A 66,815-nucleotide genomic window follows, 5' to 3' on the forward strand; every position below is an offset into this window, starting at 1 on the left:
CGTGGCTGATTGGATAAAAAAACAAGATCCATATATATGCTGCATACAAGAGACACACTTCAGACCTAAAGACACTCACAAACTGAAAGTGAAGGGATGGAAAAAGATACTCCATGCAAATGGCAATGAAAAGAAAGCTGGGGTAGCAGTACTCATATCAGACAAAATAGACTTTAAAACAAAAACTGTAAAAAGAGACAAAGAAGGGCATTACATAATGATCAAGGGAACAATCCAACAAGAGGATATAACACTTGTAAATATCTAGGCACCCAATGTAGGTGCACCTAAATATATAAAGCAATTATTAACAGACATAAAAACAGAAATAGACAGTAACACAATAATAGTAGGGGACTTTAACAGTTCACTTACACCAATAGATAGATCATCCAAACAGAAGATCAATAAGGAAACATTGACCTTAAATGATACACTAGAACAGATGGACCTAGTAGATATATACAGAGCATTCCATCCAAAAACCGAAGAATATACGTTATTTTCAAATGCACATGGAACATTCTCCAGGATTGATCGCATATTAGGCCACAAAACAAGTCTCCATAAATTTAAGAAGATTGAAATAATACCAAACATCTTTTCTGACCACAATGGTATGAAACTAGAAATCAACTATAGGAAGAAAATCAGAAAAGCCACAAATACGTGGAGATTAAACAAAATGCTACTGAACAACGACTGGGTCAACGAAGAAATCAAAGAAGAAATCAAAAAATACCTGGAGACAAATGAAAATGAAAATACGACATGCCAGAATTTATGGGATACAGCAAAAGTGATTCTAAGAGGGAAGTTTATAGCAATACAGGCCTATCTCAACAAACAAGAAAAATCTCAAATAAACAATCTAACAATGCACCTAAAGGAACTGGAAAAAGAAGAACAAACAAAGCCCAAAATCAGTAGAAGAAGGAAAATAATAAAAATCAGAGCAGAAATAAATGAAATAGAGACCAAAAAAACAATAGAAAAAATTAGTAAAACCAAGAGCTGGTTCTTTGAAAAGATCAACAAAATTGACAAACCTTTAGCTAGACTCACCAAGAAAAAAAGAGAGAAGGCTCAAATAAGTAAAATCAGAAATGAAAGAGGAGAAATTACAACAGACACCTCAGAAATACAAAAGATTAAAAGAGAATACTATGAAAAGCTATATGTCAACCAATTCGACAATCTGGAAGAAATGGATAAATTCTTAGAATCATACAACCTTCCAAAACTGGATCAAGAAGAAATAGAGAATTTGAATAGACCAATCACCAGTAAGGAGATCGAAACAGTAATCACAAACCTCCCCAAAAATAAAAGTCCAGGACCAGACGGCTTCCCTGGTGAATTCTACCAAACATTCAAAGAAGACTTAATACCTATCCTTCTCAAACTCTTCCAAAAAATTGAGGAGGGGGGGAAGCTCCCTAACTCATTCTACGAAGCTGACATTACCCTGATACCAAAACCAGACAAAGACAACACAAAAAAAGAAAATTACAGGCCAATATCACTGATGAGCATCGATGCAAAAATCCTCAACAAAATACTAGCAAATCGCATACAACAATACGTTAAAAAGATTATACACCATGATCAAGTGGGATTTAATCCAGGTAGGCAGGGATGGTTTAACATTCGCAAATCAATCAACATGATACACCACATTAATAAAATGAAGAATAAAAATCACATGATCATCTCAATAGATGCAGAGAAAGCATTTGACAAGATACAGCATCCATTTATGATAAAAACTCTGAATAAAATGGGTATCGAAGGATAGTACCTCAACATAATAAAGGCCATATATGAGAAACCCACAGCTAATATCATCCTCAATGGTGAAAAACTGAAAGCTATCCCTCTAAGAACAGGAACCAGACAAGGATGCCCACTGTCAGCACTCCTATTTAACATAGTACTGGAAGTCCTAGCCAGAGCAATCAGGCAAGAGAAAGAAATAAAAGGGATCCAAATTGGAAAGGAAGAAGTGAAACTGTCACTATTTGCAGATCACATGATTTTATATATAGAAAACCCTAAAGAATCCACCAGAAAACTTTTAGAAGTAATAAATGAATATCGTAAAGTTGCAGGATACAAAATCAACATACAAAAATCAGTTGCATTTCTATACACTAACAACGAAGTAGCAGAAAGAGAAATTAAGAATACAATCCCATTTACAATTGCAACAAAAGGAATAAAATACCTAGGAATAAACTTAACCAAAGAGGTGAAAGAGCTGTACACCGAAAACTATAAAACATTGCTGAAAGAAATTGAAGAAGACACAAAGAAATGGAAAGATATTCCGTGCTCTTGGATTGGAAGAATTAACATGGTTAAGATGTCCATACTTCCTAAAGCCATCTATAGATTCAATGCAATCCCTATCAAAGTTCCAACAACATTTTTCACAGAAATAGAACAAAGAATCCTAAAATTTATATGGAACAACAAAAGACCCTGAATAGGTAAAGGAATCCTGAGAAAAAAGAACAAAGCTGGAGGTATCACACTCCCTGATTTCAAAATATACTACAAAGCTATAGTAACCAAAACTGCATGGTACTGGCACAAAAACAGACACACAGATTAATGGAATAGAATTGAAAGCCCAGAAATAAACCCACACATCTATGGACAGCTAATCTTTGACAAAGGAGCCAAGAACATATAATGGAGAAAAGAAAGTCTCTTCAACAAATGATGTTGGGAGAACTGGATAGCCACATGCAAAAAAATGAAAGTACACCCTTACCTTACACCACACACAAAAATTAACTCCAAATGGATTAAAGACTTGAGTGTAAGACCTGAAACTATGAAACTTCTTGAAGAAAACATAGGCAGTACGCTCTTCGACATCGGTCTTAGCAACATATTTTCAAGCACCATGTCTGACTGGGCAAGAGAAACAATAGAAAAACTAAACAAATGGGACTACACCAAACTAAAAAGCTTCTGCACAGCAAAGGAAACCATCAACAAAACGAAAAGACAACCTAACAATTGGGAGAAGATATTTGCAAACCATACTTCTGATAAGGGCTTAATCTCCAAAATATATAAAGAACTCATGCATCTCAACAACAAAAAAAACTACCAACCCAATTAAAAAATGGGCAAAAGACATAAACAGACATTTCTCCCAAGAAGATATACAGATAGCCAACAGACACATGAAAAGATGTTCAAAATCATTAACTATCAGGGAAATGCAAATCAAAACTACAATGAGATATCACCTCACACCCGTCAGAATGGCTATAATTAACAAGACAGGAAACAACGTGTTGGAGAGGATGTGGAGAGAAGGGAACTCTCATACACTGCTGGTGGGAGTGCAAACTGGTGCAGCCACTATGGAAAACAGTATGGAGATTCCTCAAAAAATCAAGGATAGAACTACCATATGATCCAGCTATTCCACTGTTGGGTATTTATCCAAAGAACTTGAAAGCACCAATGCGTAAAGATACATGCACCCCTGTGTTCATTGCAGTGTTATTCACAATAGCCAAGACTTGGAAGCAACCTAAGTGCCCATCAAGGGACGAATGGATAAAGAAGCTGTGGTATATATACACAATGGAATACTACTCAGCCATAAGAAACTTGAAATCCAGCCATTTGTGACAACATGGATGGACATTGAGGGTATAATGCAAAGTGAAATAAGTCAGAGGGAGAAGGTCAAATACCGTATGATTTCCTTCATTAAGTAGTAGATAATAACAACAATAAACAAACACATAGAGACAGAGATTGGATTGGTGGTTACCAGAGGGGAAGGGGGGAGGGAGGAGGGTGAAAGGGATAATTCGGCACATGTGTGTGGTGATCGGTTGTAATTAGTATTTGGGTGGTGAACATGATGTAATCTATGGAGAAATAGAAGTATAATGATGTACACCTGAAATTTATACAATGTTATAAACCAACGTTACTGCAATAAACAGAAAATTAAAAAACAAAAACAAATAACACCTTTCCAGGGAAGGCGTCCCTCACCACTCTAGCTGAAATAGGAGTTCTCATCATACACTGATCCCTTACTGGCTTTATAGTTCATCATGGCACTTGTCACCATCTGACAGTGTTGCTTGCTTGCTTGCTTCTCTGCCTCTCTCAATTAGAATTTAAGCTCTGTGGGGGCAGGGTCTTTGTTTTATTCAGTGCTACAATCCCAGCATCTTAAATGTTGCCTGTCATATAGTAGGAACTCCATAAGCATTTGTTAAAATAGCGAAAGAATGGTGTTGTGATGATAGCTTGAAAGCACTGAGAGACATGGGACAGATAGCAATTCAGGCTGATACATCTGCTGAACTGCTAATCCTCTAGGAAGAGTGTGTGCTGTAATGACCTGTATATGTCATATGGTGTGAGAGATCTTGGGGATAAGGAGTAAGGCATCTCCCAGACTCTGCTTGTCTTCAGGGAGGACTTGTTTGCACAGATGCTTTTGGGCTGTGGCGTCTGGCTTACCTCCAGGCAGTTGGGTTTGTCAAGGGGGTGGAGTCCCCCTCCAGCTATCAGTGTGACTGCTCTGTTTTCTGACTCACCAGTTTCCTGTCCTAGGACATCCTTAAGCTCAGTTTTCTTCCAGTTACTGGGGAAAAGAGGAAAACTGGTTATTGAGAAAAAGCTCCACCAGGTCCTGAGGGCCAGAGATTAGGCTCTAAAAACTTAGTTTTTCCTCAGACATTATGCCTTGAGACTGTGTTGTTTCTCTTGTGGAGGCCCCAAAAGGGTGGGTTCTGTAGGGGAGGAGTACTATCCTCTACCCACTCTGGGTCCTTTCTGGCTGGGCTACAAATTAAGTTGACATGAGACTGAATAGCAGGAGAAAATCAAACAAAGCTTTATAACATGTATACATGGGAGAGACCAGGGAAACTGAGTTTCTCAACAAAATGGCAGAGGTTCTCTTCTTAAATAGCGTATTCAGGTAAAGACAAAGGAGGATGTTGGGGGTAGGGGAGTCAGCTATGGGAGATTACCAGAAAAGCACAGTAAACAAGAGTAGGCAGATTTAAGTCCAAGCCTTCTGCATTGATAAGAGTTTCTAAAGATAAGGTCATCCCCCCTTCTTCCTGGAACAGAGAGGGAGACACCTTTACAAATGGAGATTTCCCTTATAAATGTAAATGTCCCTTACAAAGGATAACTTCTACTTTTACTTGGTTTTCACAGCTTTGATAAGAATGGGCTTAGCAAGGACCCTCCCAGTCTATCCCGTACCCAGAGTTATCTGTGGTCATGGCCTGTCTTGGGGACAGGCCTTCTATCTTAAATTCTTTTAGGCAGTTAGTGGGGATGGGGGGAGGTCAAAATTTCTTTCAGAGAAAATAATCAAGGTAAAGAGACATATGTTGAGGTAGCCAATTCTGATTCCCATAGTTCCCTGTGCTAGCATCTGACCTGGGAGTAGCAGTGAATCTGAAAGTCTCTTCCCTCTTTGCAACAAAGAACCCCCCCCCCTCATCTATTTTCCCTCCAATGTCTTTTCATTTTCCCTCTTGATACTCTCTTGTTATGCAGCCACAGTATAGATGTGAGCTTGGGCCTGTGGCACTTGAGGGAAGCCTGTTCAGGGGATATCTGTGCAGAGACCCCATTCAATTATTCAGCTCAACAAATTTTGAGGAAACTTGTCCACTGTTTTTGCTGCACACTCAGACCACAGTGTTGTCTTGCTTTGGCCTAGAAAGCACCAGGGCCAAGGAAAAATCTTTGCAGGCCCTGAGGAGGGTCTCTCCATTTTCTCCTGAGGGAAGAGACCACAAAGGAACTGTAAACAGAGAGACTCTAAATCCTGAGACCATTTTCTGAGGTTCTCTACATTTTCTTCTACTATTTTTTATGGTTTGAGGCTTTAAATGAAACTCTTTAATCCGATTAGAATATATTTAGGTACACAGTATGAGTGACATTATAGCTCTTCCCCTCAAATGCTTATTTCTGCTCTAATACCATTTATTGAACAATCCACCTCTTCCCATTTGTTTGTGAGGCTTCCTTTATTCTGTGCTCAGTACATATATAGGTAGATCTATATAGATATAAATACAGTAAATGAATGAATCAATCAATCTCTCTTTCTATGTATATCTGTTTCTGGGTTCTCTGTTCTGTTCCATTGACCTATGTAGCTATTTTTGGACCAGTACTATTCTAATGTTTGAATATCTATGATGTGTTTTAACATCTAGTTGTGCTAGTTCTTCCTCGTTACTCTTAGTTTTAAAAAATTGCCTGGTTATTTTTTGTGTGTGTGTGAGGAAGATTAGCCCTGAGCTAACATCTATTGCCAATCCTCCTCTTTTTGCTGAGGAAGACTAGCCCTGGGCTAGCATCCGTGCCCATCTTCCTCCACTTTATATGGGATGCCACCACAGCATGGCTTGACAAGCAGTGCGTCAGTGCATCAGCCCGGGATCCGAACCCCAGGCCGCCGCAGCAGAGCATGCACACTTAACCACTACGCCACTGGGCCAGCCCCTGCCTGGTTATTTTTGACTGTCTATTCTTTCGGATGAATTTTAGAGTAACTTTCTCAAGAGCCAAACAAAACTCTGTCACGATTTTATTTGGAAGTACATTAAACATTCAATTTAATTTGGAAATAATATCTTCACAATATTGGGTCTTCTCATCTAGGAACATGGTATATCTCTCAATTTATTTACCCATTTCTTTATTTATCTCCATAAATTTTTGTAGATTTTTTCTTATTATATTTTTCTAATTGGTTATTATTAGTATACAGGAAAAATTGATTTTTGCCTATACTATCTTGTACGTAGCCACTTGACTGAACTCTTTTATCAATTCTAACAATTTCTCAGTTTATTCTCTTGAGTTTTTAAAGTAAACAATCATATTGTTTGCAAATAACTTGTAGCCTATTGGTTCCTGGACCAAGTTCAGGTATTAAGCTCTCATAAGGTAAACTCATATCCTATGGGTGCCATATAATACATTGTAATTTTGAAACTGGGGGTCAACTTGCTTTAACTATACTCAGTTAGTTGTCTGTTGGCAAAAGTAGTTAGACAATGTATTACTAAAGCCCACCCTATAGATAACATCTCTGACACTTGGGTCACCATGGTAACAGGTGCTTAAGTTTTTCAGGAACTGAGAGTCGACTCCTTGCCCAGTTCAGGCTGGTTAAGACCACTGACTCACCAACTGGGCCTATGTGTATGACCAATAGGTGACTTTTAGATGCGAGGGGCCTGAAAATTCCACCCTGAGATAATGCTAATGTCACCATTTTGTGAACATGCGTCCTATGAAGATCCATGAAGCTTGACTATGGTTACACAGATCATCAATTACTGCACTTTTCCTTACCTCCAATCATCTATTCCCACACTTCAGACCACCCTGCCCCCTTTATCCTATAAATACCCCTAATCGCTATTTTCAGGGAGGGGGATTTGCGATTTGTTCTTCTGTCTCCTTGCTTGGCTGCCTTGTGAATATATCTTTTCTCTGCTGCAAACTCGTCATCTTGGTGATTGGCATGTCATGCAATGGGCCTGGTTCAGTAACAATTTGTTCCTGAAAACTCATCCCACACTGTAAAAAATACCAAAATTGATAATGAAAATAAATGAAAAGAAAATATATACTTTTTGAAAACCCTTATTAACTGTGTACAACACAGCACTAAATAGAAATGCTGCATCATAAATGCTTCTTTTGGGGGATTATTTTCCCCCAGGGGCTGGCTTAAGATGTCCATTGTGAATATATGAAGAACCACTGAATTATACACTTTAAAAGGGTAAATTATATGGTACGTGAATTATATCTCAATTAAAAAAGAAAACAATACAAGTCCTTGAAGTTTGGAATGAAGATGTCATATTTTTCTGCTAAATATTCCTCGAGTAAACATAAACATTCTTTATTACTCTTAGGACCTTCCAAGCGCATTTTAAAATAGAGTCCTTTTTCTGGAAAGTTTTTGTTGTTGATGAGATGTGTATTGACACATGATAAATATTTGGAGCAGGATAATTTCTATGGCAACTCTAACAGTGACCTCTTGCTCTCCTATTTCAATAAAATCTTTTATGGCTGAGTTCTTTGGAAAATTTAACAATTCAACCACTTCTGCTTTGTAGCCAGGCATTGGTTTGTATTTCTTGGCATTGTAGATTTGTGACAACATTAGATTGCAAAAATTCCTGTTTCGTTGATATTAGACAGCTGTTTGGAAATAGTAGCCTTCCTCTTCAATGATTTCAGTTAACTTTGCCAGGAACTTCTTCAATGCTTCTGTGCTGGCGCCTGCAGATATCCTGTTCCCCAATTCTGGTATTACAGCAAATAGTTCTCTTCCTATAGCTGTTAAACCAGAAGTATACTTTGTTCAGGATGAAATGTTTTCCTTGATATCTTACTCACCTATTTTTATGTGTTCTTAAGAGAGACAATATTTTTGTCAAAATTGTTGCGTGGCTCACTGTGCTTTAATGGAGTCAAAAGTCAAAATATCATATTTCAATTTTAAGTTATAGCTTTTTAAAAAATTGATTTGGCATTCTTTTCTCATATATTGGAGAGAGTGAAAAAATTTTCGGATTTGAAGAAATCTGACCAGAAAAAAGATGAAGAGTGCTGTAAACGGAATCAGATATTGTCACTTCCTCATTCCAGACTTTTCAGTGGTTTCCCATCTAACTCAGAATAGCATCCAAAGTACTTACCATGACCTCCAAGACCTTATGTATTTTGACCCCTGCCTACCCCTCCTACCCTGTTCTTATTCTTCTCCTTGTTCACCCACACCTCAGCTTACTATCAATTGATGTTGTATCAGTGTCAATAGGAGTTTGGGTATTACTGTGGGGATTTTAGCTGTGATAAGAAAGGAGTCACCTCTAAACGTAATTCTGTTGCCTTCTTTCCCATATTTATTCCTCTCAATTTCATTTCACTTGTTATTTCTTTGGCCAGGAATTGAAAATAGCAGTAAATAACTGTGTTGATAAGGGATATTCTTGGTTTGTTTCTGATTTTAATGGAAATGTCTATAGGGTTTCATCATTGTGTGATATTGGCTATTGATTTGAGATAGATACCATTTACGATATTATGGAAGTATCTTCTATTCCTAGGTTTTAAAGAGTTTTTAATCAAGAATGGACATTTAATTTTATTTTGTGCTTTTTTTTAGCATGTATTAAGATGATGGTACAGTTTTTCTTTGTTGACCCATTGTGTCATAGGAATAGATTTCCTAATATTTAACCATATTTGCATTCCTGGGATAAACTTTCTTGGTGGTGGAGCATTCTGTTAAGGGAATTCTGAATCCAATTTATTCTTATTTTATTTAAGAGGTTTACATCTTTGTTTATAAGTGATATTATTCTATAGTTTCTTTTTTGGCGTGTGTACTGTCTCTGTTTTGGATCAGGTACTATCAATGAAAACACTTGAAGGAAATAAGCCATCTTGGCAGCCTTCTCTGAGGTAGGTACAATGGTTCCATTTGCTCTGAATGGCGCTTTGTACATAATCAAAAATTTATTAATCCTTCACACTTTATACAAAAATTAATTCAAAATGGATCATGGGCTTAAATATAAAATGTAAAACTAGAAAAATTTTAGAGAAGCACATGGGAGAAAATCTTGGGGACCCACGGCTTGGTGAATGGTTCTTAGACATGACACCAAAAACAAGATCCATGTAGTAGGCTGAATAATTATCCCCCTAAAATGTCCATGTCTCACTCCCTGAAACTTGTGATTTTGCATCTTACATGGCCAAAGGGACTTTGCAGGTATGATTAAGTTAAGAGATGGGGGAGATTATTGTAAATAATCTATGTGGGCCAAATGTAATCACAAGGGGCCCTATAGGAGGGAGGCAGGAAGGTAAGACTCAGATGTGAGACAGAAGCAGAGGTTGGAGTGATGACTTTGCTGGAAGAGGGTCATGAACCAAGGAATGTGGACAGCCTCTAAAAGCAGGAAAAGGCAAGGAATGGATTCTCCTCTAGAGCCTCCAGAAGGAACACAACCTTGCCAACACCTTGATTTGAGCCCAGTGAGACTCTTTTTCAGGCTTCTGACCTCCAGAATTGTAAGATAATAAATTAGTTGTTTTAAGCCACTATGTTTGTGGTAATTTGTTACAGCTGCAATAGAAAACTGATACAATTCATAAAAGAAAATTTTGATAAATTGGACTTCACCAACACTAAAAATATTTTCTCTGCAAAAGACCCTGTTAAGAGGATGAAAAGACAAGCTACACACTGAGAGAAAGCATCTGCAAACCATATATCTAACAAAGGAATAGTATCTAGAATATATAAGGAACTCTCAACAGTAAAAATCTAATCAATACAATTAGAAGATGGGCAAAAGACATGAAGAGACATTTCACGAAGAGGATATATAGATGGCAAATAAGCACATGAAGAGATGTTCAACATCATTAGCCATTAGGAAAACTGTAGTGTAAGTGCCTAAAAATTAGCTTTTTTGATTGTAATGCAAGTGCCTGACATTAAGCTTTTGATTGCTGAGGCATCCATTTTAAAGACATCCATCTTGAATAAACATGTTGCCAGCTACACACTAGATAAAGAGCCAGGCTGCCGCACCCATGAAGTTCTCCTTTTAGAAAGCCCTGGGTGGCCCAGATGATGACTGCTTGCGTGACCCTGCTTTTCCCTTCCTGCGCTTTAATTCCCACTCTCGTGTTTTAAATTCACCAATAAAGAGTGAACCCATGAAACCCTGGGCACCCCACCCTCAACCTCAATAAAGGCAGAACCCCAGTTCTGCACACTTTCTTTCTCTCTACCCATGACCTTGCTGTGTGGCCCCAGCATGCAATGTACCTTCCAAGACTTGTGAGTAATAAACCTTGTTTTTTCAAAGTTCCCTGATGGTTGTTGCTGAGGTGTATGTTGCAATCATAATAGGAACCACAAGAGCTGGTCAAGACACAACATTGCCTCCAGTGCGAGAAATGTCTGTGGGAGCTTGCACAAGTAGTATGGGCCCAGGTGAGTGCCCTCAGGCATTTCTAGCCATGGAATTGCTATGGATAGGCTGAGACTGACCCAAAACAAGCATGTAAATTAAAACTCTAATGAGATATCACTACACATGTATCAGAATGGCTAAGATAAAAACAGTGACAATACCAAATACTGGCTAAGATGCAGAGAAATTTAATCCCTCATATACTGCTGATGAGTATGTAAAGCGGTACATCCACTCTAGAAAATAGCATGACAGCTTCTTATAAAACTAAACATTTAGGGGCTGGCCTGGTAGCATAGTGGTTAAGTTCGTGTGCTCTGTTTCAGTGGCCCAGGGTTCACAGGTTCAGATCCCGGGCAAGGACCTACACGTCGCTCATCAAACCATGCTGTGGCAGCATCCCACATACGAAAAATAGAGGAAGATTGGCATGGATGTTACCTCAGGGACAATCTTCCTCAAGCAAAAAGAGGAAGATTAGCAACAGTTGTTAGCTCAAGGCCAATCTTCTACACCAAAAACAAAAAAAACTTAAACATTCAATTACCGTATAGCCCAGCAATTGCACTCCCAGACACTTATCCCAGAGAAATCAAAACTTATGTTCACACAAAAACTTGTACGTGGATGTTTATAGCAATTTTGCTTGCAATAGCAAAAAAACTGAAAACAATCCAGATGTCCTTCAATGTGTGAATAAACTCTGGTGCATCCGGACAATGCAATACTACTCAGCAATAAAAAGGATTGAACTGGGCCGGCCCCATGGCTTAGCGGTTAAATGCGCACGCTCCACTACTGGCGGCCCGGGTTCGGATCCCAGGCGCACACCGACGCACTGCTTCTCTGGCCGTGCTGAGGCCGCGTCCCACATACAGCAACTAGAAGGATGTGCAACTGTGATGTACAACTATCTACTGGGGCTTTGGGGAGAAAAAGGAGAAGGATTGGCAATAGATGTTAGCTCAGAGTCAGTCTTCCTCAGCAAAAAGAGGAGGATTAGCATGGATGTTAGCTCAGGGCTGATCTTCCTCACAAAAAGAAAAAAAAGGATTGAACTCTTGATACATGACAACTTGGATGGATCTTAAGGGCATTATGCTTAGTGAAAAAAGCCAATCTCAAAAGATTACATGATGTATGATTCCATTTATATAATATTCCTGAAATAACAAAGCTATAGAGATGAAGAATAGATCAGTGACTGCCAGGGGACAGGGCTGAAGGTGGAGGGGTATGATTACACAGGTGTAGTAGGAAGGAGTTTTTCTACGGTGATGAAGCAGTTCTATATCATGATGGTCATGGGAGTTACACAAATCTATATATGGGATCAAATTGCATAAACATACTTATATGTACACATACACACTCACACGCAAATGAGTACAAAATGTGTATAAATATGGTGAAAACTGAGTAAGGCCTGTAGTCTAATCAACAGTATTGTACCAGTGTCAATTTCCTTTTTTGATATTATACTACAGTTATATAAGATGTCACCATTGTAGGAAGCTGGGTAAAGGGTCCAACAGATTCTACTTTTGCGACTTTCTGTGAATCTACAATCATTTCAAAATAAAAAGTATTTTAAAAAGATTTCATTGTGATTTTTTTTACTTTAATATAGCTCACACTTTTTTCCTTACGCTAAAAAGCTAATTTCTCTTAAACATTACTTTTTCATTGATATACAATTCATATACCATAAAATTCACCATTTTAAAGTGTGTGATTTAGTGGGTTTTAGTATATTCACAAGGTTGTGCAACCATCACCACAATCTAATTCCACAACATTTTCTTCACCCCAAAAAGAAACCTTGTACACATTGGTAGTCACTCCTCTTTTCTCTCTTCCCTCCGTCCCTGACAACCACTAATCTACTTTCTGTCTCTCTCTGTCTCTGAATTTCTATTGTGGGGGATCAGAATTGGCCATCTCAAAATACGTCTCTTTACCTTGATTATTTTCAAGAACAAAAGACCCTGAAACTTTGACCTCTGCCCCACTAACCGTCTAACAGAAATTTAAGATAGAAGGCCTGTCCCCAGGACAGGCCATCATCATAGGTAACTCTGGGTATCAATAGACTAGGAGGGTCCTTGCTAAGCCCATTCTTATCAAAGTTCTGTTTACGGAACATTTGTTTTTCCATTTCCATGTGAATTTCCATCCTCCCCTTTGAGTCTCAAACCACTAACCACAATACCCTCTTTCATCTTTAGCTGAAGATGTTATTTAAGATGAGAGCCTCTGCCATTTTGGTGAGTTGCTCAGTTTTCCTGAGTCTCTCCCACGTATACATGTTATAAAGCTTTGTTTGATTTTTTCCTGTTATTCTGTCTCATCTCAATTTAATTCGTATCCCAGCCAGAAGAACCCATAGGGTAGAGGATTTGTCTTCCTCCCCTAAACTATATTTGCCTATTTTGGACATTTCATAGAAAAGGAATCATACAAGATATAGCCTTGTGTTTCTGGCTTCTTTCACTTACCATAATGTTTGCAAGGTTCATCCATGCTGTAGCATGAATCAGTACTTCATTCCTTTTTATAGCTGAATAATATTCCATTGCATAGATAGACCACATTTTGTTTATCTATCCATCAATTGGTGGACCTTTGGGTTTTTTCCACTTTTTTTGCTATTACAGTCATGCACTGCTTAATCATGGGGGTACATTCTGAGAAATGTGTTGTTAGATGATCTTGTTGTGCGAACATCATAGATGTACTTGTACCTAGATGGTATAGCCTACTACACACCTGAGCTATATGGTACTAACCTTACGGGACCACCATCATATATGTGGTCCATCGTTGACAGAAACATCATTATGCAGTTCATGGCTGTATACATAATTGTGCTATGATCATCCATGTACAAATTTTTGTGTGACCATGTGTTTTCAATTCTTTGGGTGTATACATAGGCATAGAATTGCTGGGTCATATGTTTAACTTTTTGAGGAACTGTCAAGCTGTTTTCTGAAGGGGCTATACCATTTTACATTCCCATCAGCAATACCTGAGGGTTCCAATTTCTCCATATCCTCGCCAATACCTATTATTGTCTGTCTTTTTTATTATAATCATCCTAGTGGGTGTGAAATGGTATCTCATTGTGGTTTTGATTTGCATTTCCCTAATGATTAATGATTTTGAGCACCTTTTCATTTGTATATCTTCTTTGGAGGAAAGTCTTTCAAATCCTTTGCCCATTTTTAGTTGGGTTGTCTTTTTGTTGTTGAGGTATAAGAGTTCTTTATATATTCTGGATACTAGACTCTTATCAGATACATGATTTTAAAATTTCTCTTATTCTCTGGGTTGATTTTTCACTTTCTTGATAGTGTCCTTTGAAGCTGAAAGTGTTTAATTAAGTCCAACTTATCTATTTTGTTTTTGTTGTTTGTGCTTTTGGTGTCATATCTAAGAAACCATTGCCAAATCCAAGGCCAGAAAACTTTACCCTATGTTTTCTTCTAAGAGTTTTATAGTTTCAGCTCTCACTTTAGGTCTTTGATCCATTTTGAGTTAATTTTTGTATATGGTATGAGGTAGGGTTCCAACTTTATCCTTTTGCATGTGAATATCCAGTGTCCCTGTATCATTCATTGAAAAGACTATTCTTTCCCCCCATTGACTTTTCTTGGCACCCTTGGCAAAAATCAACTGACCATATGCATATGGATTTGTTTCTAGACTGTCAATTCCATTCTATAGATATAAACAGTTTTTTAAATTAGTAAATTGTTTTCCCTGAGGCCTAATCTGGGATCACTCTGAGTAGAATCCGTCATTTTTATCTACACTTATGAACTAATTTAAGTGGGGTGCCATGGGACCACATTCAGGACAGTGAAGCTGATTAATAGGTCTCTGGGAAATGAGGAATGGGAAGTGTGGTGGTTGGTGTATTAGAAAGAGCTTTGAATTGGAATTAGTAAGACCTGGGTTTGAATGTTAGTTCTATCCAAAGCTATGTGGCTTTGGACAAGTTATTTAACCTCTATGAGGAGTTTTAGCTACTATAAAATAGAGATGATGACAATCTCACATGGCTGGTATTAGCATGAAGAGACAAAGGTTGTGAAAATGATGGCATAGTCCCTGGTACACAGTAGGTGTAGACTTTCAGCTGGTGCACTGTCTTGTGGCCCCCTTCCTTCTGACCCATGGTGGTTATGTGGGATCAGGAGAGATGGGCTACTCAGTGGGTACCTGTGCCAGCGCTCATGGTTCTGCTCCTGTCTCCTACACTATGCTGCAGTTCTGGTTCCCCTCCCTCACCTTTTCTGTCAGGGGAAATATAAAGGGTAAATGAAGAAGAGGAAAACGGCTCTCCACAGACCAGCTTTCTGGCCAGTTTGAGGGAAGCCCAGTAGTGAACCACAGAGTAATTAGGAAATAGTCGTATTCTGTTTTATATATCTGGAGCTTTATTTTTATATAAGAAACAGCATGACTGTGTGCAAAAGTTTTTGCCAGTGTAGGACTGTGTGACAACTGAGGGAATCCTGTCTACTTGGATCAGGAAACCACAGTTCAGGTCCCTGCTTTATCTTATGGTGGTCCCCAAATAGTAAGAAAAGTCTAGAAGGAAACAAACCATCCCTATTCTCAACAAGTCTTCTAAGCCTAAACCTAAATAGTGAGGGTGTCAATAAGTCTCAGGAGGAAGAGGCACGGTGTTCTTTGGCTTTTCATTCCTCTAATCAGAGAGTTGGCTGGAGTCAGGAGGCAAAAAAGATCTGTGGACTCACAAGACTCTGCTTGCTAAACTGAGTTGTTGCCCAGTCTTCTCTTGTCCCTCTCGTTCCTTCCCCCAAACCTGATTCATTAGGTACTTTTTGGTTTGGTTGGCCTCCTCTCTCATCCCTGAGATCTTCCCCTCTCCTCAGATTCTTCCTTCCATATGGTCCTACTTGGATCCCTCAATGCTTTGGGGGTTTGGCAATGGGGGAATCCAGCTCCTGTTATATGGTTGTCAGTTCCTGGGTCTCAGAGAGACCGTACTGAACTTTGTGCTGGTCAAACAGCTTGCACAAGGCACTGATGTAGAGTGCATGGTACTTGTCCACTGTCTTCTTGCTTGGCTTCTTAATCCTGGGGATTGGCAGGGGCTCCCCAACTATGGGGAAGGAGAAGAGACAAGCTTTAGAGCCCCCCAACTCAAATTTCCCATCCCTCAGAGGGAGCTACACACTGAAACTTAGTATCTGGGTCCCCTCCCCTTGCTTTGTTCTTTCTCTCTGCTCCAACCCCACCCTGTCCCATATTCTCCAAATACCTAATCTCATGCATGCTCTAGAGAATGAGAGCAAGCTCAGGAGAGTGTTGAAAGAATGTATGTGAATAATGATGCTCTCATAGCAGTTGCTGAACTCTGTCCCACTCGTGAATGGCCACAACTCTTATCTTAGTTGTCCTCCCTACCCTGCCCTCAATCACACCCACTGGAATTCCCATTGCCCATCCCAGCTGTGTGTCAGGTCCCCTGGGACTTGATGGGTGACCTGGGTGGGGGGAATCGAGGACCAGGGTGGTCCAGAGATACTGGAAATCTCACCAACAGTGGTAATGGGCCGATTGAAAGGCAGAAAACCCCAGGATCCTCGAGTGAGTCCCCGGCCATGGAAGGTACAGAAACTTAGTCGCAGGACTTTTTCAGATGTGTCCTGGATAGTTTTTTGGAAGAACCTTATCCACGTGCCCTCAGGGAAGGTCTCTTGATTGTAAACCTCGTTCTCTCCAAAGGAATAGGAAGGGACAAGGTATGCTCTGTAAAGAGAGAGGTGGAAGTGTGAGTTCTCCCAGGAAGCTCCCCTCAGTGAAACCCTCTCCAAGGTGGGAAACCTCTACAATATCCCCATTATAGGTCAAGAACCCAAGAACCCAAACATCTCCAGCCTTGTGTTTCATTTTTGCCATGCCCCACCCTCCCAACTGAATCCTTTGCAGGAAGCTGCTGCACCTTGTCCTGTGATGCGAAGAAGCTAATCTCAGGCAATCTAACTGCCTTCATTGCACCCAACATCCAGAGTGATCTTCGTAAACTGCATATCTGGACACATCACTCCTCTCTTTAAAATTCTTCCAGAGTTCCTCACTTTGTACCACACTGCTTAGCACGGCCTTTGTGCTCTAGTCCTGCCTACCTGGCTAGTTTCCCCTCTCCTCACCCCTTCCTTGCAATCCGCTTAGCTATACTAATTGTGTCAAGTTCTCTCTTGTCTATGGGTCTTTGTACACTCGGCTCCCTCTGCTGGAAATGCCTTCCCTCTGTCTTCACGTGGCTAATTCTATTTTGCCCTTCAATACTCAACTCCAGTTTCATCCCCTTGAAGAAACTTTCTTTGATCACCTCCAATTCCCTCTCCCACAATGTGGTTTAGATACCCTTCATCTAGTGCTTATCTTTCTCCTACACTAACACTATCCTAACTCTGTATTACAGTCATTCCCTTACCTGGATGATTCCCTGGTTGTCTGTCAAGCAGATCAAAGGTGGGAACAGTGTCATTCATCTTTGAATCTCTAGGACCTGGCATAGTGCCTGATATGTTGTAGGACCCCTGAGCTCTTTCTCCCTTTTGGTCTGACTGGCAGCTTCTACTAATATTTCAATTTACAATTCAGATGTTGCCCACCTATGAAACCTCTACTTTGGGTGAAAGTCTTTCCATCAACTGGTGCTCTCATAGCAGTTTGTACATATCTCTATTATAGCATGTCATTCACTCAACTAATATTTACTGAGTTCTTTCTATGTGCCAGCACTGTTTTAAGCCCTGGGAATATATCAGTGAACACAATGGATTAAGAAAAAAATCTCTATCTTCATGGAGCTTACCTTTTATTGAGGGAAGACAGACAATAAACAATAATAACAAAGGAAAAACCAGATACATAAACAAATAAAATTGATGATATATAAGAAGATGATATGTGCAATGGGAAAAAAATAGAGCAGGATGGTCAGGATAGACTTTGTTGAGAAGAGACATTTGAGCAAAGACCTGGAGGAGGTAAAGGAATGAGCCAAGCAGTTATTTGGAGGAATAGTGTTTCAGGCAGAGAGGACAGCTAGAGCAAAGGCCCTAAGGCAGGAGTGTGTGGCTTGCTTGAGGGACAGCAAGGGGGCCAGTGTAGCTCTAATGGAGTGAGCAAGGGGGAGGGCAGTGGGTGATGAGGTCAGAGAGGTGGCTAAGGACCAGATTCTTTAGGGTCTTTCAGGCCCTTGTAAAGACTTCGGCTTTCCCTCGGAGTGAAATGGGAGCCATTGGAGCATTTGGTGTAGTGACATGATCTGACTCAGGTTTAATAGGATCATCGTGGCTACAGATAAGAATAGACTCTTGGATGTGGGGGAGGCAGGATAGAGGCAGGAAGAGCAGTTAGGAGACTACTGTAATAACCCAGGGGAGAGGTGATGGTAGTTTAAACCAGACGGTGGTAGATGAGATGGTAAATGGTTGACATCTGGATAGATTTTGTAATTATATGTGCATATGTCTGTCTTCCTCATTGGACTGTGAGTTCCTTAAAGGCAAGGACCAGGTCTTATTTATTTTTGTATCCTCAATGCCTAGTACTATGCCTGACACACAGTAGGCCATAACTGTTCAATAACTGCTGAATTAATGCATTCTATTTCTCAGACCAGATTATATGCTCTTTGGGGGCAGTAACTATGTCTTATTCATCTTTGCAATCCTCACAACATCAAGCCCAGTACTTTCCTTGCCCTGGGTATGTTCTCTGGGCCTCTCAGTTAATGGATTGATATAAAGTGAAGCCCCCCACTTCCCCAGACCCCTAGTCTACTAGGTAATGGGCAGAAGGTGAAAGTCTTCTTCTGCTGTTCTTTCTTCAACTTCAAGTAAGAAAAAGTGCACATCGAAATGTGTCTAGAGGCCCAAACACCCTTAAGGCATAATGTGAGGGTGTAGAGAGAAGCAAACAGAGTGAAAAGAGAGCCCCCTCTAATAGGTTTCCAAGGGAGGACACCATTCTGGAGAGGTGCTACAGAGGACCTATGGTACCCTGACAATAGGGCACCAGGAACTAGGGACCCACCCTGTCTGCCGTGCCAAATTCACAAAACCTTTACACTGTTTAAGGATGATGGTAGATGGGCCGGCCCCGTGGCTTAGTGGTTAAGTGCGCGCGCTCTGCTGATGGCGGCCCGGGTTCAGATCCCGGGTGCGCACCGACGCACCGCTTCTCCGGCCATGCTGAGGCTGCGTCCCACATACAGCAACTAGAAGGATGTGCAACTATGACATACAACTATCTACTGGGGCTTTGGGGGAATAATAAATAAATAAAATTAAAAAAAAAAAAGGATGATGGTAGAGACGCCTGGCCTGCACAAGAGGGCTTCAGCAGCTCCACCCACCACAATACCCACGGCATTTCCAGAGCCTTTCTGAGTCAGCAAATACTTCAAGGCTGACTCACTCACTGGGCACACACCTGTGAAACAAAAGAGTCAAGTGCCATAACAAACTTGGTATCTGAGGATGGAGTAAGGGGTTCTTTTGGGCTCTTCCTTGCTGGACACAGTTCTGTTTCCTGACTATTGTTGTTTCCACTGTTCTGTCTTTGACCTCCACATCCTGGTTTAGCCCTATCCTGAGGTTGATCCTTAGGGTCAGCTGCTTGCCTTGGGGGTCTGTGCTATTACAGTTGGGGCTACATTGAGTTTCTCTGCCTACTTCTTCTTAGCCCCATAGCATTTAAGCCCATCCCTTCCCTCTCTACTCATGAACCACAGCTGTCTTCCAGTCTCCCCAGGCTGACAGCATTGGAGACTCTGCAGAGTTCTCCCCCACCTGGGGTGATCAGGACTAGACACCACCAACCTGCTTCCTCCCTAGAGCAACCTGCCAAAGGGGAGCCATTGGCTGGGGTTTCTGGAGAGTAGGCAGACCCAGGAAACTCCTAAGCCAAATTGAAATGTAGAAGAACCATGGAATGAGGATGACACCCTGTTGCTCAACAGCACTCAGAGTCTTTCCTCAATTCTGCTTCCCATCTTTGCCCTGTGCTTACCTTCTATTCTCTCCTAGGATGACAGAAATTGCTACCAGACCTCAGTCATTGAAAGAGACTGCTTCTCCAGGTTCATGCCAACCTCAGAGGAGAGCAGAACCATCCTCTGGGACTCTAGTGGTCCCACCTGGCCCCTCCAGATAGATGTATCTTACCTTTTAATGTTTGGCTTCAGTTGTTTTCTGGTGTTCAGAAGGATGGATATTTATCCAGTGAGAAGGACATTTGTCACAGCACCCTGGCATGGGGAAGTTGTCCTGGATTCTGATGGATACCTATCCTTTATTCTTTGATGTCTTGTGCAAGTTTGAAGGGGTTCCCAGGAGTTGAAGGTCATGGGCCAGGAGGGTACCAGCTAGTATGAGAGACTTTAAAATGTCTTTAAGATGCCCTGGGATGAGAGCTGCTATATAAATGTCTGGCCAAAATAAGCCAACTGACATCCCAGAAAGAGTCTGGCAAAGTTTATCCGAGCTGCCCTGTTCATGCCTGATTTTCTCCACATTTGGGTTTGATATTTGGCTTTTGCCTTCTGCTTTCCACTTTGGCTCTGATCCTGAACTCCAGCCTTCTGCTTCCTCCTCTGAAAGGATTCCTGGCAACTCCTATGAATGCCCGTAACTTATCCTGTTGCCTAACCAAACCCTGCCTTCCAGATCTTGGATGGAACCTGACACTTGGAGACATACTCCTGTTACTGTCCCAGTGTGTTCTGGACTCATTTTCTACTAAGTCCTCTTCCAGCAGGGAGTGAGAATTGGACTGACTGTCAGGGCTTATTGGGGTTGGAGCTCTGAGGTAAGTCAGAGGATGGAATGACTTCTTATACTCACCCATTGACATCACATATTGTCGCACAATTGGGATCCAGAAGACCCCTTCCAAGGTCCCTACAGAAGTGATGCCTGGGAAAATCCGAGCAAAGCCAGTGGCCTCAGTGGCAAAGTTGATGAAGACACTGCAAGAAATAATGCCATGGGGGTGGTTGGCAATGATATAGTTGTGTTTGGGAGAGAGGTCATGAGTCTTCACCAGCTGTTAGAGGGAGATTGTGTCAGAGCAGTAGATAGGAAGAAGGAAGAGAGGACATGTGGGCTCACATCCCAGCAAGTAGCCTGTGTTTCCCTTGGGGAGCCCTAAATCCCTGTTCATTGGGATGTCATCATTGTCACAGGATTGCCAGGGGTTATGATACTCAGAGAGGCTCACTTGGATGTGCCACTATAAGTCAAGGCTGCTATCTATCCATCTTCCCACCTGCCCATCCATCTTGGGCCCCTACTCTATATTATGCCTCTGGGCCTTGACCTTCACTGCTGGCCACCAAAGCCTTTGAAAACATGGAGCTGAGTGGAGAGCGAGAGTCTGAGCAACAGGGACTGAGGGTATCCAGAGGAAGAGTAGTCACTTTTATTGGGAAGTAATTTCAGAAATACTTCCAGAGGGTCCAGTTTCGTACCCAAGGTGAACGCCTACCACCTATGGGTACAGAAGGGAAGGGAAGAGCAGGTGAGATATTGCCAATCCCTCTACTTCTCCCAGGGGTGGAGGGTTCTTCCTACAGTCCTCAGGTCACAGGAGAGGCCTCCTTTTCACACTTCCATATTTCTAAGGCACAGAGCTGTAGATACTAGCCTTGAATCCAACTCTCAAGGAGACATAGGAAGCCCCTGCTCCTCTGGAGCCAGCCAGAAAGGTGATAGGGAAACAGTGTGAGGCTGGAGGCACCTGCCCAGAAATCTCAACCTCTTAATTCTTCCTGGCCAGGCTGGCAGAGAACTCTGTTCCCTACTGAGCTTTGCTCTCCTCTCTCCTTCCCCTTCCCTCTACCGCCGTTTGCTTCTCTCTCTCTCTCCACCTCCCCCCTTTCCTTTCCCTTTCCCCTTCTTTCCTCTCCCCACCCCTTCTCCCTCTGCCTCTCCTATTCTTTCCCTCCATCCCCCTCTCCCTGTGGTTCCATCCTTGGCACAGACAGTGACCACCACTCTTCACCTGTCTCTTACCTTGATTGTGGGTGTTCTAATCATAGGCAAGCCAGGCTAAGGCGAGCACAGACAAGGTCCAGAACTTAGTGAACACCAGAAAGTAGGGTATAAGGACAACAGGAATAGCTCCTGAGGGGACATAAAGGGTTCATGCCCTTCAGTTCCCTTCAAGTTTAATACACCTCTCATAACCCCGATCTCTGCTCTATACTGAAGGAGCAGGTCAAGGCTGGTGTGAGACCATTCTCTCCTTCTCCCTCGACCCCCCACCTAGTTCTGCTGTGGTCCAGGCTGACCTCTGAGTCCCTGGATCTGGGTCCCCTTGATGGCTGAGATCTTAACTGAGGGAACAGCAGAACCATAACGTTCTCAGAGCAGGCCCTCAGCCAGGGTCAAAGGAAAGCACTACTTGGCAAGTGGAAAGAACAGCACCTTGGGCCGGTGGCTGACATCCCTGTTCTGGGACCTCAGGAAATCCTTTCTAAAAGCTTGACCCTCCTTCCTCTGTGGAACTGCTAAGTCAGCACATTCCAGCAAAGAGGGGCTGTCTGCAGTGTACAGGATGTTTGATGCTGAGAGGAAAGCACATATTAGAAACTGCTTTATTGTGTTCTCTTTCATACTATTCGAAATGTCCCAAAAGTTCAGAAGGGAAAAAAATTACTTCTGTTAACAAAGGGCCACGGCAAGCTGTGAAATGCAAACATGATATCTTACAGCTGTGGGAATTGAATATCATTTTTAAATCTGTATTCGTGAGAAAGAGGGGCTAAGTACACATATTGTGAGTAAAAGAAAACCCAGCTAAGGGAATGACTTCTTTGACCAGGTAACCACATCATGGTAGACAAAAGTTTCAGAGGAGGGAAAGAAACTCAAAAGTTACCTACCAGCAGGTTTGTTGCTCGCATTTTGGACATAGATGAAAATTACAGGAGGAAGACAGAATGGGCATTTCTTTTAAAAGTCATGTTATAAAGTAGAAGAAACCTTAGTGATAGGCTGAATTCTCCTTACAAGAGCTGGCTGAGATGGTTGTTGTAAGCACGCTAATTAAATAGGAAATAGTTGTGGGAGGAATGTTATGGGAAGCCTGCCATGGATAAAAGTCCTGCTACTTCTGACCCTCATAAAAGATTAGAGGGAATTTGCCCAGTAAGCTTCAGAAGAAAACTCAGATAAAATTAAAGTCATTATTAATTAAAAATAGTCTAAGCATATCATTTCTCTTATATCTTGCTTCAAATACATTTCGTTTTTATCCCCAGTATTTGGAACAGTGCTGTGCACACAGTAGGTGTTTAAAAAATATCTGTAGACTGATTGAAAGTTAAATAAATGTTTTCTCTTTTCAACAATAGTAAACTTAGATGATTAGTGTTTAGTCAGCATTTATGTTATTTCAATGTGATGTTATTTTAAAAGCATAAATGGATTGATTGTGTGCCTTACATCTGATCTCTTTCAGTTATCTACCAGTCCTAAAGGTAGTCTAAGAGCCATACCTCCATAAACACCACCTCTCTAGTGGAATCTATTTGAATTGCAAGTGTGGCACCTCAGGAGACCCTAAGTGTCCTTTAAGAGCAAGCCCACCAGACCCAGCCTGTTTGAATGTCATCAGTGTCACTCATGGTGACAGAAGTGGGATTTCTTTCTTTCTTTCTTTATTTTGTGAGGAAGATCAGCCCTGAGCTAACATGTGATGCCAATCCTCCTCTTTTTGCTGAGGAAGATTGGCCCTGGGCTAACATCCATGCCCATCTTTCTCTGTTTTTTTTTTTTTTTTTTTTAATTTTTTGTTTATTGCAGTAACATTGGTTTATAACATTGTAAAAATTTCAGGTGTACATCATTGTACTTCTATTTCTGCATGGACTACATCACGTTCACCACCAAAATACTAATTACAACCCATCACCACACACATGTACCGAATTATCCCTTTCACCCTCCTCCCTCCCCTCTTCCCCTCTGGTAACCACCAATCCAATCTCTGTCCCTATGTGTTTGTTTATTGTTGTTATTATCTACTACTTAATGAAGGAAATCATACGGTATTTGACCTTCTCCCTCTGACTTATTTCACTTCGCATTATACCCTCAATGTCCATCCATGTTGTCACAAATGGCTGGATTTCGTCGTTTCTTATGGCTGAGTAGTATTCCATCTCTGTTTTTTCTGGAACGTTGCCACAGCATGGCTTGACAAGCAATGCGTAGGTCTGTGCCCGGGTCCGAACTGGCAAACCCTGGGCCGCCAAAGGGAGCATGCCCACTTAACGGCTACGCCACCAGGCCAGCCCCTTGAGTTAATTTTTTAACAAGATGTGAGGTTTTGGTCAAGGTTCACTTACTACATATGGATATCTAATTGTTCCAATATCATTTGTTGAAAAGACTATCTTTCCTCCATTGAATTGCTTTTGCATCTTTGTCAAAAATCGATTGGCCATATTTGTGTGGGTCTTTTTCTAGACTCTCTATTCTATTTCATTGATCAATGTGTCTATCCTTCCACCAATACATCACTGTCTTGATTGATGTAGTTTTATACTGTCTTAAAATTAGATAGTGATTCCTCCAACTTTATTCTTTTTCTAAATTGTTTTAACTATTGCAGTTCCTTTGTTTTTCTATATAAATTTTAGAATCAGCTTGTTTATGTCTACAAAAACTCCTGATGGGAGTTTTTTAAATTAAACTTTTTATTTTGAAATAACCTTAGATCAACAGAAAATTTGCAAGAATATTTTAATAAAATCCCATATAACCTTCACCTAGATCTACCCATTGTTAACATTATACATTTGATTTATCTCTAAATATAAGTATATACATATATGTTTGTATTTGAGACTAGTGCATTACAGAGATCACAACCCTTTGCCCCTAAATATCTAATTGTGTATTTTCTAAAAACAAAGACATTCTCTTCCTCAATACTACTCCCACCCACAATACTCTCCACCCACAATACTATTATCAAATTTGGGAAATTTAATATTTATGCAAAGCTGTTATCTAATATACCCTGCTGGAATTTTTATTTTAATTGCATTACATTTATACATCAATTTGGGGAGAATTGACACATTTACTGTGTTGGGTCTTCCAATCCATGAACACAATATGTCTCTAACCATTTAGGTCTTTAATTTTATTCATTAGCATTTTATAGTTTCCAGTGTACAGATGCTGTACAGGTTTTGTTAAATCTATATAAGTATTTCATTTTTTGGAGGTATTTAAATGGTATTTCTTTTTAGATTTCTATTTTCAATTGTTCTCTGCTAGTATATAGAAATGTAGTTGATATTTATGTGTAATCTTGTATCTTGTGACTTTGCTAACCTCATTTGTTAGTTCTTGGAGGGTTTTTTTTTTTAATAGATTCCTTGGGATTTTCTACACAATCACGTCCTCTGTGAATCAGGACAGTTTTTTTTCTTACTTTTCAATCTGTATGCTGTTCTTTCTTTTTTTCTTCTTGCCTTATTGCACTTCCTAGGACTTTTAGTATGATGTTGAATACAAATGGTGAGAATGGACATCTTCGCTTTGCTCCCAAGCTTAGGGAGAGAGCTTTCAGTCTTCACCATGAGGTATGATGTTAGCTGCAGATTTTTTGTAGATGCTCTTTATCAAGTTGAGGAAGATTCCCTCTAGTCCTAGTCTGTTGAGAGGTTTTATCATGATTGAAGTTGAAGTTTATCAAATGCTTTTTCTACAGTAATTGATATGATCATGTGTTTTTTCTTCCTTAGGTAGTTAGTATGGTAGTTTACGTTGATTGATTTTTCAAATATTTACACTTGCATTCCTGGGATAAAGTCCACTTGGTCGTGCTATATTATTCTTTGTAATATATTGCTGGATTTGGATTTTATTTGCTAGTATTTTGTTCAGGATTTTTGCGTTTATATTCATGAAGGATATTGGTCTATAGTTTTCTTTTTTGTGTTGTCTTTGTCTGGTTTTGGTATCAGGGTCTGACCTCATAAGTGAGTTGGCAAGTGTTCTTTCCTCTTCTATTTTCTGGAAAAGATTGTGTGGAATCTTTAAAATGCTTTGTAGAATTTGCTGTTGAAACCATCTGGGTCTGCATATTTTTGTTTTGGAAGATTTTTAACCTTCCAAAATTAAAATTTAATTTAATTTAATTAATAGTTATAGGTTATCAGTTTCATCTTGGGTGAGTTCTGATTGTTTGTGTTTTTTGAGGAAGTCTCCAAATATACTTGTTAATTAGTTTATTTTTTCTTTTCAGTTCTGTCAGTTTTTGCTTCATATATTTTGAAGCTCTATTGTTAGGTGCATACACGTTTAGGGTAGTTACATCTTCCTGGTGAATTGACCCTTTTCTCATTGTGTAGTGTCCCTCTTTATCCCTGGTCCTGACTTTTTTAAGAAATAAATTTAAACCTGTAGAGCCTCAAATTACTAACGATTGCTAACTTAAGTTAAAGATGGTGTCAATATGAATCTAAGTCGGTCCTTTCTTCAAATCATCTCTGATTCATCTCACTTGCTCACTTTCCCCATATAGTAATAGCCAATATTCATTGTACACTCATCATGTAAAACTGTTTTACATGCATATTTTATTTAATCTTTGTAAAGATCCCTTTAGAACAGTAATCATTCTCATTTTGTGGATGAGGAACCCAGTTTCAGAGAGGTTAAATAACCACCTGAGGTCACACAGCTAGCCGGTGGGCGAGCCAGTGTTGAGAACTCAGATCATCTTACTCCAGAGACTGTACCCTTAACCACTAATCTCTAGTTATTGCTTCCTTTTAGTTAGTTACCAATTCCTGTCAGTTCCGTCCTCCAAATACCTTTCAAATTATCCTCTTCCCCACCTCCATGCTACCATTGGGTCCAAGCCACCATTATCTCTCTTCTAGATGAATGCCAATGTCTTCTAAATAGGCTCCTTGCTTCCTTTTGAGCCATGATGCAGCCAGCACGCTAAATGCAAATCCGACTCTGTCCCTCTGCAGCACATAACCAAGAACATGGCTGGCTTGTCAAAGAGGAATTTTTGTGGCTTTGTGATTACTCATTGGATCCAAATTAACTATAAATATAAGAACTTGTGGGAGTAAAAGGTAATTTAATAATTCAACAACTAACATGGCTTCCTATGACTCTTAGGATCAAGTGCAGCCTCGTAACCTTGGTTTTGAAGGCCCTCCATGTTGGAGTCCCTGGCTACCCTCTTGTTCTCTGTATTCCACCATGCTGTTCTTCTGTCAGTTCCTTCAACTCATTCCATTCTCTAGCCTCCAGGCTTCTGTGCATGTTGTCTCTTTTGTCTGGAAGACTGTTTCCTCAGCTCCTTGCCTGGCTAGTTCCTATTTATATTTCAGGCCCCAGGATAAATGTCACAGTTTCAAAATTTTGGAGCTATCTTTAACCTCTCTCCCTTTCCAAAAAAATCTCTCCCATTCATCCTCCTGCCTCTGTCCCCATTGCTACTGCGATGGTCCAGAACTTGATCTCTGGTCAAGACTGCAGTCTTTTGTCACTCTTTGCCTGCTGGTCTCTTCCTCTCCAGTCCATTTTCCATGCTACTTCTAGATACTTTTTTAAAGTACAATCATAATGTTGTTTGCCTCCTCTGAATCCTTCAATATTTTCCCGCTGCTGACAGAATAAAGTCTGAACTTACTAGCCTGGCATTTAAGGCCCTCCATGGACTAGCCCCACACATCTTCCTAGCCTCAGCTCTCAGTACCTGCACTCATGCCCCTTATGCTCTAGCCTAGTATTTCTCAAAGTGTGGTCTCTATACCACTGTAGGGACACTAGATGATCTGAGGTGGTATATGGATGGAAAGTTATCTTAATGTGTAGTGAATGAAAGTGAATTCATGGTAGTGATATAAAACTTCCTGTTAAAATACATTAATTTAGTTTACAGAAATGAATCAATATGGAAAAAATATTAAGTAATAATAGCATAAATAGTACCCAGCCGTGGAAAGAACCAGAAGGTGGGATGCATATGGCTGAAGTTCAGGAAACAAGGGCCCAACCACCTTAGTCTACTCCTCATTCCCTCAATCCACCATGCAATTTCACATGTCTATACCTTTGGTGATGCTGTTCCCTTATTCTGACTACCCTCTCCTCAACTTTCTGTCTATCAAAATTCTCTTAGCCTTCAAGCCTTAGCTCAAATGATACCTCCTTGATGATATCTTTGCTGATTCTCTGGTCAGAATTAAGGTTCCTTCCTCCACACACCCACAGCACATTACTTATGCTTCTATTTGGCCCTGTTTGCTGCTTGTGTAGTTAATACCTCACATCTGGCCCTCTCCCAACTAGACAGTAAGCTTCTTGAAAGCAGCCTTTAGCACAGTGCCAAGCACAGGGAGATGATTCGTGATAAATATTTATTACATTAAATCGTAGCACAGGGCCGGGCCCATGGCTTAGCGGTTAAGTGCGCACGCTTCGCTGCTGGCGGCCAGGGTTCGGATCCCGGCGTGCACCGACGCACTGCTTGTCCGGCCATGCTGAGGCAGCGTCCCACATACAGCAACTAGAGGGATGTACAACTATCTACTGGGGCTTTGCGGAGAAAAGGAGGAAAAAAAGGAGGAGGATTGGTAATAGATGTTGGCACAGGGCTGGTCTTCCTCAGCAAAAAGAGGAGGATTGGCATGAATGATAGCTCAGCGCTGATCTTCCTCACAAAAAAAAAAATTAAAAAAATAAATTAAAATAAATAAATAAATAAATAGTAGCAGAGGAAGAAGTTTGATTTCAAAATTCTCCAAGTGGCAGGTAAAAGCTAACAGGGAGAAGCTAACACCAATACTCTTGTTTCAAACAAGGAAAGACTTTCTGAGGTTCCAGAGTGTGCGTGTGTGTGTAAGACTATAGGCAGCCAGTTATTTCCAGTGTAAAGCAAAAACCCAGCATCCTAATCAGTTGGCTCAAAGCCTTCAGAAATCGAAGAACATGGGGGCCGGCCCCGTGGCTTAGCCATTAAGTGCACGTGCTCCGCTACTGGCGGCCCGGGTTTGGGTCCCGGGCGCGCACTGAGCACCGCTTGTCCGGCCATGCTGAGGCGGCGTTCCACATACAGCAACTAGAAGGATGTGTAACTATGACATACAACTATCTACTGGGGCTTTGGGGAAAAAAAAAAAGGAGGAGGATTGGCAATAGATGTTAGCTCAGAGCCGGTCTTCCTCAGCAAAAAGAGGAGGATTAGCATGGATGTTAGCTCAGGGCTGATCTTCCTCACAAAAAATAAAATTAAAATAAAATAAAATAAAATAAAATAAAATAAAATAAAAAGTAAAAAAAATAAAAGAAATCGAAGAACATGGCTAGTTTGTCAAAGATGAATTTCTGTGGCTTTGTGATTACCTGTTGGATCTAAATGAACTATAAATATAAGAACCTGTGGGAGTAAAAGGTAATTTAATAATTCAACAAACATTGAACGCACCTCATGTGAAATCTCTGTGCTAGAAGCCACAGGGACTGGGTTGGGGACTGGAAGGAGAAGGGTGAAGAGAGTAAATATGGGAATGATGAAAATAATGTAAGTATGGTCACGGATACCAGGTATCAAGCATTTGTTATTAACAAGCACTCTGTTCAGCACTCAATGTGCATTATCTCATTTAATCCTCTCACAACCCTAAGAGATAACCCTATTATCCCCATTTTACACATGAAGAAACTGAGGCTCAGAGAGGTCATGTATCTTCACTCCAAGCTTTGGAATAAAAAGTAGTGGCATTTGTTGAATCTTTATTATGTGCCAAGAGCTATTTTAAGCACTTTATGTGTGTTAAATCATATTAATACATGTAGAAAATAAAGTTCTTGTCTTCCAGAAACTCAGTCTAGTGGGGAAGACTGATATCATAAATAATGGATACATCCCAGAGGGTTAGAACTATATAGTCAGGGTTCAAATGTCATTTTATGGGAACCCAAGGAGAAGACCATTCCTTACTACTGGGAAAGCTAGAAAAGCTTCTTGCAGAAGGTAAGATTTAAGTTGAATTTTGGAGGAAGAGTAGGACTTTGACAGATGGATTAGTGGAGGAAGGGCCTTCCATGCACAAGGAAGAGCTTGCACAAAGGCCTGAAGATGGAAGAGTCCAAGGCCCACGAGTAACACCATAAGCTGCAAAAGTACAGGGAGCATGGGAGGCCATGGAGTAGAAGTTGAAGCTGGGAAGGAAGCTGGGAGATTAGGCCTGATGCTGAAGGGAATGAGAAGCCTGTGAAGTTATTAAGCAGAGGAGTAGCATGATCATATCTGTGTATCAGGAAATAATTTGGGATAACTGTGGGAGCAGGAGAAACTGTAGGCAGGGAGATAAGCTAAGAGTTGCAGTGATTTAGATGAGAGGCAATGGGAACCTGAAACAGGCTGCTATTTCTCAAACAAATTTGAAAGATACTATGGAGGTAGAATTTTCAGGGTTTGGTAGTTGATTGGATGTCGGGGGTGAAGGAAATGGAGTAGTGAATGATGCCTTAAAGGGACCTGTGGGAATACTGAGACTGTATCAAAGTCTCTATTTGCCTAATTTTCTAGGCCCTCGTTACTCATTATTCTTCCTGAGGGTGCAATGAAATCAGAGTGTAGGGTGCCTGTCTCAGAAGTGGTTGTCACTCTTCTGTTGATCAAATGGCGAGATTGGCAGTGTCTTATGAGGTGGGTGGTTGGGCTCCAAGTAATGTCAATTTCTATAACAGAAAGAAAGAAAATGAACATCTCTTGAGGATTTTTTTGCCTCTTTGATCTTTGGAAAGGTCTTGAGAGGCAGGTACCAAGCTTTGTTTCTACAAATGTGGAGAGTGAATGACTTACTTGCTCAAGGTCACATAGAAAATAATAGTGACTTTTACTTGCACAAGGTCACATGGCAAGTATGTGGTGAACCTGGTCTGTCTGACTCTCAAGACTATGTTCTATTTTTTGTAGTATCAGAAACCAGAGAAAGAAGGTAGGCCCACAAAAAAAGGATGTCCAGGAGAGAGAAAAAAAGAACAAGAGATGAACTTAAAGACCTCTAGTGAGGAAGAAGAAATCGGGAAGAACCGTCAATTTAGGGTCAAGCCTGGTCTTGCGAGAAATATAATAAGGACAAGACGTGGCTCTTGCTTCTCATGGAGCTTTTTGGGTAGAGGTGACAAAGGATGTAAGGGCTGCTACCCAACTATTATTACAAAGTGCTTTGGACTTTCAGAGGTGATGTAGTCTCGAGTTGTCTGGAAAACATTGCAGAGAAGGGATAACTTGAGCGATATCTCAAAGGAGGAGTTGTCCATGGATAGTTCAGGAAGAGCAGTCAGGGCATCTTTCCATTGGGGGGAATAGTCAGAGCTGAGGTGAAGGAGTGGGAGAGTACCTTTTGTGTTTGTTCTGTGAATAGACTGCCTGGAATACAAGCTTCATATAGGGGAAGTGTATGGGGATGAGCTGGTAAAGGATTAGAGCTAGAGAGTGGAGGAGGGCCGTGAATGCCTAGGCTAACGCATTTGTACTTCATCAAGTAGGCAATGGGAAACTACCGACTATTTTTGAGCAGGGACGGGCTATAATCAAAGATGCTTTTAAAAGACTCTCCTGGGAGCAGACAGTGGAATAGATTGGAGAGGGTGGAGAGTAGAAGGTAGAGGGCCAGGAGAGGGGATACTGCAACAGTTTAGGCAGATGGTGATACAAGCCCAGAAAGGAAGAAAGAGATGGAGAGCCATCCTCTAAATGGAAGCTGGCTCTGAGAGGGGTTGTCAGGGCCATTGGCTAATTCTCAGGGTTGTGGATATTTGTATTCCACATCTCCTGCAAACTGTCTTTTCATTCCTCTCTTCTCATTTCTTCCCTCCTTATCCCTCTGCCTTTTTTCTCCTCCCTTTCCCTATTTTCTCCCCCATCACTTCCAGTAATGCTCAGTAATCAGCCATGATTCTTAACATCATTTGGGAAGGAGGAGAAGCACTGAGGGAGGCTCTGAGCAAGACAAAAGGAATGAAGGAAAAAGGGTGAGAAAGACAAGGAAGAAGGACATCAGGAAAAAAGTAAGGAAGGAAGGGAAAGAGGAAGGGAGGAAGGGAGGAAGGAAGAAAGGAAGGAAGGAAGGAAGGGAGGGAGGGAGGAAGGAAGGATACTTTTTTGTATGGAGCATTTACTGTGGACCAAGCTGAGAGGATGGGGATACTGAGGCTTAGAGGGGTTACAGTACTTGTCCAAAGTCACACAGCTTATTGTTATCCAAGTTTGACGAACTCCAGAACCCATGTCCTGTTCACCATGCCACACTGCTTCCCTTTCTTGTCTTCCCTGATGCCCTCAATTTGATGTAATATTTTCTTTCTCTGAAACCCTAATATCACTCCATTGTGGCTCTTTCTTCCACTTAACACAGTCGGTCTTACATTGCAGTGACTTGTGTATGTGTCCAGCAGTGACACATGAAATGTGCACGACGGTGGAATGAATGATTGGTTTATCTTTGTTACTAGATAGTAAGGAGCCTGCACTTCACTCAGTGTTGCAGTCTCAGCAAGGACAGTCAAGGTCTTATCATTAATATTTGCTCTATAACTGTTGAACAGATTTGAATGTCTTACACCTCAGTGGGCATCACACAATGTTAGATGCTATAATCTACCTTGGCAATTCCCAAGACCCAGGATTCCCGTTGTAATTTCTAGCATAATCACTAAAAAAATAGAAACGAGATGTATAATACCTAAGCTAGTAGAGGAAGACAGATGGAATGATTAAGATACTCAGTCTAAAAGAAGTCAAGACAAATGGCCAGTAAGCATATGAAAAGATGCTCAACGCATCAATCAATCATTAGGGAAATGCAAATCAAAACCACAATGAGATATCATCTCACATCCATTAGGATGGCTACTCTAAAAAAAACCCAGAAAATAAAGAAGTATTGGAGAGGATATGGAGAAATTGGAATTCTTGTGCACTGTTGGTGGGAATGTAAAATGGTGCAGCTGCTATGAAAAACGGTATGTTAGTTTCTCAAAAAATTTTAGAATGGAATTACCATATGATCCAGCAATCTCACGTCTGGGTATACATCCAAAAGAATTGAAAGCAGGGTCTCAAAGAGATAATTTAACACCCATGTTCATATCAGCATAATTCCCAGTAGCCAAGAGGTAGAAGCAACCCAAGTGTCTGTAGACAGATGAATGAATAAACAAATTGTGGTATTTACATACAATAGAATATTATTCGGCCTTAAAAAAGAAGGAAATCTTGTCACATGACATGACATAGATGAACCTTGAAGACATTATGCTAAGGGAAATAAGCCAGTCACGAAAGGACAAATAGTGTATGATTCCACTTATATGAAGTACCCAGAGGAGTCAAATTCACAGAGACAGAGAGTAGAAGGGTGGTTGCCAGGGGCTGGGGGAGGGAGAAATGGGGAGTTAGTGTTTAATGGGTGCAGAGTTTCAGTTTTACAAGATGAAAAGAGGCCTGGAAATGGATGGTGGCGATGGTTGCACAACACTGTGAATGTACTTAATACCACAGAACCATACACTTAAAAATGGTTAAAATGGTAGATTTTATGTTATGTCTATTTTATCCCAATTTTTAAAAACTTTTAAAAATGCAGGTGAAAGAAAACATTCGCATTTATTATTAGTGTTTTCACTTAAGACACATAGGTGCGATCATTTGTCCCTAACATCCCCCCTCCATCTTTCGGCTTTTCCAGGGTGGCTGAAAGCTGGTGAGATTGGCGGGGCTGTCGGGGGTGGGGGATCGGGTGGGGGGGCATTACAAGGAGGCTAACCCTCCCTTTCTCGGGCCCTTATATATTCAATGTTGGATACACCCTCTATCCTATCCTTGTCTAGAGATAGTGTCCTTTGAGAGGGGAAAAGGAAGAGAGAAAAAAATACTTAAGAAAAAATCATTTTCTGGGAGAAAAATAAGAACGTTTTTTTGAGGAGAGCTCCCAAGAGGAGCCAGAACTATCTGAGCGCTTGTGTTCAAATGCCATACAAAGACTTCCCGTGGTGGGACAGCCCCCACACCTAAAAGGATTAGCTCACACAACACTACCTCTCTTGCCCTCTTTTCCCTGCTCTCTCTGCCCCATCTTTGCCCACTCTTTCTGGGATCCAGACTTGAAATGGCGGCTGCCACCAGGATGCCAACTCTCTTAGGACATTCCTGTGCCCTTCACTTTCCTAGCTAAAGGCTGAAACTTGTCAGAGGAGTCTTTTTGAGGAAGTTAAGATAAATGCAAAGGAAAACAAAAAGAAAATATGAAAGACTAGAAACAAGTTTACAGAAAAATTGTTTCCTTCTCTTAATGCATCTAGAGTCAAGCCACTGATGGACTAAGAGCTCGGCATGATTTGATTTCAATAAGGTTCAATAAGTCTTCATCTTTTGGGAACTATGGACCCCATTGGAAGTCTGGTGGAGCCTATGGGCCCCTTCTCTGAATAATATTTTTATTTTTATTTTTATTTATTTATTTATTTTTTTTAAGATTTTATTTATTTTATTTTTTCCCCCCAAAGCCCCAGTAGATAGTTGTATGTCATAGCTGCACATCCTTCTAGTTGCTGTATGTGGGACTCGGCCTCAGGATGGACGGAGAAGTGGTGCCTCGATGCGCACCCGGGATCCGAACCCGGGCCACCAGCATTGCAGCGTACGCACTTAACCACCAAGCCACAGGGCCGACCCGAATAATATTTTTATTTTTTTTTAATTTATTTATTTATTTATTTATTTTTTTAATTTTTTGTTTGTTGCAGTAACATTGGTTTATAACATTGTAAAAATTTCAGGTGTACATCATTGTACTTCTATTTCTGCATAGATTACATCGTGTTCACCACCAAAATACTAATTACAACCCATCACCACACACATGTACCGAATTATCCCTTTCACCCTCCTCCTCCTCCCCTTCCCCTCTGGTAACCACCAATCCAATCTCTGTCCCTATGTGTTTGTTTATTGTTGTTATTATCTACTACTTAATGAAGGAAATCATACGGTATTTGACCTTCTCCCTCTGACTTATTTCACTTTGCATCATGCCCTCAATGTCCATCCATGTTGTCACAAATGGCTGGATTTCATCGTTTCTTATGGCTGAGTAGTATTCCATTGTGTATATATACCACAGATTTTTATCCATTCGTCCCTTGATGGGCACTTAGGTTGCTTCCAAGTCTTGGCTATTGTGAATAAGGCTGCAATGAACACAGGGGTGCATGTACCTTTGCAAATTGGTGTTTTCAAGTTCTTTGGATAAATACCCAACAGTGGAATAGCTGGATCATATGGTAGTTCTATCGTTGATTTTTTGAGGAATCTCCATACTGTTTTCCATAGTGGCTGCACCAGTTTGCACTCCCACCACCAGTGTATGAGAGTTCCCTTCTCTCCACAACCTCTCCAACACATGTTGTTTCCTGTCTTGTTAATTATAGCCATTCTGACGGGCGTGAGGTGATATCTCATTGTAGTTTTGATTTGCATTTCCCTGATAGTGATTTTGAACATCTTTTCATGTGTCTGTTGGCCATCTGTATATCTTCTTTGGAGAAATGTCTGTTCAGGTCTTTTGCCCATTTTTTAATTGGGTTGGTAGTTTTTTTGTTGTTGAGATGCATGAGTTCTTTATATATTTTGGAGATTAAGCCCTTATCAGATGTATGGTTTGCAAATATCTTCTCCCAATTGTTAGGTTGTCTTTTCGTTTTGTTGATGGTTTCCTTTGCTGTGCAGAAGCTTTTTAGTTTGATGTAGTCCCATTTGTTTATTTTTTCTATTGTTTCTCTTGCCCGGTCAGATGTGGTGTTTGAAAAGATGTTGCTAAGACTGATGTCGAAGAGCGTACTGCCTATGTTTTCTTCTAGAACTTTCACAGTTTCAGGTCCCGAATAATATTTTTAAATGCATGAAATAAAATAGACTTACAAAGGAAACTCATCATATTAAAACACAGTTATGAAAACATTACAAAAAATGTGATATAGTAACATGGGCTTCTTGATTTATGCCTTAAATAACCAGATCTAACAGCAGTTCCAATAACTATTGGAATTTTGAGTTGAAATTGAACTAGTCATGAGCATAAATGAAATTTTGAGATGCCTGCAACAACTGGCATATGAAAGGCAAATCTCTGTGATGTCTATTACTGACAAAGTCACAGGTACTGCTGACACTTCTGTGGTTTGTTGCCCACATTCATCATTTCAATTTGAGGTTAGTGAAAATAAGGAGGTAATTTTTTCCATGCAAATTCAAAGTTGTCCCTCCCTTTCTTGAATTCTACGTCCATAGGCCCCTGGTTAAGAATCTCTGCTCTAAGGCGTCATGTAGTCTCCCATGGATTAGAATCAGCTGCCTCCTACCTGTCCCATCCTTCAGGATGACATCTCGCCCCATCCACTTTCCAAGCTTGCCCCTGTAATTGCTGCCCACAAAGCCCTGGTTTCTGGCTGGGAAAAGCTTGGAGCTCTCAGCCCATTTGCTCAGCACTGATGACTACATGCCCTGAGTCCACTGAGCAACTGGCCTTTTCTCAAAATTCTGTCTAATGAGTCACTCAGGCAGCCCTCGTATTTTCCAGAATTCTCTCAATATAGTCTTATACTGGAAAATCACCCTATGCCTACCTAGTAACACCAACTCTGCAAGCCACCACCACCTCTGCCCCTGTCCCTGAATATGACTCTTTTCAGCTAGTTCAGAGTGGGCAGTCCTGAGAAGGCTGGGGTGATCTTTAAACCAGAACAACCACAGCCTCACTCCTGGCCTTGATGCCCCTCAGTTGGGAGAGGAGAAATCCAGTGAACTCAACAGCAGCCATCTCTCTGGGTGGGGAGGCACGGTCCTTCCCAGTGGGAGGGGAATAGGAATAAGCAAATGATCTCCTTGGAGCCCTCCACATCTGGAGATTCCTGGCCTCTTTTTTGGCCTGTTCTCATGTGCTCTTCAGACCCTGGGGTTCACTCACCTAAAAATATGTAGAGTGGGATCCACTGTAAAACAGAGAGGGTTTGGAGGGTCTCCTGAAGATCCAGTCAGAAGAGGAAGGCCATGGCTATGGCGCTGTTCTGTTGTGGCAAGAGGCCAAAACAGAAGGTCAGTACCTCCAAAGCTGACCTGATTACAGGTGCTTTGTTCTAACCGCTTATCATTGAGTCCCTTTAGCAGATGGAGGTTTTAGGCTTGACCTAACCTTTCCCCCAGTCTTCTCTGTTCTCTGCCCCGCCCCAACTTCCTACACACACATCAGGTTTCAGATCACACTATCTAATCTCCTTAATATGTATTCTTTTTCCACATGATCAATTGCAATGAGGCAGAAATGGCCTTGGGGTGGTTTTAGCTGCATGTGTATGTGGGAGGCGGGGGGGGGGGGGGCTGATGATAAATTAGTGCGGGAAAAGAGAATGGCTTGGGTCTCAAATAGGACTTCTGAAAAGCAACCTGCTACCTTTCCCTGCTTAAGAAATGGGACCTGGCAACCACACTTGTTTCTGCCCTAGTGGCTGCTCTTTGGCTCCTCCTGTCTTCTGCTGAGACCCACCTAGTTAACTAGGGCCTTTTTTTGCATGGATATCCAGACTTCTCAGATCCCTCCTCATACCTCTGTTCCCAGGGGCTCTGTATCAGTGGCCAGATACCATATGGTAGAGTAGGAGAAGCATTGCACAGAGCAGACCTGGGTTCCAGTCCTACCTCCACCATGTTCTTCCCGTGAGACCTTTGGAAATTGCCCCATCTCTTTAGATCTCCGTTTGAACATTCGTTGTTGGAAGGCTGGGTAGTGGTTAGGGGCATGTACAGTAGAGCCAGATAGCTGGAGTTCAGCTCTCATCTCTGCCACTTACAAGTTGGTGAACCTCTGTGCCTTGGTTTCCCCATCTGCAAAATGGGGATAATAGTAGTTCCTACTTCATAGGGTTGTTCTGAGGATTAAGTGAGTGAATGAATGTAAAGTGCTTAGCACAAGGCCTGGCACACAGTAGGCACTATGTGTTTCCTGTTATTATTGTTCATTTAGTTCAATTAATGTCTATTGAAGTTCTGCTATGTTTCAGGCTAATAGGCTTGCTTCTGCACACCAACCTCTGCAAAATTAAAAATTGTCTCCAGGTCCCAGACCTCTGGATTCATTTTTTCTGTAACTATCTATTGAGCGACTACTGTTTGCCAGGCACTGTTGTAGGTGCTGAAGATTCAGTGGAGAAGAAGATGGACGTGACTCCTGCCTTCATTTGGCTTATAGTCTAGTGGAGGAGACAGACATTAAACAGAAAAAAAAGGGGCCAGCCCTGCGGCGTAGCGGTTAAGTTCACACGCTCTGCTTCGGCGGCCTGGGCTTCACCAGTTCGGATCCTCGGTGCGGACATACGTACCACTCATCAAGCCACGCTGAGGCAGCGTCCTGCATAGAGCAACTAGAAGGATGTACAACTATGACATACAAGTATCTACTGGGGCTTTGGGAAGAAAAAAGGAAAAAAGGGGGAAGATTAGCAACAGATGTTAGCTCAGGACCAATCTGCCTCAAAAAAAAAAGAAAAAAAACAGAAAAAAAAATCACAAAAATGTCTACACTCTTGAATTTGTGATAAGTGTCCTAAAGGAAAAGGCCAGTATTCTCAGCATAAGGCCTTGAATATAGAAGGTGCTCAAAAAAATCTTCTGGATGTGATCAAAAGAGTTGCTAGGAAAATCAAATACAAAAATGGTATCAAGTGTCCTATAAGTGCAAGGAAATATTGATTCCTTAGCCCTTTCCAGGGAGATTAGCAGAACTCTGCCTTCCTCTCCACCCCTCCCCAGAGTGGGCCCACCCCCACTCTGGCCTGGGCATCCCTGATTAGACTGACTAATAAGAGTCTCCAGAGTGGAGCTTAGGGAACTTGTTGGGTATGTTACGGGGTGTGCTTTCATTCCCCAACACACCCTAGATGGCCACCTGACATGTCACCCCTTTCTCCGCTTCCTCTCTTTTCTTCCCCCTGGCTAGCTGGGGTTCTCTAGCTGCTTCTTGGGGTTGCCTGGCCACATAGAGGGTGAGATGCACTGGAGCACTCTGCTCAGAATTTGCAGGGAAAGAGGGGGAGAGGTAAGAGCAGGCCTGGATTTTCTAGGGGAAAGCACAGGTGTGAAGAGGGCTGGAGTGTTCAGGATAGACAAGATCCACAATGTCAAAAGCTCCAAGTCCCCTTACAGATCAGGTCTCTACCCTCCTTCACTTTCAGGTGAAAGGACTGAAGGTCACACAGGAAACCAGAGACAGGACAAGGACAGACCGATTTCCATTTCTGTCTCCCTAATGTCTGGCTCTGGGCCTGGTACAGAGCAGGCACTCAAGTAAATGCTGTGGAACAAGTGAAGGAGTTCTGCTCTCCTGGTTCCTCAAGCAGAATGGCCTGGCAGGGTGGGGCCAAGACCTTGATTGGCCATCCCTTTTTCCCCAAAACAGAGAGCATGCTGTCCAAGCTGGAGCTCTCTTGAGCCAAATGGACAAGGGTAACATAAATACCAGGGAATGTAGAAAAATCAGGAAGAAGAGAAGTAGGCCAACAGACACAGCCTGTATAGCCAGCACTCATGATTTCCCAATTACAATTCAACCAAGCAACAAGCAAAAGCTCAGAGTAAGCAGTACCAAAGGGAAGGTGGCCAAGAAGCACAAAAGATCTGCCAATTTCATTCACAAACATTTAAGGCTGACGTGATTCTAACCCTCAAGAAACTCACAGTCCAGCAAGTGAGGCAGACGTAATCACAGACATCTGTATGGGGTGCTGTGTGGTGCACAGAAGAGAGAAGCACCCACTAGCCTGAGGATATCAGGGAAGGCTTTCTGGAAGAGGGGATGCTGCAGTGAGGAGAAATTGACTAGGTACAAAAGGCACGAAAGGCAGTCCAGGAAAGACTGCAATTAGTTCACCAAGCCAGAAGGAATGGGGGTCTGAGGTAAGCTGGAAAGCTAAGAAACTTCTAAGGAGCAACAGAAAAACAAAGGAAGGAGAAGAATAGAAGGAAAAGAAGATCCAGGGGACCAGGGAGCTCAGAGGAGTGGTGGAAGTGAGGGCAGCTCTGAGAAAGAAGCAGCCCTAGGATTCTTCTTCCTGGATTCAAAGGTTCACCCTCAGCTTTCAGAGTGACTCATTTCCAGAAAGCTTTGGGTAGCTGAGGTTTTGCCATAATGTGCTTTTCTCTGATGTTCCTCCTTCTGTCATACCCTTATTTGGTTAGATATTACAATTTCAGCTCAATTAAAAGCATTTGTGGAGAACCTATTTAATGTCAGGCACTAGGATAGGTCCTATCGAAGGTACATACGTAGTCCCTTCATTCACCACATTTTTATTGAGGTCCTGCTATAAGCCTGGTATTGTTCTAGGTTGACAGTTGTGTGTGTGTGGTGGGTCCGGGGGCAGGCCGAAAGTGAAAAGTGTGCATACATCATCAGTACAAGGACTGGGGCCCTCAGAGAATTACAAAGACAGGGGGGAAGGCTTTAGCTCTGTGACCTTGGACAAGACACTTCCTCTCTCTGAGTCTTAGTGTCCTCATCTGGAAAAAGGGACTAATCATACTTATTTTCTATGAGGATCAGTGATAATGTTTGAAAATCTCCTTGGGCAGTGTCTGACACCCAGGGGCTGCTTGATAGCAGCTGTGGGGAGGTGGCATTTGCAATGAGCTCCAACAGGCAGAGAAGTAGGGAACATGATCTCTCCTGCAGTGGCCCAGCAGACACAAAACTCTGGAGGTTTACTTTGGCACAGGGACTAGTTTAGTTTGACTGGAGCCTCAGGTTTGTGGAGGGGAGTAGAAGGAGAGAAGTCTGGAAATTGGTAAGTGGGGATGTTTTTCTTACAAATCTCTTTATGTCTGGAGGTCAGCGGGTCTAGAATCTAGTGAAAGTAGACCCAAGAGTGGCAGTTCGAGGAGGGGCCTGTGGAGGTGGAGGGTAGGGCAGAACAGGGTATTTCAAATCCCCTGGAAGTCACTGGATCACTTCTCAGGGCAGGCAGGCAGGCCCTGGGGAACAGTGGCATCTAGTGCCTTGATTCAGGCTAGAGTGACCACCCATCTCTGTTTGCCAGGGACTGAGGAGTTGCCTGGGATGCGGGGCTTGAAATGCGAAAACCAGGATGGTCTTGGGCAAATCGGGTCCCCTAGTTCAGGCCCTTGTCACTGTCTCCTGGACCTCAGCAGGCTGCCCCTGCTGGTCTCCCTTCCTTTGGTCTCCGTGCTGCTGCTGGAGAGGATTGCTGTCAAACACAGCTCATAGCGTCTGCGCTGTTTCAAACCCTCCAAAATCTCCCATTGCCTCTGGGATCAAGTTCGAATCCCAGAGCCTGGCATCCAGAGCCTTCTCTACACTGCTTTCTTCCCTCCTTGAAAGTCTCATTTCCTGTCACTTTCACACCACACCAGATACAGCCTCCTTCCCCAACCAGGAAGTGCCCTTTCCTATTCTGGGCCTTTGCCCATGGTGGTCTCTTACCAGCCTGGCTAATTCCTACCTATGCTTCAAGGTTCAGTGAAAATGTCATTCCCTGACACTCTCGACTCTGCTTTCTCCTCTGGACTCCCAAGGTACATTATACACACTTTTGGGAGAGCACCTATCAGGGAGTTAGTTTGGGAGTGTGGACCCCACCTCTGTACCAAGCTTCTAGTGCAATGCTTGGTGCACAGTAAGCTTTTGGTGTATATATATATATGTATATATATATATATTGAACAGGCAACATATTCACATGATTCAAAGTTTAAAAGGGATTAGAGGAAATTCAGTGAAAAGTCTCCTTCCCTCTCCTGGCCTCCAACAAACCAACACCCCTCCCCCTCCAGGGATATTTTATGTGCACACAAGCAACTAAGGTAATTTACTCTGTTAAATGAATACAGGAACAAACAGTAAAAACCTCGAAACAATCCAAATGTTCAAAATCTTGGACTGGCTAAGTAAGCTATTATATAGCAACATTATAGACTAATCTGCAGTCGTTAAAAGTCATTACAATTATTGTAAGGCAGACTCTGTAGTATATAATATGTTAAGCTTTAAAAGCAGAGTATAAAGCAGACCTCTCCACTGAATGCACTTGGTAAAATTGTGGTCTCTTCAGTGATAGAGTGGAAGGAGGTCTGAGAGAGAAATGATTGTTACTTTAAGGTGAAGGGATTCTGGATTTTCTTTTATGTAAAGCTGTGTGAATATGAAAAGAAAGAGGCTGGGTGATTGTGAATCTGCCTGATAAAGAAGTATGATTCACGATGGGACTCATTCACTCAGTAACTCCTTCTGCAAACATTGAATGCTTGCTTTGTCAGGAGGAAAAAGCCAGAAACAATGCTGGGCTTCTCAGGATGAGCTCTAAGTAGACGATGGGGACCTAAAAGGCTCTGATGGAGCAGGAGGGGTGGGGACTGTGATGAGTTCATTTCAAGCCTGTTGAAGTGAAGTTTCGTTTGTTTGTCAAGAGGAGCTGTGCGGTAGAGGGGAGGCTATAGGTTGGGAGCTCAGCGGGAAGGTCAGGGCTAGCGCTGGCCATCAGGACGTGGTCAGGGAAGCCGGAGGTGGGCTGGAGCGCACCCAGGGAGAAGGTGGACAAGGAAAGGAGAAGAGAGATTACATAGAGCTGGTGAGAAGACTTGCTTCAAATCTCTCAATGCCTCTGAGCCAAGGCCAAGGGCAGCATGGTAGCAGAGGCGGTATCTGTCGCTGAATGTTGAAGGGCTTCAGAGTTCAGGCAGAAACCCTTCCTCCCAGCCTCTGGCCTCCAAGCCTCACGCACCCATGGCCTGGGTCTGGTCTTAGTTGTTCAGAAAGGCCTGATAGACCAAGGGGGTCTTTGACTGGCTTAGAAAATATGTAGGAACCTGAGTGAGAGGCTGGAGTAGAGGCTTTAAAAGATTTACTTGAATGAAGGCCAGCTAGAGCTGACAGGGGAGAACAGGTGGGCCTGACATTGGGAGCAGGAATGTTCCCTGGCAGTTTGAGGGATGTAGGCCCCAGGAAGTGGAAGTTTCCGAGGGGGGTTTATCCCCTAGTGAGCAGGTCTCAGACGTTCCCCTGAAGGGCCCAGCAGGCGAAGCTGATGGAATTATTGCTCACAATTTGGACAGAAAAATGGGAGTGGTTATCCCCAGAGCAGCATGCCACCAGGGTATATTGCCCACTTCATATGTTTTATGTGCTCTGCACTTCCTAGAGAGGCAGTGCAGTGGACTGGAAGCGTGTGGAGTCTGTGGAGTCTGGCCAACCTGGAATCCAGGCCCAGCTCGACCACTTAGGGCTGAGTGATCTTTGGGAAATCACTTCTCTGAGACTCAGTTTCCTTGTTTAAAAATTGAGGCTATAGTAATATCTACTTTGGGCTGTGTTGTGAGGATTAGAAATAATGTAAAGCTCTTAGTATATAGTAGGTGCTCAATACATAGCAGCTATTATTTTTATTTGTGCAACCACACAGGAATAGGCTGGCATAAGTCATTGCTGAGTTGTATTCTCTTTGAGGGATTTATTGCCAGTTGGGACAGGAAACTGAAATCTAAGACTTTGTTCACTATTGTTTCACAAACATTTGTCAAAAGTGGCCTGGCAGGTCACCCGGGTCACTTGTAAACATGTAAAACCAGTTCTCAGTTTCCGCTGCACATAACAATTCTCTCCTTTGCTGGTCATTTCAGTGCACAAACAAAAAGCATTTCCCAAACCTTTTCATTGATGGTGATATTTAGAAGATAGATTGAGAAAGCATTAGAGGGGCAGGGGTTAAAATTAAGTTGTGAAACACTGAATAAAAGCAAATGCGTGCCTTCCTCTGTCCCCTTAGCTTACCAACAGCCTACTACTCTTACTCCTCACTCTTGTGCCATGTTTTATATCTGTTCAAAGTGTTTCCACATATTTGATTTCATTTGCTCCTCACTCTGGCCTGTGAAGTTAGTAGGGCAGATGTTGTCTGCATCTGGGAGGTGCTAAGATAGTGACAGAGCTGGGATTAGAACCCACGTCTCTTTGTTACGGAACATGAGTAAACTGTGCCAGGTTAAGCTGTACGCTGGATGAATGGGTTAAAAGTAATCTGTGAGGAAATGATGTGCAGGTGTTGGAGAGCTGTTTTGCAAGGAGACAATGGCAAGAATACCATCTCGCTGTAGGGCGTCCAACAGAGATGAGTGGCAATGTGTCTGTTGTGCTGATGAGCAAACTGGAGGCCCAGGGTCAGCAGAGCAGGACTTTGGAGTTTGGATAACACAAGAGAGATGGATTTAGTTTCAAAAGTTTCCCCCTTTTCAAGTTGTTTTAAATGACAGAAGTGACCCTGGTGACCTGGCTTGGGGTCACCCAGCTAGGGAGTGGCAGAGCTCCTTGAATTGAGAATCTAACTCAGGACTCTTAACTCCAACTTCTTGGACTTGAAATCAGTTCATTCAGTCCCCTGCCCCAACTTTCTCACAGGGGCATTGAGAGGGACAAGAGTGGGAATGTCAAATTATTGCATAATGGCATTAAAAGAAATAGTGCTCAGCATTCACCTTTTCCAAATCTAATTGGCCTCCATGTAAGAGCTATTGAGGGCAAATATTGGCACTACAATGATATGTTTGCACGTTCTACTCATTAGCTGTGTGACTGAAGTTAAGTCATTCACTTCATTTCCCCAAGCCAGTTTCCTTCTCTGTAGAATGAAGACATCAGCTCCTGCCTGACAGGTTGTGAGAATGAAATAAGCAGCATTATGTGAAAGCATTTTGTAAAATATGAAGCTGTATATATGTGTATATATACATCTATGTATATGTATGTATATGTCTGTGTATATATATGTCTGTGTATATACATGTGTATGTATAGATATGTATATGTCTATGTGTATATATGTGTCTATGTACATGTGTGTATATGTCTATGTGTATATATGTCTATGTTTATGTGTATATACATGTCCATGTATCTATGTATATGTATATGTGTGATACATATATGTCTATGTATATATATGTATATGTGTGTATATATATGTATATATGTATATGTGTATATATGTATGTATATGTATCTGTTGAAAGCTTTGAGTCCTCACTTACTGGAGTCCATCAAACCCAGCTCACTCTAGGACCCTGAAAGGCCTGGCCCTGGTGGGAGTAGAGAAGGTGGTTCTTTTTTGGTTTCTCTGGCTGTCAGGCAGACGGAACTGGTGAGGAAAATGGAGCAAGATGGGTTTGCTCACCACCTGTCTTCTCATCCCCCAGCTGAGGAGGAAATGGCAGGGGACCTGGCATAACCTTTTCTTTGGTGAGTCAACTAAGAGGGAATTTCTAGAGCTCCAATGAGGTATAAGTGGTGGTTTGGGTTTGGATTCTTGAAGCTGCTCCCTTTTTTTCTGCAGCTTTAAGACACATAACTAAAAGCACAAGCAATTGGGAAATTTTCCATTTCCAAGCAAATGGAAAATGATAGAAGCACAGCTTCTTACTAGTGTGAACTTGAGGAAATCACTCAGCTTCTCTGGGCCTGTTTTCTCATCTGTAAAATGGGGACGATGCTGCCTCTATTGCAGGGTCATTGCGACTATTAATAGAATGCAAAAGTGCTGGGTCCAGTGCCTGGCACAGAACAGAGGCCCATTACCCATCCATTCCCTTTCCCTTCCTGGTGGACAGACTGCGGTCATCGAGCTCAGACGAATAGAAAGCACTTATTCTTCAGTTGCTTGAGTCTATTATAATGGCTGCCACTATTCATTTAATTCTCAGAACCACCCCACGAGACAGCTCAATCTACAGACATGGAGGAAACAGAGGAGCAATTCGAGTTTTATTGCCCAAGGTCACAGAGCTTGCAATTTTTAAAGCCAGAATTCAAACCCACCTTGTCTAGTTTACCTCTTAGATATCAGAATGTGTGAGGAGGCTTAATCAGGCTGGATCTTCTGGAAGGCCCATCTTGAAGTAGACTCGGGCTAAGAAGGTAACCCCAACCTGGCCCATTTTGATAATGAACTCAGGGTGGAGTTTTAAAGGCAGGAAATAGGCCATTGCTAGAGGCAGCCTGGCAATAATTGGAAGAGAGCTAAAAACGAATGTTGGCTTCCCAAATCCTTGGGGAATTTAATCTGTGCTCTACCAGCTTCAGGAGCTATGTTGTGAGGGTGGGATGAGTCCTTTATTAAGCAGTGTACAAATATATTATTGGTAGTCTTCTGTCATCTCCCACTAAACACAACCTCCTACTCATCGCCTGACAGCCCTCCACTTACCATCCTACAAACAAGAGGGAACTGAGTCTCCTTTTCAAACCCCTCTCCTAAACTAGACTTCAGAAGCTAGAATAGACAGGCTGAGTCATCTTCCTGTTAAAAGAAAACCTAAGTGCACCAAAGCCACATAGAACAAAAGTATGTTTTCTATACAGATCGTTTGTTTCAATACATGGCTGCTTTTTTAAGGTATCAACCCAAGAGCTGAGGGCATGTCTTCTCTCTACTGCAGAAAGTAGGTAACTTTCAGTGTCATCTGTGCTATCCCCCTCCTCCACACCCAGTTATCAGCATGACTGCAGGCAACTTACTAACCAGCAAAATGACCCCATGGCACATTTACCACTTCAGATTGTGCCAGGTATCACACAGCATAGGCAAGGAGGGCCAAAACGGTCTTACGGTGGCTCATTTAAGAGCTAGGATACAGCCTGAGCTGCTCTTCACCCTAAGAGCTATGGCAAATAATTCTACAAGAGTAGAGGCCCTGACCTCGGATGCATACACAGGATGGATCTCATAGCTCTGTGGGGGATCAGAATTTGCACCCCAAGATGTGTCTCTTTGGCTTGTTTTTAAGAACAAAAGACCTGGAAGAGACTCTGGAAGAAACTCTGACCTTCCCCCTAACTGACTAAAAGAATTTAAGACAGAAAGCCTGTTCCAGGAAGGAGCTAATACTATAAGATAACTGTAGTATAATTTAACTAGGTGTGGTAGACAGGAAGGCACTAGCAAGCCCATTTTTATCCAAGTTCTCTCTCTCAGGTCACATTGTCTATAGAGGGCCCAGCAAACATTTGTTCACCAAACATTTGCTTTTCCATCTCCATGTGAATTGCCTTCCTCCCCTTTGAAGTCCCAAACCACTACTCCCAACACCCTCCTTGGTCTTTAGCTTGAAGATGGTATTGAAGGTGGTGGCTTCAGCCATTTGGGGGAGTTACTCAGTTTTCCTGGGTTTCTCCCATGTATACATGTCATTAAACTGTTTTATTTTCTCCTGTTATTCTGTCTCATGTCAACTTAATTCTTAGGCCAGCCAGAAGGACCAAGAGGCTAGACATAGTTCTTCCTCCCCTACAATGTCTTATCTGTTTCTCTCATTTCTCCTGGCCAAGGCAAGGAAGACTAGGTAGATAGGATTGTTATGGTCCATTCATTTATAGCTATAATTCCTGAAAATAGTGCTGTGTAGCAGGAAAAGTCCTGGCTTTTGTGATCACCCCTTGTAAAGCAGAGTGTTGGGTTATTTCACAGTGCCGGGGTAGGAAGGAGAAAGCAAGCTCCAGCTGGTCTGGGGAGCTCTGATGCTGGGAAATTCACTGCCCAGATCAAAGGGAGATGACTAAGATCTCTCCATAAACCCAGGGACCCACAGCTGACCCCCTCCCCCCACCCTTAAGAAAAGCAGCTGATACCAATATTTCTGCACAGCCTCATGTAATAGAAGGGACTTTTATTATTTTTTAGAGAGAATTCATACAGTCATTGATTATACAGAGCCATTTCTCAGTACTTTTCTTTCCACTTAAGAAAATGGAATACACCATGATGAGGATAATAATGCCAAAACAAGACTGCTGGCTCATCATCTAGGATACAAATACACACTTAATTGTTTGACACTTTATTGAACGCAAAGCATGATTAAGCGTCTTTGCTTTTGTTGTACACAGCTGAAGCAGGAACCCAGGGAGGGGAAGACCACACAGCTTTCCTTGGTGGGGAAAATGGTGCGCCCCCACAGTCCCATCTTGTGGGACGACTAACCCATGTTCTGTCGGTTGCCATAGCCCCTAGGATGGGTGTCCTTCCAGTCATCCCATTCCCGAGCTCTGTGGAGTGTTTGCTCATCATCTTCTTCCTCCTTTTGTTCCTGATCTTTCCATTGCTGAGCTGCTCTCGTGAGCTCTGCCAAAGTGGAAAAATGAGAAAGCAGGGGTGAGAAAGTGAGGGAATGTCTGGGGCCTCAACTCCACTCTGAACACAACCACATATAGTGAGAACAAGGAATCTAGCAGCCCACCCTGGGGCCAGCAGAAGTGGGGAGTACTTATATTACTTAACAGATGACATGTTAAATAACAGTAAGAAAGGATGCTGAGTAGTTTTCACAAGAAGGAAAAACATAAAAGTTGCCCCTCAGAATGAATTCTATTTTGGGAAAGAATTCTTGCTAAAATGGCCAACACCGCCTCCCCAAACAAAAAACAAAAAACCAACCAACCAACCAGCCAAACCCTAGCAAACCAAAAACACTCAAGTAAAAAATATTTATGATTTTATGATTTGTGATATGCCAAGGAGGTGGGACTGCAGGTGACTTTTTCTCCTCCATCCGTTTCCTTTATTACAGTTATACAATTTTCTGTGTAAAATTGGAAATCACGGGGCAGTGGAACCTACCAGAAAAGAATATCTCTGTTATTTTGCATGTGTTTGGAACACAGTCTGAGGTCCAAATGGCACTTGTTATGCAGTGTACACCCAAAAGGAATTAAACCAATTGCTTTATCTCTCTTTTGCATTCATTTTTTTTCCTTTGCAAGGTAAAGGAGCATTTCCCGGCTACCCTGAGTTTGCCCATGAGAAATATTTTCATTACTATGATGAAAAATGAAATATATGGGGATCTGATCTCTTCTAACAACTTAGGAGTCTTGTGCTCTTTTGTTTTAACCCTTTAATTGTAAAATAAAAGATACTAAAAATCACACAAAAATATATATAACAAGTTTTTATAAGGCTATACCTTGATAGCCTCCACTTGGGTCAAGAAATAGATCTGTACCCATGTCAAAAGCCTCTCCAGGAGCATCTTCCAAATCACAACTGCCTTCTACCCCCAAAGGTAACCACTATACCACCTTTTATAGTAATAACTTCCTGGAGTTTATTATAGCTTTATTACCCAAATGTGCACCTCTAGACACTAGAGCTGTTCATTTGTACATTCAATTGTTGCTCAATGATTTTTAGTACAGAGTTGTGCAACCATCACCATAATCCAATTAAAAAAAGATTTTTATCACCCCAAAAAGATCCCTTGTGCACATTTACAGTTAATCCCCATTCCTTCCCTGCCCCCAGCCCCTGACAATCACTAATCTACCTTCTGTCTCTATGGATTTGCCAATTCTGGAAATTTCATATAAACCGAATCAAGCAATATGTGGTCTTTTGTGTCTGACTTCTTTCATTTGGCACAATGTTTCTGAGGTTAGTCTTGCCCATTTAAAAATATTTTGATATCTTTTTAATCTACATGTTCCTCTTCCACCCCGTTCTGTCCTTACAAGTGATCTATTGAAGAAGCTGGGGTATTTGACCTGAGAGTTTCCCCAAATCTGGATTTTGCTGATTGCATAGTCATGATGTAGTCCAACATGTTCTGTATTTCTGAAGATTGGCAAGTGGATACAGAGGCTTAATCTGACTCAGGGGTGATCCCTTTGGCATGATTATAGGTGGTGCTGTGTTCTCTCATCAGGTGGCACATAATATCTGCGTCTCATGTGTGGTGATGCTAGCAGCTGTTTGTGTTCTATGCCTAGATTCACTCATTTTCCAGGGGTTTCAGAAAGGTAATATTCTTATCCTTACCATTCTTTTTTATTAACTGGAATGCTTTTATAAAGAGAAGCTTCCCCTCATCTACTACTATTTAGTCACCTGGGAAAAAAGACAAGATCAATACTTGATTCTTTCACTTTATTTACTACTTCTTAAGATAATAAATTGGTTCTTTATCATCCTCTGAAATTGAACAATTTTTGTTTTTAAATATAATTATGAACTCATGGATTTAAACATATTTGATGGGTTTCAACCAACCGCACTGATTTCTAAAAAATATTTAAATAAACTTTTTAATTTTACAACAGTTTTAGATTTACAGAAAAATTGAGAAGACAGTATAGAGTTCCTATACAGTGACGAGATTTTCACATATTGAGGTATATGGGGTAACTATTTGGGTTCAAAACTGGTTTGGCTTGAACTAAAAAGCCTGACTTATGGCCTATCAAACATACATTGTACATCTGCTTAACCATTCGAGTAAAGAATACACTCTCTTAAGACAAGAATGCATACTTCCCCTCCTACGCCCTATTGGTAACGCCCTACTGGTAACACCCAATGCCCCATTGGTAACCCCCCATTAGTCCCTTTCCTGACATCACAGTCACGTTGACCTGTTAATTTGCAATTGAATACCTCTTTGAAACTTTGATGAAAATGTATCCTGGGTGTGTTTAATGTATATTCTTTGTTCTAAAAGGATATAAGACTGGACTGTAAACCACGCCTCTCCAGAACGCTTTCTAAGGCCTTCCCGGGTTATAATCCTCACTCTGGCTCAAGTAAACTCACCTTATTTCTCTTATCTATAGAACGGTTATTGGTTATTTTGCATCGACAACATCTGTACCCAATCTCCCTGATTGTTAACATCTTACATTACTAGGGTTCTGTGTCACAACTAACGAACCAATACTGATATGTTATTAACAACGAAAGTCCATAGTTTATTCAGATTTCCTTAGGTTTTACCTAATGTCCTTTTTCGGTTCCAGGATCCCATCCAGAACACCACATTACATTTAGTCCTCTGTCTCCTTGGTCCCCTCTTGGCTGTTAAGAATTTCTCAGACTTCCCTTGTTTTTACTACCTCAATAGTTTTGAGGAGTACTTCTCAGGTATTTTGCAGAATGTCCCTCAATTTGGGGTTGCCTGATGCTTTCCTCATAATTAGACTGGAGTTATGGGTTTTGGAGGAGAATACTGCAGAGGTGAAGTGTCCTTCTCACCACACCAAATCACGGCTACACAGCATCCCCATGACTTATCGCCGCTGACGTTAACCGGAAACACCCGATTAAGGAAGGGTTTGTAGAGTTCCCAACTGTAAAGTCCCTCTTCTCCCTCCTTCCATGCTGCAGTCTTTGGCAGCAAGTCACTAAACACAGCCCACACCTAAGGGGTGAGGAGTTATGTTCCACCTCCTTGAGACAGGAGTATATACACAAATTATTTGGAATTTTTCTGTAGGGGAGATTTGTCTCTCCTCCCCCATTTATTTATTTAATCATTTATTTCTATCACTATAGCCTCATGGATATTTATTTTATTCCGTGTGTTATAATTCAATACTGTTATTCTCCTGCTCAAATTCTTCCAGTTTTGGCCAGGGAGAGTTCTTTCAGCTGGCCCTGTGTCCCACTAACATACCTCATTTTTTTTTTTTTGAGTACTTCTTTATTTTCTACTACTACAAGATGTTTCAGGTACATTTTGTATATTCCCTGCCCCAGCTCTAGAATCAGCCATTTCTCTAAGGAACTCTGGTTCCTTTAATTGGAGAATGGTATTAGAAACCAAGATTTGGGCACTCAATGTGCTCATTGCTACTGGTCATTATCCTTTTTGAAGCCAAACTGTCTGGCCAGTGGAAACATCTTCAAATGGGCTTCTGAGTCTTTTTGATATGACCTTAGTAGTGTTTGAAAGCTTCTTCCCTATCTTTTGACAAGATGTTCCAAGCTCATCTTTTATATTTCCTGTCCTAGACTTGGAATTAGCTATTTCTCTAAGACATCTTGGTTTCTTTTAATGGGAATGGTATTTTAAGACCACAATCAGGATTACTAGGTATGCTCACTACTACTGGGCTGGTCATTGTTTCTGAGCCCTTTCAGTGGATAAAGCAAAGGGGTGTGTGTGTGTGTATTTACTTTTAAATAAAATTTCTCATGAGTTCATATTCAGGACTATAGGGTTGTTTTATTTCTAACAAACTCTTTTGAATTACATCTGTATTCTCCCACACTAAACGTCTTAGTTATCAAAGACAGAGGATGATAGGATTCAAATATTTCATAATTACTCATTTGTATTATCTCACATTACACACAGCCTTGGAGTAACACTAATATTGTCACCAATATAATTACTGAAGACAGTTCCTTTTTAGCATATGCTTTCCCCATTTCTCCATTTTAGAAAATAGTGGTACTCTATCTACGTTATCTGAGCACTGAGCACATAAGCATTACATACTCTACTCTTTCCCTTTTAACTCTCACTTAGTCTTAGTCCTACAAGTAACTATATATTTAACACTTGCCACCAGTCCTTATGTCAATGTCTCTCATCATTTTGGTTGTCTGAAGCTCATTCTCTAGCAAATTCCTACGGAAGGGATCATGGGAACAATATTTCTTGAGCTCCTGCACGTTGATAAATGTCTATACCCTTCATACTTAAAAGTCAGTTTTACCAGATATAATGTCCTTGGCTCACATTTCTTCCCCTTGAGTATCTTAAATACGTTACTCCATTTTCTTCTGGCATATAGTGTTGGTGTCAAAAAGTTTGAGGGTGATCTAATTTTCTTTCCTTTATAAATCACCTGTGTTTGCTGAAATGTCCAAAGCACTTTTTCCTTTTCTTTAAAGTCTAGTAATTTTATTATATTATCCATATGCCAGGTCTTTGCTATCTTTAATATTTGTCACTTTTTCTCGAATCCTGTTTAACTTTCTTTTTGATTTAAAACATTTTCCTTCTTTTACCTTAGTAAGGCATTTTCTGTTGTGTTCACTTATTCTTATTTTCTTCTGGTTTAGCCTTCATTTCTGAAATGATTCTTTCTTATTTTCCCCAAGTTGTCACACATTTCTGAGTTTTTCTAATCCTGCTTTATATTGTTCTTCCATGTTTTACATAATTTTCTTAATGTCTTCTGATTAATTTTTAAACAGTACATTTTAGATTTGCTGTTTTTTGAGTGTCTCTTTCTGGAATGCTTTTGATTCTATCTTTTCTTTCCCTTATGATAATTTTGTGTGGGATTTGACTTTGATAATTTTCTGTTCATTTTTTTACAGCTTTATTGAGATGTATTTCACATACCATAAAATGTACCCATTTAAAGTGTACAGTTCAGTGGGTTTTAGTATATTCAGAGTTGTGCAACCATCACCACAATCTGTTGTTCATTCTTATGTGTGATAAGTTTTCCTTAACTTTTAGAAAGAAGTATGGTTCAGGGTAGCTTTTCTAACTTCACAGAGGCTCCCTCTCTGCTCTTTTTATGTATGTGAAAGAAATAGAATGACTTGCTTGATTAGAGTTCTTGGTTCTGGTTTTCTCTCCCACTTTTATCTGGACCTTCTCTTTCCTTCTTCTTTATTGTCCCTGTTTTGCTCAACTGCAATTCTATTCTCAGCCAATTTCTCCTCAGTGTGGGACCCTGTCCCAGAAAGGGGATCTGGTGGGTCATTTTCAAGAGTTCATTAAGCATTTGACTACTCCATCCCTTTCAGACCTTCTGTCCACAGGTCCCATGTACTGACTCAGTGTTTATTGGAGGGTAAAAACCCTCCCGTTTCGTTTCAACTACTGTTCTTCAATTGAACTGCCATGCTTTTTATTGAACACCTGTTTGCTGTTTTGGAGTTCTCCCGTTTATCAGGTCTTTCAGATGGTCTGTCAACTCTTTTAGCTTTCTCCTAAACAGATGCCAATCACTTGTCGATCTTGTGGCTATGACTGATTCGCCCTTCTAATTTGAAGGTTTATTCCATTTACATTTAAGATAATTACTGATATGGCTGGACTGGGATCTACCATCCTGCTATTGGTCTTCTGTTCATCTCATCTGTCTTTTGCTCCTCTGCTCGTTCTTTCTTGCCTCTTCCCTTTTTTTTTTTGTGAGAAAGATCAGCCCTGGGCTAACATCCATGCCAATCCTCCTCTTTTTGCTGAGGAAGATTGGCCCTGGGCTAACAACCGTGCCCATCTTCCTCTACTTTATATGAGACGCCACCACAGTATGGCTTGACAAGCGGTGCGTCAGTGTGCGCCTGGGATCTGAACCCATGAACCACGGGCCGTCGAAGCGGAGCACGTGTACTTAACTACTGCACCACCAGGCCGGCCCCTTGCCTTTTCCCTTTTAATTTCTCTATTGACTTTACAGCTTTGTCTCTATGTGTTATTTTTTTTAAATAGACTTTATTTTTTAGAGCAGTTTTAGGTTTACAGTCAAATTAAATGGAAAGTACTGTGTTCCCATATATCCCCTGCCCCCACACAGGCATAGCCTCCCCTGCTATCAACATCCTGCACCATGGTGGTACATTTGTTACAATCAATGAACCTACATTGACACATCATTATCACCCAAAGTCCACAGTTTACACTAAGCTTCACTCTTGGTGTTGTACATTCTATGGGTTTGGAAAAATGTATAATGACATGAATCCACCATTATAGTATTATACGGAATAGTTTCACTACCCTAAAAATCTTCTGTGTTCCATCTATTCATCCCTCCTTCTCCTCCAACCCCTGGCAACCACTGATCCTTTTACTATCTCCATAGTTTCACCTTTTCCAGAATGTCACATAGCTGGAATTTTACAGTATGCAACCTTTTCAGATTGGCTTCTTTCACTTAGTAATATGCATTTAAGTTTCCTCTATGTCTTTTTATGGCTTGATAGCTCATTTCTTTTTAGTAATGAATACTATCCATTGTCCAGATATGCCACAGTTACTTATCCATTCACCTACTGAGGGCATCTTGGTTGCTTCCAAGTTTTGGCAATTATAAACAAAGCTGCTATAACCATTTGTCTGCAGGTTTTTGGGTGGACCTAAGTTTTCAACTCATTTGGGTAAATACCAAGGAGCATGACTGCTGAATTATATGGTAAGAGTATGTCTAGTTTTGTAAGAAACTGACAAACTGTCTTCCAAAGTGGCTGTACCATTCTGCATTCCCACCAGCAGTGAATGAGAGTCCCTGTTGCTCCACATCCATGGCAGCATTTGGTGGTGTCAGTGTTTTGGATTTTGGCCGTTCTAATAGGGGTGTAGCAGTATCATTGTTGTTTTAACTTGCAATTCCCTAATGACATATGATGTTGAGCATCTTTTCATATGCTTATTTGCCCTCTGTATATCTTCTTTGGTGAGGTGTCTGTTCAGGTCTTTTGCCCATTTTTTAACTGGGGTGTTTGTTTCCTTATTGTTGAGTGAGTTTTAAGAATTGTTTGTATATTTTGGATAACAGTCTTTTATCAGATGTGTCTTTTACAAATATTTTCCGCCAGTCTCTGGCTTGTCTTCTCATTCTCTTGATGCATTATTTTTTAAGTGGTTGCTCTAGGTAATACAATATTCATCCTTAACTTCTCAGTCTACCTAGAGTTAATATTGTACGATGTGGTAGGTAATCTCAAAGATGGAGCCCAATGATCCCAGCCTCCTGGTATTTATGCTCTTATATAGTCCCCTCCCACACTGTATCAGGGTTGATCTCTGTGACCAATAGAACATGGAAGAAGTCATGGTATGTCACTTCCAACAGTAGGTTATAAAAGATACTGAGGCTTCTATATTGCATGTTCTCTCTCAGATCATTCATTCTGGGGAAAGGAAGTTCTCAAGCTGTAAGCATCTCTATGGAGAGACCCACATGGGGAGGCCTCCTGCCAAGAGTCACGTGAATGAGCTGCAAGAGAATCCTCCAGCATCAGTCAAGCTTTCAGAAGACTGCAGCCCCACCTGACAGCTTGACTGCAACCTCAAGAGATACTAAGCCAGAACCACCCAGTTAAGTTGCTCCTAGATTCCTCACCCTCAGAATCTGTGTGAGACAACAAATGTTTATTATTTTAAGTTGGTAAGTTTTGGAGTAATTTATTACACAGCAATAGATAATAGGCATCACTTCACATAAAACAGAAGAATCTCACAAAAACATAGTTCCATTTACCCCGTCCTTATTGCTATAGCTGTTCTATGTATTACATCTACATACATTATAAGCCTCACAGGACAATATTATAATTTTTGCTTTAAGAAGCTATATGTAGTTTTAAAAAGCTGAGAGGGGGAGACAGTCCTTTGTATTTACCCACATAATTACCATTTCTGCTGCTCTTCATTCCTTCTTGAATATCCAACTTTCCATCTGGCATCATTCCCTTCAGCCTGAAGAACTTCCCTCAGCATTTCTCATAATGCCAGTTTCCTGGTGAAGAATTCTTTTAGCTTGCATTTATCTGAAAATGTCTTAACTCTGCCTTCATTTCTATGGATATTTTCACTGGATATAAGATTCCAGGATGACAGGATTTTCCCCCAACACTTTAAAGATGTTGCTCCACTGTCTCTGGCTCCCACTGTTTGTAACGGGAAATCAGCAACAATTCATATCATTGTTCTTCTATATGTAATGTATACTTTATCTCTGGCTGCTTTCAGGATTTTCTCTTTTTCTTTGGTTTTCAGCAGTTTGATTACCATGTGCCTATGTGTGCTTTTCTTTGTATTTCAACTGTTTGAGGCTTGCTGAAATTTCTTAATCTGTAAATTTGTGTTTAACAGATTTGGGGAAAATTTCAGCCATTATTTCTTCAAATATTTTTTTCTGGCCCCTTCTCTCTCTTTCTCCTCCCCTACCGGTATTCCAATTGTACATATGCTAGACCTTGTTACATTGCTCCACAGATCACTGAAGCTCTGTTTACTTTTTTCCAATCTGTTTTATTTTTCTAATTGGCTAATTTGTATTGATCTATCTTCAAGTTACCCAGCACTTTCTTCTGTCATTGCCAATCTGCTATTAAGCTCATCCAATGATTTTTAAACTTCAGATATTGTATTTTTCAGTTCCAGAATTTGTGTGTAATTTGTATTTCTCTGCTGAGATTTCCTATCTTTTCATTCATTACAAGCTAATTGTCCCCTCTGCCCTTGAGCACAGAAATAAGCTGCTTTAAAGTCCTTGTCTGCTAATTCCAACATCTGAGTCATCTTGGGGTTGGTCTCCCTTTTTGGCTTTTCCTCTTGCGTATAAGTCACATTTTCCTTTTTTTTTTTTCATATGTATAGTAGTTTAGGATTGAATCTCAGACTTTGTGAATGGTATGTTGTAGAGATTCTGAATTTTGTTTCATTCCTCTAAAGAGTATTGATTTTTCATTTTAGCAGGCAGTTAATTTGTCTAGAACCAAAATTCCAAATTCTATCTCCTCTGCATTGGGCAGCAGCTAAATTCTTCATTCAGTTATTTGAGCTCTAGCTAGGGTACTTGGAGTCTATCCTGTGCATGCATAGCTTAGCAGTCAGCTAGAGACTGGGGCAGGGTTTATATAAAGAATTAGGGCTCCTCCTCTGTGGTTCTCTCCTTTCTGGGATATCTTCTCTCACTTTTCACTTGCTATAGTCACCCTGAACTCTGTTCTCTCATTCCTCAACCAATAAGACTGCAAGTTTTTTTTTTTTTTTTTTATTAGTTTTATTTTTTTATTTTTATTTTATTTTATTTTATTTTTTTTTTGAGGAAGATCAGTCCTGAGCTAACATCCATGCTAATCCTCCTCTTTTTTTTTGCTGAGGAAGACCGGCTCTGAGCTAACATCTATTGCCAACCCTCCTCCTTTTTTTTCCCCAAAGCCCCAGTAGATAGGTGTATGTGACAGTTGCACATCCTTCTAGTTGCTGTATGTGGGACGTGGCCTCAGCATGGCCAGAGAAGCGGTGTGTCGGTGCACGCCCAGGATCTGAACCTGGGCCGCCAGTGGCGGAATGCGCGCAGTTAAACGCTAAGCCACGGGGCCGGCCCAGACTGCAAGTTTCTATCCAAGTTTTACCTACCCTCACATCACAGCAGCTGCAGCCTGCCTACGGGTGAAAAGCTATAAAAAACAAGAAACTCTTTCAAGTGACCACTCTTCTTTTTTCTGTGCTATAGTGGAAACGGCACTGGAACTGGGAATTTGAAGGCCTAAACTAAAATCCTAGCCTGGCCACTTTGTAGCTATGTTAACTTTAGGTTAGTCAGTTCTCAGACTTCATTTCCTCATCTTAAAATGGGGATAAGAATGTCTGCTTCATGGGGTTGTTAAAGAGGATCAAATGAGATAATACATGAGATAAAGAAAGTGAGGCTCAGAGGGGCTAGATGATGTCCTATCTATTAAGTGGTAGGAGTAATGGGTTACCCCAGGTCTGTCCATACTTTTTCTGCTATACCATATTGCTTCCATCTTTCTAACATCAACCCTTTCCACCTTTCCCTTCCAAAGACACCTCCAAGTACTTACTACTATGATCTAATTACCAAGTTGGGCACCAAGAATAGAGGAAGTTAAAGTCCCCACCCTCAAGAAATTCCAAGTACTATTCCTTTCTAAGTGTTGACTTCCCTCTGGTCTACATCTGCTTTTGGTTGCTCTCCAGTGCCTTCAGGTAGTTGTTTTGTTATATTTTGTAAATTGTTATCTGTAGGAAGGGTTGCCCTGATACAACCTACTCTGCCATTACCAGAAGCAGAACTGCTATCCATGGATTTTTGGTTTTTCTATCTAGCTGCTCAGTCTGTTTTTATGCCATGATATTTGGAGAGATTCAAAAACTATGTTGCCACTGCCCCATCCTCCCAGAATCATCTGCTATTTATTTTAACAATAAATAAAATAAAATACTGCCTAGAATCTATTACTCAGAATCTTTGTCCAGATTACTTCTGCTCCTAAAGGGCAACAATACTTGGTCTGAATTTAATTGCTGGGATTAAGGAACCAGTAGTATAACTACTTTCCTCCTACCCCTTCATACCTGGTGTTGTCTTGGCTATTCCCTGATCTGGTAATGCTCCATATTTCTGATGCTGCTCATACCAGTCATTCACCGTCATAGTTGCCAGACTTGGATAACCAGCTCCAAATACTCTGCAAGAATCATATTGCATTTAGAAAACTAAACATAAATAGCACAATAAAAAAGCCTTTTTCTTTAGTGACAAAGCCTGTGTCTGTTTCATCCTTGCTCCCCTACCCAGCTATCTTCTGTGGAGTTGTGCAAACCCCTGTGAGGATATGTAAAAAGAAGCATCCAGGAAGGGGCATTAAAGTCAAGAGCTTTCATGAGAAGATAAATAGCCCAGGATCATCTCCCAAGAAGCAACTCCAGAGGCAAATGCCCCACAGAGCAGTGAAGATACTGTGGAAGGGGTATTTAGAGTTGGTAGGTCTAAAAGGTACACAGAGGAAGGAGACTCTCCTGCGACCCTATGGAAAAGCATCTCAAGACCTCAGAATTAAAACCTAGATAGGCAAACATGTCCTTTTGAGAATTGTAGTCAAAGGCAATAATAATGGGAAACAATTTTAAAGTATACAATTCTCCATTAGATTCCTTTTTTCTTTCTCTTTATTTTTGTTGGTTTTCTTTCGAGCCTATTTTTAAGCTCAAGTTTGTGAGAGAAATCTCTGATGAAGACAGACACAGAGAAAGTATTACAAGAGATTAACATCCCTTTGATGAAAGAACAGCCCCCACAGGTAAAGCCTTGACCTTTTAACAATGCCCATTCTGTCTGTTACTCATCCACTGCAACTGAACCATAAAGCCAGAGGGCCTGCAAAGGCAATCCACTTTTTAGTTACTACCTACTTGGCTTGGGCTACGTTCCGAGTGAGAATGAAGGGTTTCATTGGAGGCCTGTCCTGATGAGATGAGTGAGAAGTTGATGCCTAAAAAGGAAATTACTTATCAGAAGCACATGTGCCATTTTTCCCACCCCACTATGCAGGCAGGCTTTTAAGTCTTCAGGTGCTTGAAAAGCCCTAGATTCAAAATTTACCCACTTCCTATTCATCAATCTCTAAGATATAGCAGCAGAATACTAACGGTGGAGGCTGCTTAGCTCTTCCTGAGGAGGCCTGAGTACCTTAGTGAAAAAGGAGGAAGAGAAAGCTCTCCCAGGAATCATCTCACAACAAGTAAAAAATTACCTCGCTTTAAAATACCCCCCTCCAAAGGAGATTCCAAAGCCTTCTTCCGTGTTCCATCTAAATCCCATGAGCTGAATTTGAAGCTCCTTTCCTCAGCCTGGTCTTCAGTGCTAAAGTTGAATTATTAAGACCCTTCTTCTAAAACCCCTTCCGGTGTAATTATGCTATTAATTGTCAAGAACCCTTGGGGTATTTTAGAAGCAGCTGTTCCTAAATGCAAGGCAGGGGAGAGTGGATTAGCAGTTTTCATATAGAAATATTTCAAGGAACCTTGGCTGTCCAGGGGCATACTAAAAGAAAGCATGGTCAAAGAAAAGGTTTTCACTTGGTTCTAGCTCCATCACTTCCAGAGCCAATCTCAATACCAAATAAGAGAGCATTAAAAAAAAAAAACCAACAAAGGAAGGGACAGGGGAGGACCCAGAAGAGTTTCAAAATGCTTGAAAACCACTCATCTAGATATGCTCAAGGGGCCTTATGGCCTTAGACTACTAATTGTTCATTCTTTGATCCTTTAACGTAAGGAACTAAGTTGATGCTACCCTGAGGCAAAAGCTCCTGGGCTAATTAGTATGAATCAAATTAGGAAGAGAATTCTCTGAGGTCTTAAATAAATGTTTGTGACTAGCTGATAAATTCAACTCAATTCATGTTGTATGCTGAAGCAAAGATAAGTGGCAGCAGAGCCTAATATTTTGAAGCAGTAGCTCCAAAAGAGGGTGATGATCTTCAAAGACAGCCAAAGCTGTGTTAGACCAGGTTTTCTTTATCAGTATACCCGACATCTTGTGCATGGAGATGTCCTTGCTGTGTCTCATACTTGGGTGATCTAAAGATATGAGAGTGCAACATTGTGTAAGGTTAAATTCGGATTCTTCCCCCAACCTAAACACATTCCGTCTTTCGTTTTATCTTCTTTCTACCTTCTCTCTCTCTCTCCTCCAGTTCCACTTTTCTTCTCTGTTCCCATCCTATTCCTTTTCCCCTTTGTTTATTACAGTCAAGCACAGATTTTAAAGGCGTACCTCCCTATGCATTCCTTCAGCAGTCATGACTTCCCACAACCAAAACCAATATTTACTTCAGAGAAGTCTCCCTCCCCCATGGCATGTCACAAAATTACAAATGACTAGAAGTGTGTTACAGGTTAGAAAGCACTGGGGAGCACTACAAGCTAGAGAGAAAGCTACCCTAGCGAACCTTCAGCCTTCCTCCATTAATCATAATAAGAACAATGATTTTAAGGAGACTTAAAAGGATTTTAACACTCCTGTAGAACATTCAAATATCTGATAGTGGCTTTTTGAGCTGTACAGGCAGTAACCGGGCTTACCTCTTTTGAAGAGTCTTTTTCTTTCAGGATCTTTATCTCCTGATCAATGCTCTCAATCTCTTCTAAGCTGATACCAATCCACCTTCGAAGGTGAAGAAGGTAATATTCACGAACACGCTCATCATCTGCATGACCACTTTCCACAGCAGATTTCAGCGCAGACAACCTATGCTCCACCTCCTTCTTCTGCTTGTATCTGTTCCACAGAAAAGCATTACCCATGAACTTAAAAATAAAGAGGTATTCCTTCAAAAGAAGGCCACAATAAGATCTTACCTTGCAAATGACCAGGCAGTAAGTATGCCAATTTCCACTTGGGCAAAAATACAGATTCTACACCCTAGAACTTGCCACCAAGGCAGTTCTTTCAAGACTATAAAGCAAGGAAGGGATCAGCAGGGGCTGAGAAATATATTCTGAAGCCAGAAAAATATAGAAGTAACCTGATCTGAGCAACTCCTCCCATCATCTTTAGAGATGGGAGTGCCTTAGTCATTTCATTACATCAACCCTTATAGGTTGGGTGCTCAGTATCACACATTGTCCATTTAGGAATTACAGCTTCAAAGAATCAGAGAATCTTTTTTTTTTTTTTGTGAGGAAGATCAGCCCTGAGCTAAATTCCATGCTAATCCTCCTCTTTTTGCTGAGGAAGACCAGCTCTGAGCTAACATCTATTGCCAATCCTCCTCCTTTTTTTCCCCCAAAGCCCCAGTAGATAGTTGCATGTCATAGTTGCACATCCTTCTAGTTGCTGTATGTGGGACGCGGCCTCAGCATGGCCGGAGAAGCGGTGCGTCAGTGCGCGCCCGGGATTTGAACCCGGGCCGCCAACAGTGGAGCGCGCGCACTTAACCGCTAAGCCATGGGGCCGGCCCAGAATCAGAGAATCTTAAGGCTCATTTACTTGCCATTGATACAGGAATTCCTTGTGAAACAGCCTAAAAAATGGTCATCTCTTCTTTTCTTCTGGACAAAACCTTCCCAGCTCTTCTGAGTCATCCTAATATAAAGACTTATAACCACCCTGCTTGCCTTTTTCAGGATGCGTTCTAACGTCATCTATCATTCCTTTGAAAAATATTTACTGAGTACCTATTGTGTGACAGGAACTGTTCTCAGTGCTGGAGACACAGCAGTGTATACAAGAAAGCCCTTGCTCTCCTGAAGCTCTCATTCTAGTGCGAGAAGACACAAAAGAAATAGATGATGAGTCAGGTGGTGATAAGTGCCAGGAAGAAGCAAAAAGAAAGGTAAAGTGGATAGAGTGATGGTGCAAAAGTGTGCTATTACATACAAGGTGATCAGGAAGAGGTGACATTTGAGCAAAGACTTCAAGGAAATAAGGAAGCAAGCCATGCCACTATCTGGAAGAGTGTTCTAAGGGGAAAAAGCAAATACGAAGGTCCTGGGGTGGGAGAGTGCCTGGCCTGACATGTTTGAGAAATAGCAAGGAGGCCAGTGTGGCTGGCATGGAGTAAAGAATGATAGGAAATGAGGTCCAAGAGATAGCCAGAGCCATAATTTGTAGAACCCTGTAGGCCATAAGACCCAAAATATCAAATGCCATATTTTGAGTGAGATGGGAAAGCCACTGGAGGCTTTCAAATAGAATACATGACATGCATAGAGTGACATAAAAACTTTTTTTTGTACGGGCCACTCTGGCTGCTGTGTGGAATGTAGACTGTGAGGGCTGGGAGGCAGAGGTGGAAGCCGGGAAATCAATTAAGAGGATATTGCCACAATTCAGGTAAGAGATAGTGACTTGAAATAGGTAGATGTGGATGTATTTAAAATATAAAACAGACAGGATTTGCTGATTTATTGGATGTAAGGGCTTGAGGGAAAGAGAGGAGTCAAGGAAAAACTCCACGATTTCCAAGAGAAGTGTCTTGAAATCTCTATGTCTGGAACTCCACTCTAGACCTCCAGAATCAGACGTTCCTCTGCAGGAGTTCACCCAAACCTGAAGTTCTTAACCTGAGGTCCATGGACAGTTTGGAGTGGGGGTGTGGTCCTTGAAATTCCTGAAATTTTATACAGAATTCTACATGGATGCATTTTTTTTTTTTTTTTTTTTTTGCCGGGGACAAGTTTTGTGGTTTTTATCAAATTCTCAACGAGGTCCATGACCCACAAAAAGTCAAGAACCACTGCTCTGGAAACATTCTTTATTATAAAAAAGTTTAGGCTCCTCTGCTCCTTTACCTAACAAGTGGGTACTTTATATAACGTTACAAATAACTGTCACAGTATCATCATAGGTAGCCTTCTGAGTAAAACACCACAAAGGTTAATTTCTAGTTCCTGAATGCTATTACAGATATCACTTGAGAACACATAATTCCAGTCCCACTCCTACCCCCATCCTCTTTCCTGGATGTACCTAAGTCAGGAAAAAAACATACTGGGGTCTTGGAAGGTATATAATCCAGGGTAAATTCTGGATTAGTCTATTGGTCCCTTGACTAAGATTCTTGCGCTTCCTTTCCCGTTCTCCGTATGCGTACAGTCTAATTGCACTCTCTGGCTTTCCTTCTTCTCTACTTCTGTACTCTTATGACTTTGCTCCTTGTCATCTTTAGGACTTCTAGCTCCTCAACTGTTCTTTTAGGCCACTGTTTTAAAACCTTTTTGTCTTAGCAGAAGAACCTTTTCTTCTTATGAGAGCTTATTTGGAACTCCAATAAGTAATAAACAGATAAAATCCGCTTTGTTTAAATCGGAGGAGGGCTCCCAACATCCCCCTTACTCAGGCACTGCGATAGAATCTTAGGGCTCCAAGGAACAGATTAAAACCCACTGTCTTAGACTTTCATCACTGTTCTAGATTGCCGATGGTGAGCCATTATGTGGAAACACTCCCTCTCATCCTATCATCCCTGATGCCTGTCACCCTGCTCACTCTAGGCAACTTTCACCATTCCCTTTTTCTGTTCCCAAACTGCTGAAGAGAACTAACGAAGTACAAATTTGTGTCAAATGAGTCACCTACAAATTCGTTTGATCAAACTTCGGCTGAGCCATCACTCTTGCTCAGCTATCCTTTTGTTCATCTCCTGTGGATTCCATGCCACCACCATGCTCACCAGATAGCCAGCCAATGTAGAATTCAATTTCCTTCTTTACCTTAAAATCTCTGTAGCTTCACTTTTCCTTCTTTCCTCTTGTCTGGAAGGAGCTAGTGCTGTCTTTCCCAAGGCAATGTCTTGACCATTCCACTTTTGCTACCAATCCTGTCCCCACCCACATTCTTCCAGGCCTCACTCTATCAATCATCCTCCCTGTCATCAGCAATTACAGTTTTTCACTCTACTGGTGCCTTTCTCCTATCCTAGAAACACCTTCCCTCAATCCATGTTCCATCTTTTCAAATAACCACTATTTTCTCTTCTATGCTATAGTGGAAACAGCACCAGAACTGGGAATTTGAAGACCTGACTTTAAATTCTATCCTGGCCAATTACTAGCCATGTAACTTTGGACAAGTCAATTCTCAGAGCTCATTTCCTTTTCTCTAAAATGGGGATAATAATATCTGCTTCATGGGGTTGTTAAGAGGATCAAATGGAACAATACACATGAAAGTGCTTTGTAAGCAGCTAACAAATATTGTTAGCTGATGAGAAAGTTGAGGCTAGGCGGGGTTAGATGATGCCCCATTTATTAAGTGGTAGAATTGGATTGGTCACTCCAGGTCTGTCTGACTCCCAAGTCCAGGATTTTTCTGCTACATCATATTGCTTCCATCTTTCTGATGACTACTCTATCTGCCCCTCCCAAAGATACCTCAAGTACCTACTATGATCCAATTACTAGGGTGGGCACCAAGGATACAATGATACAATTAGGATACTAAGTATGCAATTAGTCAAGGTCTCTAACCTTTAGGAGTTCCACGTCTAGAGAATGACAGAAAGTTACATCTGAAAAGTAACATAATCTAAGTGCTATAGTACCTGGGAGGGGAGATGGGTAGGGAGAAGCTTCAAAGAGGACATGACACTTGCTCTCTCTCTTCTCCAGTCTTCTATAAGTACTTCTATCTGTACCTTCTTGAGTCTCTTACCTTGAATTGCTCTCTCCTTCCCCTTCCTTGTCCCTTAACTTACCCCAATGTTTTTTCCTTGGCTTTTTTCTCTCTTGGCAAACTATCCACACCCACCAAAGCTCCTAAATTTTAAGCACTAGCCACAAAACAGTTTCATAAGTTTTACTTACACATTTCCATCTATCTACAGACATGGCTGTCCAGTTGTCACTTTAGGACCTTAATTCAGTAAATCTGAAACTAGACTCATTACTTACCCAGCTTCTACTTCTCTATTTCCGTCGAAAGAATAGAGGTGCAGTTAATCAACCAGACTTACACTTACTCCTCAAAAATGGGAATTAGAGAAGATACATGAAGAAACAGGTTTTGAGAAAGAGAGGATGTACCATTTAGGTATTTTATGTAGGATGGCCTCAGTATGTAAAGTCGTGGGAGTGGGGACTTACCAAAAGTAAATAAGGATCTGAACAATTTGTTTTCTAATCATATACATGCTTCTCGCAAAAGTAATACCTCTGATAGCTATAACTTCATTTTTATCACTTCTTCCCAGCTGAAGCACTATTATAAGATGTTAACTTGTCTTTGTGCCTCTCTCTTCCCTGTCAATATTCCATACACATCACTTCCTTATGCAGACCTCTGACCACACTACTCTTAGCTTCTGCCAAACCAGACTATTCTCCATTTCCTGTACATACCTCAAACTACCTTGCCTTGTGCTTTTGCTCATATTGTTCCTCCTGCTTGTCAACAATATTTCTTGAGCACCTTCTACATGTCAGGCCCTGTGCTAGGCATATCACAGTGAACAAGAGAGAAATGGCTCCTGCCCTCATGGAGTATATAGTCTAGTAGGGAAGAAAGGAAAAGCCCAGAAAGACAGATAAATGAAGAGTATTTCACGCAAAGAGAACATGTACAAAGACTCTGTAGAAGGAAGGGGCTGGGTCTATTCAAAGAACTGAAAGGAGGCCATTGTGGCTAGAGTCTAGTGAAAAAGGGGACTATGATACAGGATGAGATTGAAGAGGCAGGCGCCAGATCCTGCAGGGCCTTGTAGTTAGTGGTCTGGCTATTGCAGGTGAGAGATGCTGGTGGCCTAGACTAAGGTTTGATAGTAAAGATAGAGAGAAACAGAAGGACTTAAGATACATTTTGTAGCCAGAATTGACAGGCCTTGCTGATGGACTGGATGT

At 41.4% G+C, this 66,815-nt stretch overlaps 2 protein-coding genes across 3 annotated transcripts in view; both read right to left on the minus strand.

Annotated features, from left to right (window-relative positions):
* Positions 1 to 16,027: 16,027 nt before the first annotated feature.
* DGAT2L6 (diacylglycerol O-acyltransferase 2 like 6) lies at positions 16,028 to 37,201 on the minus strand. The gene is given in 8 exon segments (XM_004439922.3): positions 16,028 to 16,182; positions 16,621 to 16,832; positions 19,131 to 19,188; positions 19,413 to 19,529; positions 20,942 to 21,143; positions 21,517 to 21,587; positions 22,112 to 22,222; positions 37,117 to 37,201. Coding segments are annotated over 8 exon segments (1,011 nt in total).
* Positions 37,202 to 47,834: 10,633 nt separating this feature from the next.
* IGBP1 (immunoglobulin binding protein 1) overlaps positions 47,835 to 66,815 on the minus strand; it is a 24,040-nt gene continuing 5,059 nt past the window's right edge. Inside the window, exons 4-7 of one of the 2 annotated variants that reach the window (XM_004439880.3) lie at positions 61,560 to 61,755; positions 59,886 to 59,965; positions 59,049 to 59,161; positions 47,835 to 48,322 (exon numbers count right to left, since the gene is read on the minus strand). In XM_004439880.3, the coding sequence (XP_004439937.2) occupies positions 48,177 to 48,322; positions 59,049 to 59,161; positions 59,886 to 59,965; positions 61,560 to 61,755 (535 nt within the window). In that variant the 3' untranslated portion in view covers positions 47,835 to 48,176. The remainder of the gene's footprint in view (positions 48,323 to 59,048; positions 59,162 to 59,885; positions 59,966 to 61,559; positions 61,756 to 66,815) is intronic. The other variant, XM_087426945.1, reaches the window with a different exon arrangement.

Source organism: Ceratotherium simum, chromosome X, assembly GCF_057802395.1.
Source record: "Ceratotherium simum simum isolate JZ-2026a chromosome X, ASM5780239v1, whole genome shotgun sequence".
NCBI classification, from domain to species: Eukaryota; Metazoa; Chordata; class Mammalia; order Perissodactyla; family Rhinocerotidae; genus Ceratotherium; species Ceratotherium simum.